This window comes from Eublepharis macularius, chromosome 2 (genome assembly GCF_028583425.1).
Source record: "Eublepharis macularius isolate TG4126 chromosome 2, MPM_Emac_v1.0, whole genome shotgun sequence".
Classification (NCBI taxonomy): domain Eukaryota; kingdom Metazoa; phylum Chordata; class Lepidosauria; order Squamata; family Eublepharidae; genus Eublepharis; species Eublepharis macularius.
This window is the reverse complement of record NC_072791.1, coordinates 181,658,824-181,730,912: the sequence shown is the minus strand read 5'-3', so window position 1 is coordinate 181,730,912 and position 72,089 is coordinate 181,658,824.

Genomic DNA, 72,089 nt, shown 5'->3' with positions numbered 1-72,089 from the left:
ATACCTTCTGCTTCAGAAAAAAGGAAAATCTCAGCCCTTAATGATATCACAGTTTGCTGTAGTGAAATTTAATGTGATACCACAAATTCAACTGTGTGACCAGACTGGAAGATGATGTAATAAGAGTTGGCAAGATGGTACAATGACCTTTTCAAAGCACAAACAACTTCAACACTTTGCAAATTAGGCAGGGAAATGGTGATCAAAATATGAAAGTTGAATAGATTCTCTTTATTACTCTTTAACCCCTTCTGCATGGGCCGATTTCGCCAGTTCAGTTCCCATATTGCAACGTTTTTTTGGTGGCCATCTATACCCAATTTGCTGCCATGAAAAGTTACTCTGGCCATTATGTGGCTTTTCTGTGGCTTTCCTGGGAGTGCTTATAACAGCACTCCCAGATTTTAAACAATCTGTTTTGCTGTCAGCTGTCCTCATTTTTTAGTGTTCCACCCTCTTCCCCCCGCTCCTGTCCCCTGCCAGCCCACTGCATTGTGATTGGCTACTCTCATCTATCCAGCCACTCCCTCTCCCCTCCTTTCCATTCTTCCCTCCTCCCCTCTTTCCTCTTTTTTATTTTATTTTTTTAAGTCCAGCGGTGGTTTGAAAGCATGCAGGCAGAAGTTCCCTTTTTATTCTTTTTGCTTTGGCAAGGGTGGAAATATTAGAATATTTTATTCTTTTCGCTTTGGCAAGGGCTAAATATCTGGGTATCAGAAATAAAGATTTTAATATCGAGTTTTAGATTCTCTTTTTAATCCTGTTGTGGAGAAACAGAAGCTTGAGGGCAACAGAGGAGGAGGCCGGAATGAAGGTTTGCCAGCGGTGCATCACTGATCCAATGAGAAGATCACTACAAAATAAAATTCCTTTTTAAAAAATATTTATATTTGTTTCTGAGAAAGAACATTTCCATGTTCACCTGAATAATTCAAGTGCAGGAGAACTGTGATACATCAGTGACAATAACACAAGTGTCCAGGGTCTGAGTCCCAGCCCCCAGACTTGCCAGGAGGGAACAGTGGGAGGCAACCGGGAGGCAGTGGCCCTGCCACCCCAGCCAGCAACCAGGTCCAGAACCTGCCTGCTCCAGGGGGAAGGGGCAAAAGGCCAAAGCCTCAGAGGGCTGGAGGGAGCAGGGAGAGACCAGCTAGTCCCACCTTCCAGGGGGAGGAGAGGGGGCTAAGCAGGCCAGAGGAAAAGGGCCAATGCAGGGGGAATAGGGACCGAGCAGCAGCCCAAACAGAGCCCTTACCAGCCAAGGAGGAGAAGCAGCCACTACAGCCCAGAGCCACACCCCGGGCTGAGGACAGTAGCTTGGCTCAGGAGTTGCTAGGAGCCAAGCCCCTCCAGGTGGAGCTGCCACAGGCATTCTGGGGGAGGAGATGGGTAGCCCCACCCAGCATCAACAAGCAGGCAGCCCAGAAGCTGGCCAGGGCAATTCCTCGTGAGCAAGGCCAGGGAAGCTCAGCAGCTCAAAGGCCTACTGGGGCAGCTCCTCATGAGCAAGGCCAAGGAGACTCAGCTGGGGGTGGCTCACATTCAACCCCACCCTGCCAGCAAGGCAAGGAAGCCTAGAAGGGATTAGTTATAGGAGGGAAACACCTGAGGGGAGGCAAGAGGAAGAGGAGATGAAGAGGAGATGATGATGGAGATGATGGAGGACGCAGGGGGTGAGCAAGCCAGTGAGTGGACTGAGAGGGAGTCTGGGTGATGTATACCGCCCCTCCTTCCACAGATCAGGGTCCTGCAGCATCCCTGGTGCCCCTCTGATGTCAGGGCCAGCCCAGCTGGCGCCCTGCCCAGCGGCGGCAGTGACAAGCCCTGGCAACAAGCACTCTTGATCCTGACTCATTTTGGCACAGTGCGGACTAAAAAATCCAGGACCTCACCGACTGAACATGTGAGTTGTGAATGGCCACATACAAGCCAATTCCATGCTTTTCAGCTTGACTTCAGGGATAGCAGGGAGTTATATCCCGGGTGCAGAGGGGGCTTTTGTAAAGGCTGTTGGAATGGGTATCCTGGAATAGAACATGTTCCTCATTCTTCCGCAAGCACTTTTCTGTGTCTAGATTCTATCATTAGAATGTCTCATTCCATTTCTAATTCTGATGCATATTTGCATATCCTTATTAGGGACCTTTCCCTCCATGAAACACTGCCTGGAGTTGTCTGCCAGCCACAGTCTAGAGTCAGCTACCATGTATGATTCATTTCCCTCTGTTAGCCTACCTGAAGAGGATCTAATAAAATTTCTGAACCTAGATTTGACAACAGTATATGACCTGCCTGATGAGCAAAAGTAAACATGGAAATGAGGAAATGCTTGAAGCATCAAGCACTTCTCTTAGATGCTGTGTTCTTTTTTCATAGTGCCTTTTTTCTGCCTTATTGATTTCAGATGTATTTCCTCATTGCTTGTTGGTTTTCACAAGCAAGTTGTACACATTTCCAGAATATGAGATACTAAGGTCCTTTTCACATTGGGACTTTAAAGTGTTTCAGTATCTGTTCTACTTCCCATGTTTGTGGGAGTTTCACACTTGCAAGTACCGATGTTTGTCCACACTATCCCTGATTTTTTCCCTCCTGTGGACATACAGCGATGTTATTTTGGAGCCACTGCTGAGTCCTGTCTGGCCTGACTAATGTCAGTGCAAACTATACTCCTCTTCTGCTTCTCTTCTCCCCCATCTCCTTTTCCCCAGAAGCTGATTGGTCTGTGAGGAATTAACCACTCCCACCCTCCTCAGCTCTCTGAACTCCTTTTCTGCCATTTTTATCAGTAAAGTGAAGTAAGGATCATTAGGCTGTTTCTCCATTGGCTTTCTTTCTCCTGGGTATGCACACACTCTCTTATTATTATTTTTCACGGCCAGGAACTATTCCTAGCATTGCTGCTTATTCCCTGCTGGCTTTAAAAGGCAGGAAAGTGTTAAATGGCTGTTTTTCCCATCTTTGCACACTTTTTTTCCCCAAAGGCAAGAATGGGTTGTAATGTTGTAACATTGTAACTTTATAACATTGTAACATTACTGCTTATTCCCTACTGGCTTTAAAATCCAGGAAAGGGCTAAATGGCTGCTTTCCCCTCCCTCCTAGGCATGTTTCAGGCTTTGCCAAAGAGGAAAAAAAACAAGCGTTTTGCACAGCCCTTTGGAAACAAAATGGCAGGGAAGCTGCCCTGAGGAGATGAAGCAGCAGCATTTTAACCCTTTTCTGGCTTGGCTTTTAAAAAAGAGAGTGTGAAACAAGCAGGAAAAATACATGTTTTCCTCCAGAAGTCCACTACCAATGTTTTCCTCCAGAAGTCCACTACTACAGTGGGCACAATACAGCCCAATCAGCAAATATGGGGGGGGGGTGGATGGGATGGGTTCCAACATTGCAATGCTACTACACCTGCTCAAAGTTGTTGTTTTTTTTAAGTGTGATATGACTTACAAAGCCCCCGAAGCCTGAAAGTGCACTAAGGCTTCAAAGCCTGTTTAAAATGAAAAACAAGATGCCAAATTGAAACTGCCTCGGATAGTGTGGAACATGGGGGTGCCATGCTGAAGCCATTGTGGTCATGGCAAATGCTCATAAAAGGCCGTTTAAACCGTAAGTGCAAAAAGAGCCTAAGACAAATCTGGATTTTCAAAGATGAATGTTCTTTCTGTACCTTTTTTTTATACTATAGAAATGCAATGCAAGGTGTTTTCCACCCTGAGCCCTTGCGATAAAAATAGCAGTAAATTGGGGAGGGGATGCCAGATCCACTATTTCAGTACTCAACAGCAGCATAGGAAAATATCCATGAAGGAATTCCATTACCCTCTGACAACTGCATCCATACAGAGAGCAAGGTAATTACTCTGAATGTTACTGGAGAAAATTTAATTTAAACTCTATAGCCAATCAATAAATATTATTGATTACAGAAGCCTAGTTTACAGCAATAATGCTTTTGGGGAAACCTTGCTACCAAAAATTGAAATAACTAGCCCTAAGCCCATAACCCCACTCATCTTTGGTTTCTTCAATAAGTACCATTGTTTAAATAGTTCATGCCCTTAGTCACTGTTTTATTTCATATTCTTTTTCCCCCCAGCTTATAAAAGAAACATTGTCCAATCAGGACCCAGAAGGAATATCACATGATATACGCTGTTACTGCTAGAAAGCTCATTGAAACTGAAAATACTGGCTTTTTCAAGTCAGTATCAAAAATCAAATTAAGCTCACAAGCAAAGTCAGCGAAACATTGATTGACAGAAATATCAAGCGTAAGATGAGGAGAAATAGTCATTTGGATAAATTATATGCTGTGAACTATTTGCTAAGCAATGGTATCAAATTAATAATAAGGTATATAGGGAGGGGGATCAGAGGAATGGAGAAGAGTGTGGAAATGGGGGCTGTTAATTGGCTGGCAAGCTGCCAGTACTTGTTAATAAGGATAATAATGCCTCAAATCATTGCTATCTGTGTTAAGGCTACATGAAGACGTTTTCTACAGCCAGTCAAAATTATTCATTGGTATGTTTTTTAAAAAAAAACACTAGGCTTTTCAATTGTTCTAAACCTTATCCTAATCAAGCAGCAAAATAATTAAATCTGATATTCTAGTGACAATGCCTAGAGGATATTTTAAGAGTCAAATCAAAAGTGGATTTCTGAAGTGGTACAGTCCTCTCCTCAGAAGTGAGGGGAGTATACTATCTTGTTGGGAAATTTGCTTAAAAGCAGTTCTGCATGAAAATCCCAGGACTAGTTAGCTGGCTGGCAGCATACTTAAATTCTGCCAACAGACAAATGTGTTCCTATGCAACTTTAGATGGTGTGAGGATTATTCCACACATCTAATTTGTTCTTAGGAAAGTGCAGTTTTTATAGGAGAAGGAAGGAGTAAACGAGGTAGGAAGAGGACCCCTTAGGAGACTTCACTCAGTACAAAAGTGAGGGCATCTACCAAGAAAATGTGGTGCTCTTCTGGTCCCGCCACTTCAACCAAGTAGTCTTTTTGCTTACTTTGATTTCTAACACTATTTTAAAGATGCAAACCCAGAAGTAGAGTGCAAATGTTCTGTGAATCTGGAACATTTGGAAAACATATAATCTATGTTTTATGAATCTTTCATAGGTAACTGGAAGGAAGAGAAGAAAGCAGGGAAAGGAAGCAGGGAAGGGGGATTTCAGAGGATATAAGAAAGGATGGGGAGAGTCTAGAGAGCAGGGGGATGGAAAAGTGGAGGGGAGATAAGAAAACATGAAAAGGGGAGAGTCTATGGGGGCTGCCAGTGGGAAAGATAGGTTGAAAAGCTGAAAGGTGGGGAGGGGGGACTTGGATAGCTACGTAAGTTAACAAGTTCCCTCATTGCACACCCATTATGCATTATTAGAGCTGCAGCCCGTTATTAAACCCTGAAAAAGAATCTTATCCCCTTATCTATTCTGTGAGAGTGCAACTGCTCTCCTAGAGTGGACATTATAAAACTGGAAATTGGGATGAATTTCCACATAGAAAGTACAATGTAATCCGTAGGATTTCACACTCACGTATGATGACCTCACCTAAAGTTTTCTCTGTATGTATACAATGTCTTCCAGGTAAGATTTGTCATTTTGAAGCTGTCCTTAATCTTTTGCTTACCTGTGGAAAAACTAGCTCTGCATATCAGAATGATACAACAATGGACAGGAAGGGAAACAATATCTGCAATCCATTCTCCTAGGATTTTTAGCACATTTTATCACCAAGTGGATTGCACATGTTTCCTGAAAATATTAGAACTTTGATCTTTTCTAAGTAACAAAAGATTACTTGTTAGATTCATTTGCAGAGAGTTCTTTGTGATAAGAATTAAGGGAAGTCTATTTTTAAAAAACTAAACAAAAACACATGTATTATTAAATTGCACATTGTTTATTCAAAAATATGAAAATTGCACTTATATATGATTGTATATCATCTGACTGTCTCTGTCTCTTGTATTTTAGGATACCAAGAACAAAAATTAAGGGGGGAAATCTCATTGTTGCTATGTACATGATGTGGAAATGGTTTGCTTCATCAGACTTAGGAAGGTACATGGGATATTAGAAATAACAGCATCCCTTCTTTTTACAACACAAATATACCTTTTGGAATGGCTATATGGAAGTTTGGATTTTATATTAACCCACTCCATGATTGTGGTTTTTTAAAAAAAATTATTTTACACCTGGTCAGGTCTATTATGTTCTATGTAACAAATAGATAAATGGTGTATAGCAATTTATCAGTGACTACTGAAGAAGGCTGAAGAGGCTAAAACATGTATGTTACAAATTTTGTTCTGGCTATTTGGAAGTGGCATATTAAACATCCTTATGTTTGTCACTATCCTATTTCATAGTTTTTCAACATAAAGGGAAGATGCTACACTGAAGTGCTATGTATGGTAATAATTCTTTGATTTTATTATTCTATACTCCATTAAAGTTTCTGTATCAATTTTATATTTTAATCTTAGTATTTAGTTCATTTTGGTTTGTTTTTTATCAGTATCTTGTATTTTTGAGTTCCTGATGTCCTCCGTGTATCACTGTCCTATTTTTCCTTTGGGGAAGATTTGAGGGATAGCTTTTAAAAATGTTACTTTTTTGCAACAACAACACCTAAAGCAGAACCTCAGCCGTGGAGAAAGAGAGGCCATAAACAGCCTCCAAAATAATTCTGGCATCGTAATCAAGGAAGCTGACAAAGGCGGAGCAGTTGTCATCATGGACAAACATAATTGTATACAAGAAGCAGAAAGACAACTCTCCAACACAACATTCTATAAAATACTACCTTCTGACCCCACGGAGCAATACAAAAGGGAACTCAATAAAATATTAAAAACACTCCCCATGGACATACAAGAATGCATCCATACGGACACACCCCAGGAACCACAACCAGGAAGATTCTACCTACTACCCAAAATCCACAAACCAGGTAACCCAGGACGCCCGATTGTTTCAGGAAAATGCACTATCACAGTAGGAGTCTCGGGATACATGGACTCTATCCTCAGGCCCTATGCCACCAGCACACCCAGCTATTTACGGGACACCACTGACTTCCTCAGGAAAATACAGTCCATTGGCAACCTACCAGATGACACCATCCTAGCAACCATGGATGTGGAGGCCCTGTACACCAATATCCCACATGCAGATGGACTGCAAGCCATACGGAATATTATCCCGGACAAAACCACAGCACACCTCGCCACTGAACGTTGTCATTTTGTACTCACTCACAATTACTTCGAATTTGGTGACAACTTATATCTACAGGTTAATGGCACAGCCATGGGCACACGCATGGCACCACAATATGCTAACATATTCATGGCGTTGGAGCAACGCTTCCTCAGCTCCCATCCACTGGAACCACTACTATACTTAAGATTCCTGGATGACATCTTCATCATTTGGAACCATGGGAAGGAAGCCCTTGAGAGATTTCATCAGGACTTCAATAACTTTCACCCTACTATCAACCTAAGCCTGGACCACTCTACACAACAGGTACACTTCCTGGACACCACTGTACAACTACATAATGGACGAATAAATACCACCTTATACCGGAAACCAACAGACCGATACTCATATCTACATGCCTCCAGCTCCCACCCTAAACATACCACGCGGTCTATTGTCTACAGCCAAGCCTTACGTTACAACAGTATCTGCTTCAATGCTCTCGACCGAGACTCACACTTAAGAGATTTACAACAAGCATTTTTGAGACTACAGTACCCACCAAATGAAGTGAAGAAACAAATCAACAGGGCCAGACTAGTACCCAGAAACAGTCTGCTCCAGGACAAACCTAAAGGAACTAACAACAGAACACCACTGGTTGTCACCTATAGCTCCCAGCTCAAACCCATCCAACGTATCATCAGGGAGCTACAACCCATCCTGGAAAATGATACCTCTCTCTCAGAAGCCCTGGGTGGAAGACCTTTCCTTGCCTACAGACAGCCCCCCAACCTTAAACGACTTCTCACTTACAATCATGAATCGGCCAGCAGAGTCACCAGCACAGGTACCAGGCCCTGCAACAGACCCAGATGCCAGCTCTGCCCCTATATCTACCCAGGGAATACAATTACAGAACCCAATGGCATCAACTACACTGTCTCTGGCTCTTACAGCTGCTCATTCTCCAATCTGATATATGCCCTCATGTGCCAACAATGTCCTTCTGCTCTGTACATTGGACAAACCAGCCAACCTCTACGCAAAAGAATAAATGGACACAAATCTGACATTAGAAATGCCAACTTCCAAAAACCAGTGGGAGAACACTTCAATCTACCAGGACATTCCATCAAAGACTTAAAGGTCGCTGTGGTTCAACAGAAACCTTTCAAAAACAAAATCCAACGGGAGGCTGCTGAATTGGAATTCATATGCAAATTTGACTCTGTCAAGCTGGGACTGAATAGAGACTATGAATGGTTATCACATTATCACAGGTAACAGATTTCCTTTACAGCGGCGTGGTCTGGGGGAGCCCAGTGGCGCCTGGTATGGGCTTTTGGGGACCACAGTTCTCTTTGTCAGATGCATCTGGCAGGGAGAGCTGTGGTTATCGAAGGCTTATACTACATAGGAATTGGATGCTTATACTGCTGCAAACTAACACGGCAAACTGACTCCACACCAAAAGGAGATGTTTACATTTACTAGCAAAGGAATGTTTTGGTTGCCTCCCCGCTAATTGCATCTTGTCCCCTTCTGATATATATCCTCTTCTCTCCCCTCTCCCTCCTCCTCTTCTGTATTTGACCAGTTTGTATCATGCATCTGACGAAGAGAACTTGATTCTCGAAAGCTTATGCTACAATAAAATTGGTTAGTCTTAAAGGTGCTACTGGACTCTTTTTGACTTTTTTGCATGTTACTTTTTTTTTAGGTTTCTGACTCCTTCCAGGGTTTCTAGAAGTTAAATCTTTGAGGAAGGAGGGTAATGATTTGTGGTGCAGTAGGGATCTTGACTTGGATGACGGCTGGAGGAGAGCCTGCTGGCCTCCACAAACCGCCAACCACAAACATGTTTGTGAACAGGGCCATGTTCGTGGTTGTTTGAGAGTCCCTGTTCGTGGATAGCAATGAACAATGAACATCATGTTCGGGTTTTTTTTCTGTTTGTGCCCATGTCTTGTCCTTAAACAACAGAAAATTATTTTATTTTATTTTTTATTTTATTTGTTATTTTTATTCCGCCTCTGTCACTGAATAACATAGTGTGAGATTAGTACAATTAGTGGCAAGGACAAGGGCAGGCATTTCAATACAATGTCAAGAACATTTCCATAAACAATGTTATAGGGTAAATGAATATACTTTAAAGAACATTTCCATAAACAATGTTATGGGGTAAAAGAATGTAAGTTTACAAAGATATAATATTAGCAAGGATCCAGTATGGGGTTGAGGAATTGCTGAAACAGAACACAATCAATTCTAAGACTTACATTGAACAAATTAAAGCACAGGTAGGATATAGGAGTACATATTTAAAGCAACAGATAATATGTAAGGCAATATAATGGTGAAATCTATGGTTTCTAACTCATTAGCGAAACATCTGGGATCCCTTTCCTACAATACCACCCTCTTAAATGAGAAAAAAGGCCTTTTTGAGAAATCAGTGTTGCGCTGTTTGCGGAAAGCCAGGAGGATGGGCACTCATCTGACCTCCTCAGGCAGGCCATTCCATAGGGTTGGGGCTACCACAGAAAAAGCCCATGTACGGGCTGCTGTTGATTTTGCCCATGTACAGGCTGGCACCTGCAAGAGACCCTGTTCAGATGAGTGAAGCTGCCGTGGAGGGACATAGGGAGAGAGGCAGTCCCGTAGGTGTGCTGGACCAAGACCGTGAAGGGCTTTGTAATAACCATTACCTTGAACTGAGCACAGTAACTGATAGGTAGCCAATGGAGTGACTGTAGGAATGGTGTTCAAGCTCCTGCTCGCTCATGATAATAGTCGAACCGCAGCATTTTGCACCAATTGAAGCCTCCTAGATAACTTAGATGGGAGACCAATGTATAATGCGTTACAATAGTCAAGATTTGATGTTACCATAGCATGGTAACACCAGAGACATTTTTAAAATTCCAAAAGTAACTAACTAGTTTATTCACTTTAGAGGGGAAAGATCAGGTGAAATCAGAGGTTGAAAATTTCTGAGGCATTTCAACATCTCTGATGTAAAATCAGAACATGCACAGACTTCAGTTCTTACGCTCTTCATGGATAGTTAAAGGATTATGTTTTGAGGCTTTGCCCCCCCCCCCCCACAAGCACTCTAGTATACTTTCTTTGAGTATTCTCTTTCTCTTCTGGAGTTAGGAGGGCTGGTACTCATGTTCAAGTACTCCAATCCCCTTCTTCCCAAACATCATTGTTTTTCTTCAGTTGTTAACTGAATCTGAATGTCTCCACAGGCAGTTTCCAGCCACACCTGTCCCTGTTTGACTGGGTAGGAAAAACTCTTCTCCTTAGAACATCTGTCCCCTTTCGTTGGCCCATTTGGGAGTCTGCACCTTCTTCCCAAACTTCCTTGCCAGCTTTCCCCATATCTTGTGTCTCATGTTAAAACTATTCTCCATTAGGACTCAGTCTCCCAACTCTTCACAGTCTCTCTGCTAGAACTGAAAAACAGACCTTCCTCTTTCCAGCTCATGCTCCCCAATCAAGATTCCTTGGGGTAGTCTGTTATCCAAAACTCTGTGTCTGAGAGGGATTAACCCATAAGAGTCCTTCAGCTGAGTGTACAGTCCTTCCAGGATTTTTAAAATGTGCAATCCATCACAGTCCTCCTGTGAAAAGTTTAAGGTAATGGAAGGAGGAACTATAATAAAGAACCTATGCAACTTTAAGGAACACCACAGGCACCAATACCTTTATTTCAGCCCACACCATGCTGGCTCAGGGAAGTTCTTAACTCCTGCTTTGTTTTGTAAAACAGGAGATATTGTCTACCCTCTCTGTTTCTACTACTTTCCTCCCAAATGTGGCTTATACTATTCTCTCCTCCATTTTATCCTCACAACAACAGCCCTGTGAGGTAGGTTTGGCTCAATGTGTGAGCCAAGGTCACCCATCAAGAGATAATCTGGGTTAGGATGTTTTTATTCCCTTCATTTTTGGCACTGCAATACCTACGATCATCCTGAACTCAGTGGCCCCAATTCTCAAATGCCTAACTTCATTTTCTGGTGAGTTTGCATCTTTTGCCTTGCTCTCTGAATTACCATTATGCATATGCATATGGAGAAACAGCTGGGACAGACCAATGATATGTAAAGTTCTATCAAGAATCTTTTTGTGTGGTGTTTTACCATCGATTAAATATGTCATCCATTAAATATCAAGCATAAAGAATAATGATTCAGTCATGCATATTTTTTATATCACTGTGCACCTTTGTACATCAGGAATATGGAGTGGGGGAGATTAATGAACTGAAAGAAGTAGTAGTTGTGGCGTGCTGTACATGTTCTAATTCCAGATACAGAGGACTCATCTACATAATACAGCATACCAGGTTCCTGGCTGGTGGCTTGATGTCAGACAAGAGCAAAGAATTATGGGTATTGCTTGATAAAAAGCATGTTTTAAAACTTTTCAATCACAGTGTTCTTCCCCTCCTCCCTCTCTCAACACTAGGTTCCATTACTATCTAAAGGAAGTTTTAGAGGCCACCATAGGCACACAGACAGCTAGTTAGTCTCCATTATTTCAGAGAGTTCAGGATCAGGATCAGAACTGTATTGCCAACAGATACTAAAAGGCTCTTTCCCAGTAGCATAATGCAACTGTTATAATTGCCGTGGAACAAAAAGATCACATAAAGCTGTCATAGCCTTAGGAGCATGCACTACACAGGATTCTTCTGATACACATGATCACCATTTCATCTGAAAGGGGCAACTTGTGTACATTCAGCCTTGGTACATGTGTACCAAAACCCTGTAAAATCAGTGTAGCATGTTCTCCTCATATGGAATGACTGAAAGAGAGTTGCTGTAGCACAGTGGCTAAGTGGTCAGCTGCGAATCAGCACTCTACTGATTTGAATCCCACTACAGCCATGATCTCAGTTGGTGGCCTTGGGTAAGCCCCTCCTCTCAGCCCCAGCTCCCCAGCTGTAAGGTTAATAATAACATTAACTTGTTCACCGCTCTGGGTGAGACACTAATCTGTCTAGAAGAGCGGTATATAAGCGCAGATGTTGTTGTTGTTGTCATAGAGACACTCCTGCAGTCCTAAGGGCTATTTATATGGATTTCAAGGCCATTTTTCAGCCTACTTCTTTAGTTGGTTGGTTTGAAAACAATAGGCTTCAGAAGCCAGTGGAGCAAAAGAAGGTAGGCCAAGGATACAACTCCAAACTGTGGGCAAATGAGTCCTAGGTGCAACCTTACTGCACATAGGGTCAAGACTGCGTGGTTGCCTCTGTCCTTCTCCATATGAAAATAGGCTCAAGATCATTGAAAAGTGCTTTAATATTAGAAACATAATGAAATGTATGGAGCTCTGCACCCCAAACCCCACTGAGATCAAGGGAATCGCTCCAAAATAAGAATCAGAAGATTTTAGTAGCAGTCTCTTGTTCTATGGAGGTAGCATTTATAACTTCTTCACTGTTCATTTCTGTGGTCTATTGCACCTTTCATAAACCTGCTGATTAATATAAAACAGTGAACAATCTGACAGCAGGATTACAAACCCAGCATAACTGTTTATAGTGTGAATGAAAAAAGCACTCCATTTCCAGCCCACGTACTTAATAGTAAAATCTTGTTATACTTAAATGATGAAGGGATTACTCAGCTGTCAAAGTTCCTTTAAATGTTAAGAAGTAGCCCTCATATTAAAGACATACTCTACAGAAGCAAAAGCAAAATGTCAGGTTAGTTTTTATTATCTCTTTTGTATATAGGATGAAAATGTGAAGCCTGATTTTTATTGCCACCCATTTCACACATCCATACCAAGGCAAGCCAAACTCAAAGCATTGTGCTCCTGGCTTAGAATAGCTGACTTAACTGATGGTGACCTAAAAGCAACTGGGAAAGGGGGTGGTGAAACTTCCATTTTATTTTACATTTAGGTATAAGCTTGCCAAGACCCCAGTATCTCAAACCTGAGACTCCTAGGGTGGGGCTCAATGATGTCATAGGTTAGGTCCTGGTGATGCCATATTGCAGAGCAGCAGTAATACTTAGGGGTGTGCACCCAAAAAAATCCAGGTGACCCAGATCTAGGTTTCAAGTTTTTAGAAAAATCAAGGATTCCTGAAATCTGGGTTGGATTCTCTGATTCAGGTTAGAGAATATCAGATATAAACTGCCATTATTCTCTGAAGGGAAGAATGTCTGGGGACTTGGGGGGCATTTTTAAGCCATCTCTGCTGAAGTTTCAGAGAACCTACTCCTGAATGTCTCCCAAACACACACACAAATTTCAAAAGAATTGGACTCTGGGGTCCAATGCTATGGACCCCTGATCAAACTGTCCTCATCCACTCTCCATTGTTTCCTATGGAGAAAACGTCCCCAAGCCTTTTAAATTCTGAGGCTCTCCCCCCTCCTTGTCTGGTTTGGGTTTCTCTGGTTCAGCATTAACTCCCTTGCAAGCTTATTCTCAAACCAGAGAATCCCAAAGGAGAATTCCTTTACTGAAGCCAGGGTCCAGAGGGGAAAGCTAAGTCAAGCCATGGAGGAGGGGCAGAATGGGTTGGGAATCCACTCTGCTTGTACCCTCCTCTCCCCGCCAGCTTTATGCCACTCTCCTGCCACAGCACAGATATTGGATCAGCTTCATTTGTGCTGCTGCCCTCTTGCTGCCTACAGCTCCCTGTTGTGGCCAAATAATCCATCCGAACAGAGTCCAGGTACCCAGATCAGATCCAAGGTTTTTCAGTGGGAACAGGGATATCCAGATTGGCATAAATTCAGGTTTTTCCTGGTTCCCAGATCCAGATCACACATCCTAGTAATGGTTGTATTTCCTCACACTGTTAGGAATTTACCACATGGTTTCTGTGAATGTGTGTGTTCACAAAATGGTGAAGTTGAAGATATCATGTATTCACAGCATAAAATATTTTAGAACTTGCATGCTATACACAAAATGTAGTTGAGTAGCTAGTGCCAAATTGCTTTTCCCCCCCCATTCTAATTTACATGGATCACAAATTGGCACCCATAGAAACCTTTTAAGACGCTATCCAGTGTCTGGGCTGATGCCCCAAGGCCTTGAGAATAAATCCTAAAAACTGAGTCTCGGAGACTAAGCTTGAAACCTGGCAACCCTGTTCAAGTGTCCAGATCAGAATCTGATGGAATCTGTAGATTCTTATAACCTAAGAAGACTCCTGATGGATCAGACCAGTGGACCATCGAGTTCAGCAACCTCTTTTATGTAGCCACCAACCAGTTACCTAGGAGACCCAACAAACAGGGCCTAGAGGCCAAGGCATTCCCCTAATACAGACTTCTAGCACTGGTATTCAGAGGTTTGCTGCTTTTGAACATGGAGGCTGCATTTAGTCACAATGGCTAATAGCCACACAGATGGACCTCTCCTCCTCCTCTTTTGAAGCCCTCTACATTTGTGGCCATCATAACATCCACTGGCTGTGTATCCCACAACTTAATTACTCATTGAGTAAATAAATATTTCCTTTTGTATACCTGTTGCCCACCAACATCGATTACTCCCAAGTGCTAATATTACAAGACAGAAATGAAAAGTTATCTCTTTCTCTGCTCCAAGTATAATTTTTAAATCTCTATCATGCTCCCCATAGTAAAAATCTTTCTTTTTTTCTAAAAGGAAAAGTCCTAGGCTTTTCCTCATGTTTCTTTCTTGAATATTAATAATAATATTCGATTTGTATACTGCCCTTCAGAACAACTTAATGCCCACTCAGAGCAGTTTACTAAGTGTGTTATTATTATCCCCACAACAAAACACCCTGTGAGGTGGGTGGGGCTGTGAGAGCTCCAGAGAGCCGTGACTAGCCCAAGGTCACCCAGCTGGTTTCAAGTGGAGGAGTGGGGAATCAAACCTGGCTCTGCAGATTAGAGTCCCACCACTCTTAACCACTACACCAAACTGACTCTCAGTTTGTTTGTTTGTTTTAAAGCAAAGCTCTAGGCTTTGCTTTAAAAAAATCAAATCACCAGTCCTTATGAATTTTTTTTTAAGTGGACTCAGTAGATGGAAGTTACATGAAGATTGCCTTTTGGTGGCTTAGTGAAGGACATTTTGTCTATTTCACTGTATGACTTGTTGCTTCTGTCCCAGCTTCTATAAGCAGTCTTTCCTCTACAGGCTATGTTTCCTTTCTTGTATACCTCTGCAGTCCCAAACAACAATCAGTAGTTGAAATCAAAGCATTGTGCAAAATTGCTTACAGTCATTGGGCTTTGTTTCTGACCTGGAGAATTTGGCTTTTTGTGAAGCAATCAAGGTTCCTTCCAACCACAATCCCTCCGCTGTCTCCCATTTTTGAACTACATACTTTCTTTTCCTACCTTTCCCTACGTCCAAGATGGAAGGAAGCGTGCGTGCTACTGCAAAGCATAAACCAGCCATAATCAATAGAATGGAAACACATGCATGGCATATGAGTTTCGTCCCTCACCCTGTTTTTTCCCCCCTCTGACCTACATTGTTGGCTTTGACATTTAAAATAAATGTGCAAAAGTCAATTAATACCTTATTAAATAATACTCTAAATGCTCTAACATTTCTGGAAGGCAATTTGGGTAAACGAATCAAAGCATTTTACCTAAGATAATTCAGGCCTTAATCTTGCATCTCTCTGCATGGGTGGACCCCTGAACACATACGGAATTGACCACTGAAGTGGAGCTGAAAACACACAGAGAGCTCGACAAGAGTTGCCAAGGAAGAAGCAGGACTGTTAACACTACCTGCCAGCTTTCCTTGAGAGAAAGCAGAGCAACCCCCTTTTAGAACCACACCACTTTCCCATTTTAACAATGGAAATTATGCTTGCACAATAAAGTCCTGATGGATCCGTTGGAAGGAACATTAGGCCCCATTAGTGCTGCCATTCCAGAGTTTGCTTAGTATCACAATTTTTAAAACGAATGCTATTCCTTTTCTTCTGTTTCAAAGAGATTGCAAATGCAGGTTGGTTGAGAAATTCACAATTTTCAACACCTTCCCAAATTCCCATATTATCTGAATGGAGCCAAACAAAAAAAGTTTCAAGCATTCATATGTGAACTGAAAGTGGTTCACAGTGGAATTCTAAGCAGATTATACCCTTCTGAGTCCATTGATTTCAATGTGGTTAGAAGCGTGTTCCTCTGTTTAGGATTGCACTATGAAAAGGATCAATGTGAAATTCTCAGATGGGACAAGCATGCAAGCTGTGAGGGTGGCCAAAATGTCCTAGGAACATACACAGCTCAAAACTCATTGAAATAAACAGGAACTGTGTACGAACATTGGTCCTTCTGCCACAGACTACACTACTGTTCTCTGCCACAGTTTTGTAAGAGCTCAGGGATTACTGAAGATCCTTATGCCCACTAATGATTTTATCACTGTTTTTCAGAAATACAGTTTTAGGTCCATGGTCTGGGTCTAATGGCAGGCTTATGGAGCTACCTCTCTCATAAGATCTGAATTCCCTGTGCTATAAGCAGATTTTTTTACTTCTAGGTCCAGATCCAAGTGCTAACACACCAAACCAACCAGAGCCTATCAGCTATATACAGTGGCCTGCCAGATGCTTGAAAACAAATTTTTTAAAAAGTCTGTTCAGCCAACAGTAGGTAGGGTTGCCAGCTGCCAGAAGCTGCTGGGGGTGGGGGCAGTTGTGCTGGCATCATACCAACGTGTGACATCACTTCTGGTACAAAACTGCAACTGATAGTGCATTAGTGCAATGCTCTATAGCTTTAGAAGAATCCTAGATCACCACCCCACTGCATGGGATTGCCAGTCCCCTGCTGAGAGCGAGGGATCCCCCGCACCCACTCTCTACCCCCACCCCCACTTATCTGGCCAGTGGGGGGGGATGCACCTCCTGGGACACACTTCCCGGGACAGAATCAGCCTGAATTGAGGCTGAATTGGCCCAGATTGGGCCTGAATCAGCCCAAATTGGGCCGCTGTGCAGTACAGCAGTGCTCCTGTGCTCTGCAGTGGGCCGATCTGGGCCAAATAGGCCACAATCGTCCTGATAGGCTTGAATCGTCCTGAATCGGGCTGCTGCGGAGCACTCCCAGGGTGGCCTGTGTGATGACATCACTTCCCGGAAGTGACATCATTGTATAAGCTGGGAGTGATGCAGAGCAGTGCAGTGCAGAGAAGCACTGCAGAGCAGTGCAGAGAAGGTAAGTGCTGGGCCTCCTACCTCCCGCCCAGGGGGTAGGGGAACCTGGCAACCCTAGCAATGAATCACTTCCAGTTTTGAGCCAGAAGTGATGTCGTGTATTGGTGCAATGCTGGTGAGTGCTCCCCGCATTTCCCCCCAATCAGCCTGTGAATCGGCAGTGGGGGACAGGGGCTGATGCCAGGAGGCCAATGTAGTGGGTTACAATCAGTTTAATAGATTATAGATTATAAATGTTTAGTTAATAATATTAATTAATACGCAACATACAATACTGAGTTAAGAAACATGAGGCGTGTTCAGACTATAATGAAACTTTACACAGGTTTGTGCCCAAAAAGTTTATCTCCTCCTGCCCATAAAATACAGTTAAGCAGCTATGGCCTTTATTGATGCTGCTCAGCAACAAGCTAATCTTGCCAAGCCAATGACAAGTGAACTTGGGAATGGCCCTTCATCCATAGATGAATCAGGACGCTTGCCAATTATTTCTACCTATGTGCTAGCAACAGGTACTCCTGCCATACCAGGTTGCAATCTAACAAGTCAAAGATCAGGCCTAATTATAATTAAATCACCAATTCCTTCAATGATGTGGCATGGACAAAAAAATATCATTTCTATACCAATTTAAAGAAAGCCCCACAAATCCCTGCTTGGCCCCTAAAAGGCAACCATCTAATTACATGTTATTCTCTAGGGAGGATAGGTGGGCCAACTAGCAGCAAAAACATGCAATGGGACTGGGAATTTGTTTAATTCACCAGACCCAACTCTCTTTCCAATTGGCCAAACTGCACCGGGAATAACAGAACAGCCTCAATGCCTACCAATGTTTCTTGCTTTATTGAAAATAGAAGCTGGCATACAGCTGTACCCCATCTTCAGAGGCCAGGAACCACATTGTCTGTGAAGATCTGTTACAACCCATTAAAAGTCAATCTGAAATGGCTATCTTATTCTTTAGTGGAATCTGAAATGGGAATGTTCCTTTTACTTTCTAGCTCTGTCTTGAGGTGATCCTTTTCATTCCATTAACACATCTTGACTGATGCTGAAGACTCGTCAGTTGGGACTGCCTTGTTAAGTTAGATTACCAACTCTGTTCTGGTCCCTTTCCATTGCCTCAGTCCTTGTACTGTTCTACTTATGCTCATTTCTATTGTGGTATTCCTCCTGGTCTTGTCTTCTGAAATGATGTAACTCTTGATTACAGTTCTTGTACTCAACTTGTAAAATCATGCCATTCTCTTCTGGAACACCTGGATGACAAGTAACATGCATCTCCCTGGCAAAACAATCACTCTGTTACAGCTCTCTTCATGTCCTGGTGCCCTTCATTGAAAGCATCTGCCTATTCCATCAATTCTTCCCCTGCCTCTTGGGTGTCTGACTTCAGCATAAGTACACAAGCCCTAGAAATGAATACATGCCATCAGGGCACCACTTACAGCCGAGGCGCATTGTCTCATGAGTGATAGGAGTGACAGAAGTGGAAAGCAACATTGAGTGGATATGGCACTCCACATGAAGAACAATACAGCAGAAGAGTTTCCTGCAGAACGGCATATAATAATGTATTCCAACTCTTCCCAACATGAGTGTGTGTGTGTGAGGGGGGGGGCATTCTCTCACTCTTTATCTTTGCTCAATGGGTTTCCTCTCCAGTGTTTTTGTTTAGATGACTAATTTAAATAACATAGGGATAAATCAGATATAAGGCCTCTTTCTTGATACCGCTCCTTTGCAAATCACAGCTTCTATCTCTTGATCAAAAAGTGAAAGTCAAATGCAAAAATTTCTATAAGACCTTCTACTCAGCCCCCTTCCCCCACAAACAACTCAAATTGGTAAAATGTACTTTTTTTGTTTGGACAAATGCTACTTTGCTTATGGGGAATGTTCAGGAGGTACCCTAAAAATGCACTAGGTTTCCTTCCACCCACCCTCCACCTATAACTGCCTTCCCTGATAATAAATTTTGCTGAATGTGATAGAGTCTAAACTTCTCAATTTATTTTGCACAAGCCTGTCTTGCATCTTCTTCAGAAGCCAGCATGGGACCTATTGCAGAGTAAAAGCACAGAACCAGCACAGAAGTGCTTTCCACAAGTGCTGTGGTTGCTACTGTTCAGGCTGCAACCCTTCGCTGGCAAACAGGCTGGTTGTATGTACGAGTCTGTTTCTATTTTCATCCATAAGATACCGGAAGGATGATAGCAAAGAACAGTTCGGCTACAGCCAAGCACTTTACTCAAACAAAATTAATGTATCGACCATCCCGACAGAATTGCTGAAATTTCTGAGACCTGCTTAAAGTTGTTACAGTTGAGTGAATAAAACGTATCATTATTTTGGATGATTCTCCTCCACCCACCCTCCCAGTTTGCAATACGTTGATCAGGAAGGTCAACTGGAAGGGTGGGAAGGGAAGTGCTGCCAGAGTGCATGACTGAAACGGGGACCGGGAGTTGCTGGATCAGAGGAGGATGAAAGACCAGACGTGGTGTGGAGCTGGGCCAGGAAGGTGGAGTGAGGGGTGGATGGCAGGCAGGGACAGTCCCAAGAGTTTGGAATGTGAAAGATGAGCTGGATGTTTCTCCAAAGCTCCGCCATTCATCCCGAGAACAAGAGGTCTGTGGTTGGCCGACAGACCTGTCTGGGGTCTGGGTCCCAGCCTCCAGACTTGGTAGGAGGGAGCAGTGGGAGGCAACCGGGAGGCAGTGGCCCTACCACCCCAGCCAGCAACCAGGTCCAGAACCTGCCCACTCCAGGGGGATGAGGCGAAAGGCCCAAGCCTCAGAGGGCTGGGGGGAGCAGGGGGAGACCAGCCAGTCCCACCCTCCAGGGGGAAGAGAGGGGGCTAAGCAGGACAGAGGCAAAGGGCCAAAGCAGGGGGAACAGGGACCCAGCAACAGCCCAGACAGAGCCCGTACCTGCCAAGGACGAGAAGCAGCCACTGTAGCCCAGAGCCACACCCTGGCTAGAGGACAGCAGCCTGGCTCAGGAGGTCCTAGGAGCCAAGCCCCTCCAGGTGGAGCTGCCACAGGCATTCTGGGGGAGGAGATGGGTAGCCCCACCCGGCATCAATGAGCAGGCAGCCCAGAAGCTGGCCAGGGCAGCTCCTCGCAAGCCAGGCCAGGCATGCTCAGCAGCACAGAAGCCAGCTGGGGCAGCTCCTCGCAAGCAAGGCCAGGCATGCTCAGCAGCACAGAAGCCGGCTGGGGCAGCTCCTCGTGAGCAAGGCCAAGGAGACCTCAGCTGGGGATGGCTCGCATTCAACCCCACCCTGCCAGCAAGGCAAGGAAGCCAAGAAGGGGTTAGTGGTAGGAGGGAAACACCTGAGGGAAGGCACAGCTGGGCCAAGTCAGGAGAGGGAACAAGCCTAGAAGGAGGGCGGGGCGGGGAAAGGAAACCCTATATAAGGTGGCTAGGAAGAGCTCTGAGGTGGTGGGTGTGAGTAAGGAGTGATGATGTGGAGTGAGAGCAGTGCAATGCAAGAGTGGAGGCTTGGAGGAGAGTTCTGGAAGGAGGAGATGATGGAGGACCCAGAGGGTAAGCAGGCCAGGTTGAGCAGGCCAGCGAGTGGACTGAGAGGGAGTCTGGGTGATGTATACCGCCCCTCCTTCCACAGAGCAGGGTCCTGCAGTATCCCTGGTGCCCCTCTGATGCTAGGGCCGGCCCAACTGGGGCCCCGCCCAGCGGCGGCAGCAACAAGCCCTGACAAGACCTACCTAACAAGGTTTGGAGGGGTAAGATTGGTGTGCCCATAGCTACAGAAGGCCCACCTCCTTGGCTGCCTAGGGGATTGATGCCCATCTCCTGGCTGTATATGGCAGAATGGAAGCTCTCCAGATGGCTGGGAGAGCTGCCAATCAAGGGGAAGTGGGCTATGATTGGGGTTTCCAATGGCAACAAAATGTCTGGGCCCATTGTTACCTAGGGAATCAATGGATCAGTGCCAGCCTGTCTGCAATTATGAATCACTCACGAAGCTAATGAAACAGGCCAAAAAAGTCGTGAATTTCGTGATAATTTCGTGATAACCGTGGCCCCAAAAAATGCTGTTTTGCAACACACAGAATGGCTCATTTCGTGATGAAATTTACTTCGTATTTTGATTCATGCCCGTGTCTATAGGGGAGAGGCTGTGGCTCAGTGGCTGAACATCTGATTGGCATGCAGACAGTCCAGGGTTCAATCCCCAGCATCTCCAGCAGAAAGGATTAGGTAGCAGGTGATATGAATAGCTGAATGACCTCTGCCTGAAACCCTAAAGAGCTGCTGCCAATCTGAGTAGACAATACTGACCTTGGTTGTTGTGGGTTTTCCGGGCTGTATTGCCGTGGTCTTGGCATTGTAGTTCCTGACGTTTTGCCATCAGCTGTGGCTGGCATCTTCAGAGGTGTAGCACCAAAATACAGAGATCTCACAGTGTCACAACGTCAGGAACTACAATGCCAAGACCACGGCAATACAGCCCGGAAAATCCACAACAACCATCATTCTCCGGCCGTGAAAGCCTTCAACAATACATCAATACTGACCTTGATGGGTCAGTAGTCTGATTCAGTATAAGGCAGCTTCATGGGTACCACAGAATAAATGGAGTATAACATGTTTTAAGGTTTTTTGGGGTTGACAGGCAGTATATAAAATTTAAAATAAATACCTTAGCTCCATTTTGTCTGAACCATGGTTGTTGTAATTCTTAAGCAAAATAAATTGGAGGTAGGAAGAACTTTGGACAAAACCATAATCCTTCTTGGAGAGCCTGTGAGTTTGCTTTGGCAACTTCATTGAACAAAGGATGGAATTATTTCTTAACTTAGGCTATGGTGCTGCACAGAATCCCATTAAGGTTATTTTGCACACAGCCTTATGGGAGTCATTTTACCTTTTCTGCATTAGTTAATTACCTGACTCAAACATCCATGGCCTTGTGGAAGAATTGATGCCACCTACTGTGCAGTGGGAAAGTGACCTGCACAGCGGAAAAAAATGGAACTAAAACACTATAGTTACTGCACAGCCACAAATCTGTTTGGCAAGGTTGTGGAGCAAGGTTGTGGAGACAAGAGGAAAGGTGAGGCTTGATTCATGAGTGATTGTGGCCATAATCACGTTATGTTCACCTGGTGAAACTGTTTGCTATGTAGTTTGCAGCACCCTTACTTTAAAGATAAATAGACTCTCCTTTTTCAAATCACACAGAATCACTAAATAGCAGGAGACCTGTAAATGCTATGACTAAGAATCTCAGGGTTTCAATCAATCATTTATTATTGTCTAAGACTAGCAACATTAAACATACATTAATAGAGCAATTCAAGGAGTTTTGTTTTGGATCCCTTTTGTGATGGAAGAAAAGACTAATATAGTGACTAAGACCAGGTTTTACTAACTACCATGAAAGCATATGACATATCTTTCAGACTTGGATCCATGCTTCTGTAACCATAAAACTTGACAGTTGTCATGCATATATGTACACCTGCCAATGAAGACAACTTGGAAATTTCCATTGGTACAGAATGAGACAGGCTTACCTTTTGATTTGCGTGGTACAAATGGCTTTGGACTGTAATGCATCTTGCCTTATGAAACTGCCTTCCAGTAGACATCCCCTTTGGCCCATTTACTGGCATTTAAGAAGGCCTAGAAGACCACTCTAATTGTGGAGGCCTTTTGTTAACTGGGGCCAGGTGTTTTATATTGGTGGTCTATTAAGTTTTGTTTTGCTTTGATTTGATTTTTAAATTGTGTATTGATTTATTGTTGTTGATTTTATTATGAGCTGACTTGGGCACCTTTTTGAGAAGGGGAGGCAGATGTACATAAATTTGCAAACCCACCTAAACTGCTGAACCAATCATCCAAACAAGAAATGTCTAAGCAAAATTCCACTGGCTTTAAATGAGAATTGATTCAGGTCTTTATGGAGCATGAGGGAAGATGTTCATCAAGTTTTGTAAACATGATTATCTTCTATTTTCCCTACTTGCTAATCTCATTTCTTTGGCTCAGCGCCACAGGTTGCGGTTGTGCAGTTGATTTACAGTAAACAGAAGAGAAACTCAGTAAGCTTGCCTTACACTGTCGGTATCAGAAAGTGCAGTTTCCCACCATCCTCGTGGCAGAATACACCAAAAATTAAGTTGCTGTATTTTCTTCAGACCTTTATAGTAGCTGGCTTAATCTCTAATTGAAAACAGTAGATTATTATAGAGACACAAATTATACTCGGTGTAATGCATTTCATAAAAAGATAAATGTAGCAATATTGCTTTTTGCCTCTCAGCTAGGGAACATCAAATCTTAAACTAGGGAGCCATTTAGAATTCAAGTTTCACATTGCAGTTGCAAACAGAATAAGGATTTTCAGGGGAAAAGAACAACAAGAAAAGCCATTTTCTGAGCAAATGGGAGCAAATCCAGAAATATCAGTTGGCTGTTAGAATGAGCAGGATCAGATCAGTAAACAGATGTTGAGTTTTTATAAGCAAGGTCACAAGTAGACATGGGCACGATCCAAAAAATAATCCTGATTTAGCTGATCGTGATTCCGCGGCACCGCCGAACCCTGGTTCCCGAACCTCACCGATCAAGTTCCATTTCCGATGCAGAATCGGGAATCAGGAATCGGGAAAGCCGATGTGGGAGGGCGCCCCGCGGTTTCCAGCGCTAAAGGAATGGTGGGTGATGGTGGCCGCTGGGCCTGGCAGACCCGGGGAGGCAGCAGTGAGCCGCTTCCCCTGCAGGGGCCGGGGGTCTGGCCACTTGCCGGCGGCACCCCCCATGTGCCCAGCCACTCGGCCAAAGGGGAACGGAGTGTATTCCCCACCAAGGAAGGGAGGTGGGTGAGGACGGCGGCCGCTGGGACCTGCAGGCCCAGGGAGGTGACAGCAAGCTGCCTTGCCTGCGGGGGCAGGGGGTCTGGCCGCTCACCAGCAGCACCCCCAATATGCCCAGCCACTGGGCTGAAGGGGAGTGGGGCGTATTCCCCACCAAGGAAGGGAGGTGGGTGAGGACAGAGGCCACCGGGCATGGCAGTCCAGGGAAGGTGGTGCCAAGCTGCCTCCCCTCAGGGGGCGTTGGGGTCTGGCCCCACGGGAGTGGGCCGGTACTGTCACTGGGGGGGAGTTGACATTTTCCCGGTGGGCAGCCAAAGGGAGCAGGCCGGTATTCCCCGCCAGTGAGGGAAGGTGTGTGCTGTCAGCGTCCTCCGGGCCCAGCGGCGACGAGCCGTCTCCCCTCAGGGGGTGGGGGATCTTGGCCCGCGGGAGCGGGCCAGTACTGTTGCCGGCGGGGAGTTGACATTTGCCTGGGGGGCGGCCTGATTCCCCTGCTCTTGGGTGACAGCAACATTACCTCCAGCTTACTTTGCATGAACTCAGCGGCAGCTGACCTCACTCACCTTCCTGCCTTGCCAGAAAGGGGCAGGTCATGTCACCATGTCATTGGGAGGATACAATGGATATGTCATTGGGAGGAGGGTACTGGGGACAGGCCTTGTTGTCATGAGGGTTGGGGGGGGAGGTTTTCCCCATTCCCAACAGGCCAAATTAGAACTTGCTGGTATTCTTGTGGGGGGGGGCACATTACCCCGTGGGCTGCCTGCTTCCCCAGCTACCGGGTGACCGCACCTGAAGTTCCAGCTTAGTGTGCTTACAGCGGGAGCTGACCTCACCCACCTTTCTGCGTCGCCAGAAAGGGACAGGGCATGTCATCATTGGGAGGACACGAGGGACTGGACGTGTCATCAGGAGGAGGGGGAGGATGGTAGAAGTCCCACAGTTGTGTCCTCAAAAGAGGGTCCCACCACCAAGGAACATTTTAGCGGCAGCTGCCAACCTCACCCACCTTCCTGCCTCGCCAGAAAGGATGGTATGGACAACAATCATGCCTTAGACTGTTTTTTCAACATACAAATTATAATGGAAGTAGTTGACTTTATACAGAATAAGAGGAGGTACTTTGAAGGTTCGAGGGATGGGGCTTGTCGTCAGGAGGAGCATGCCAGGGACGGGACATGTCAGCATGAGGAGGATACGAGGGACACTCTCATGCTAATTTTTTAAATATCTTGCTTGTGACTAGACATGGGCACGATCCGAATTACAGTCTGAAAATTGCCCCGATTTTAAGAACATGATGACCCCAAAAATCTGTGTTTCCCCTTTTATTTTGTAAGAGGCCTGACGAAGAGTTCTGGAAAGCTCTAGGATTGCTTTCACAGAGTTGGGAAATTCCTACAGATTTGGGGATAGAACTTAGAGTGGGCAGGATATGGGGAGGGGTGGGACATTAGTGGGGTATAATATCATACAGTCTACCCTCCAAAGCAGCCATTTTCTCCAGGGAACTGATCTATGTCATCTGGAGATCAGTTGTAATTCCAAGAGAACTCCAGGCTGCATTTGAAAGGTAGCAACCCTAGAGTGCTCAAAAACTTGTACATTGTTATGCATAATTGGGTTGGTCTTAATAAAAACTGTTACATGGATTATGATCCCGGCATTTTGATTCAAAAATTGGACCTGGTATAACAGTCTGCTGTGAGTATACATGTATATACACATAGAAAGTAGTCTGCTTTGCAAGTGCTGAATTTAGATTCTGATAATTTGTGTACTATCTGGAAGTAAAAGTAACTAAACTGTATGAATTTCACTTCTGATATGCTAAAAGCAGAGCTCAGGAATGATCAAAATGCCCCATGTTCCTATACAATTCAACAAATGTTTTAGCAAAATCACTCAAATGGATCAAATCAAGCAACATGCCAACTTTCTCTTATTTTAAGTGAGAGGTAAAAGAGGCCAAAATTTTTTGAAAGAAACTTTTTCTGGCATTCAAGTTCTGTATTGAGGCTGAAGAGCAAAGAATATAAGAGGGAAAAAACCTCTCTACAGTCATCCAGAGGTACAGACGTTAAAAGCAGGGGACTTGCAGGACTTGCGGGGGGGGGTCCCATTTTCTCTCCCACTATTTCTTCTTTCCTTTTCCTGAAAGCCTCTTTTTTCCTGCTTCCATCCTATCCACTATCTAATCTAACTTTAGACAGGCCTGGGTGAGTCATGAAAGTCATCTGGTAGCAAGTTGCCCAGTGGTTGCCTGGCCCTGATGAGTCCTGCCTTAAAAGCCAAAACAGTCCTGACTCACACACACCTTGCCACATTTTACTAACAGAATCCAAGGCTTGATGGCTGGCAATATGGTTGTGCTTGCTGAACAAATGCCACTGACGGCATTCATTTCTTAAAGCTACAGGTGCTACTTCTATCATTTTGAAGGGATTTAAGCACCACCATCCCGTTTTTTATTTTGTTTTTTTAGATTGCTGATTTTTCTGCAAACCTGGGGCTACTGAGGTGCCAATACTGAAAAAGCCATGTCTCTGATTAACATCCGCTTCACATCTAAAGGCAAGGAAACAGATGGCAAGACTTGTGATGCAGCTCTTAACTGGGGGGCTGCAGAATATGGGAAGAGGTATTTCTTCAACTACAGCCTGTTTGTATCCTGTGTGTGTGGGTCAGAACACACGAGACAAACTCCACGTGAAGAGCACTTGATTGGTCCCACAATCTCTGCTGGGAATAGTAGTCTAAACCCCCCACCCCTCTCTGAGTGAAGTGGAATTTCTTGCAAAGAACAGCCGCTCAACTGTGATTGTCTTTCAAAGAGATTCTCTCAAAGTGAGACTGATTCTCTTTCAAAAATCCAACCAGCTGGTTTTGCTTCAGCTCAGAGATGGAGGTGGGGTGGGGTGAATCCAAGCTGCGATTCCCTGCCAAGAGGGACGAATTTCCCTCTTGCTCACAAAACACCTCTGCTTTTTTTCTGTCTCTTGTTACATCATTCCCCCACCCACCCCATCCCAAGTTCTCAGAGGATTTTTGAAAGAGAGAAAGAATGCATGTGTGTGTGAAACTCCCCTGTCCCTCCCCAGCTGAGAATCACATTGAGCAGATGGTTTTTTAAAACTACAATTCCCAGGGATCATTGCAGGATCTGACACTTGCCCATGAGTATCGTGTGTCTTGACTAGACATGGGCACGAACCCAAAAAAATTAACAAACCTGTGGTTCATGGTTCAGTGCCGATGATGAACCCAAACAAACGAACTGCAATGAACATTTCCAGTTACCGAACCAGTTCATGGTCCATGGTTCATGGGCATCGGAACAGCCCCCTTTGCACTTAGAGAGCCCATATTCAGAGGGAGTGTTTAGCAGGCTCTCCTCCAGCCAGCACCCAAGTTTGGTCAAGTTTGGAGTTACACCCTCTGCAATTTGAGGCCCCCAGGAAACTCCCACTCGATACAATTAAAGCCACTAGTTGACGTTGGCCCAGTGTACAAGGGGTTGGCCATCAGAAGTGCCTATCAGGGTTTGCAGGGATGAAATCGGAGTGCCTATGGCTACAGAACACCCCCCTTCCCCCTCCCTCCCCCTGGGTGTCTTTTCCTATGTAACCAATTATAACCAATTTGCAGCTCCATGATTGGAAGGAAGACCTGCCGACCAAGGTAAGCTGGGCTTCGATTCGGGTTTCCAGGGCGACAGAAGGAGTGCAGACAGAGTTCAGGCATTCCCCCAGCTCCAAGGGAATTGATTGATGGTGCCTGACTGTCTGGCTTCATGAACCACAGGCAAAAGCAATGAATTGGGCTTCCAACGAACGCTGATTCATTGGCCATGGACCCTCATGAACCGCAAGATCGTGAACAGATGATCAGACAGTTCGTGGTTTTTTTCAGTTCGTAATGCGGTTCATGCCCATGTCTAGTCTTGACCCTCAGATCTGTGAGCACATCAGGATTTACCTGTGTCTTAAACATGTCTTAAAAGATCCAGTTCTTGAATCATAAAAAGTAACCAAAGTTGATTCCAACATAATCATTTGTGGATTAGAGCCAAAGTGAGTTTGAATGTACAAAAATTTATGCTGTAATAAAATGCTGTCATTCATTTAGGCGCCACATGATTCATTTTTTTAATGTAAGAGACTTACATATCCCTTTGAAATATCTGATAGCTTAATTGATCATCAACCTCCATTGTGAATAATCAAATCACACCCATTCTACTGAAAGCACTCTTTTGCATAAGATAGCATGTCTTCAAAATTATCCTTGTACCTGCAGAGGAAGTACTGGAAAAAGTAAAGAGAGTCAGCATGGAAAGAGCTGCCAACTTTATTAAATATCCGAATAGTTGGGGCACCAGATGGCAGGGTCTGTTGGAAGTTAATGTCATACGGTAAAGGTAAGTTCAGGTCAATGGCTCCTGCAATTAATCATTCCTGGGGACAAATCTCTTAAATTTCCCAAGGCACGGGGCAGTTTCAGGTTCACAAAGTTCCACCCTGCTTAGCTGCTTAAGAACCTGCCTCATGTAAAAAAAAATTGGTTGTCACAACTTCAGAGTCATCTGAACATCATAACAAACCCTCGCTCACATGCATTTCCTAAGAAAAGCCCCCTCAAACCTTCAGCCAATCAGAAATCCTGTCAACTGATGGGTAGGGATATATTAATTGTGTGACTTTCCTTTTACACCATGGAAGCAGAATGCATGTCCCTCCCAGGTTGACCCTTACTGTGTCCTACCTGCATATCTAGGTGGTGGTGGTGGTGGTGGTGGAATGATCAATTGCAACGGTCCCTAGAAGGTAAGCTCTAGCCTTAGTATTTCTATTCCTTATTCTGAGTGTGTGCCTTGCATCACCTCCCTACCCATTTATAGCTTATCTATCATTTGCCAATGACAGACACATATATTATGTTCTGACATGCAACCCACTTGACTGCTTTCCTGTGACATCATCTTATCTCTCCAAGTAGCAACCTCCTAATAACTTCATTTTCTGGTTGAATTTTTCCAAATTAAATTAAGCAGGCAAAACATGCTAGGCTCACCAATTTGTCTTAACACGGCAGCTGAAGGACATCTGCTGAGAGTTTGATTCTGAAGTTTGGTCACAGTCGTGTCAACTTTGGATCACCCTATCAGAGTTTTTGAAGGCCACAGCTGCTATTATTTTAATAATCATATTTTAATAAATACAAGAAAACCCAAATATTCATCAATCAGGCACTAAATAACATAGCATATCGTGGTTTGACATTATGTGAAGGGAAAGCTTAGCTAGATAAATGCTTGCTGTATTATTGGTTTCCAGATTAATTATGTTTGTCTCCAAGATATGAGAATGCAGTGGAGTAAATGTTACATATTGCCTAAGTGTTCAAAACTGCTCTCCTCTAATACTCTCTTTATCTTGCAAAGAAAAGCCATTGCTGGGTTGTTATAATTAACATGGAAATATCTTATAAGATATAGTCATACACACAAACCCACATTCATTGAATAGGTACCCACAAAAGCAGTGCTTCTACAGGCATTTAATTGCTGACACTATGCGGGGTAAAAGTTGTCTTCACATGCATGGCGACTGCCATGCTGAAGATGGAATAAGTTCCTGTAGCTCAAAGTGTGGTTAGATGGCCCAAAATAAAGCAGCCTTGCTAATAGACATGGGCACGAACCAAAAAAACCCCAAACCATGAGGTTCGTGGTTTGTGGATTTTCACAAACCAGGAACCACAAACTGGCACGGAACTGGGGCCAGTTATGAACCAGGTCGTGGTTCATGGGATCCCCCCCATGCCGCCTGCCAGCTGATAGTTTAAAGGGACCTGCCTATGGCAGGGCCCTTTAAACTGCCCAAACCCCAGCCCCCAGCCCCAGCCCCACACTTACCTTCCCATGCAGCACGCGGCATCCTCCCTCTCTTCCCATGAAGGCCATTTTGGCTTCCTCTGTCCCTCTGTGGGCCTGCAGGGCAGCAGAGGAGGCTGAAAACCACGGTGGCCATTTGAGGGGCAGGGAGGCCATTTTCGGCCTCCTCTGCCACACTGCAGGCCCGCAGAGGGATGGAGGAAGCCAAAAACAGCCTTGCCACCCCTCAAATGGCCACAGGGTGGTGGAGGAGGCCGAAAATGGCCTTGCCACCCCTCGCAGGAGGAGGGGGAGGAGGTTGCGGGCCGCAGGAGTCATCAAGGGAAGTGTGGGGCTGGGCCTGGGGCTAGGGGGCTGGAGGGGTGGGGGCTGGGGCTGGGGTTTGTGGGCCATTTAAAGGGCCCTGCCATTTGCAAACAGCAGGTTCTTTTAAACTATTAGCTGGCAGGCAGCAAGGGGGGGATCCCCCCTGCCACCTGCCAGCTGATAGTTTAAAGGGACCTGCCACCTGCAAGCTGCAGGAAAAGTTTAAATGGCCATTTCCTTGGGGAAATGGCCACTTAAACTGTCCATTTCCCAATACGCCCCAAATGAACCTGAACCAGTAACCAGTTCATGGAAGTTCATAGAAAGGAGCTTCCACAAACTGTGGTCCGCGAACCATGAACCAGCCTGGTCCATGCGTTTTTTTGGATTGTAATTGGATTCATGCCCGTCTCTACTTGCTAATCGGGTCTGGGTCTGATCAGAACCTAGATGGGATTCTTTCTGGGAATCTCATGTAAGCTGCTTTGAATTCCATAGTGGAAGATAAGTGAGATGTAAATGTAATAAATATATTAATAAAAACATGTTTGACTACATTCCACATGTCTGTGATGCTATCTCTTTTCAAGCTCCCATTCTCCAGGCTTTCCACACACTATGCAAAACTGAGTTCTCAGGAGGACTTTTTACCCAGATTATAGGGCTATGTCTTAAGAAGCGGCTCAGAGAGATGCCTTGCTAGGGACAGGGACTATACGCTATCTGTTGGGTGCTGTCTGCTGAGGTAGACATGCACTTGCTAGGAAGTTTCAGTGTTGCTAAACATGCCATGTAAATTAGTTATGCTTTGTTTCAGTAGGATTTTATCTTTGTGCTTCGGCTTTATGTTTGTTTTTCACATTTTCTGCTACCATACCCTGTTGTGTCTCTTTCACTGAATGTCCTAATTGTTGTTCATTATTATACTTTGCTCAGTGAATGTCCTAGCTGTTGATTATATTGTATCTTCACTTGTACTGTGTAATCTGCCTTGGATCTCAGTGAGAAAGGTAGGCTTATCATTATCATTATTGTTGTTGTTAATTGCCAGGAGCCCACCAACCATGCAGTACATGCTACCTGTGATCCTCCCAATATGTGCAGTTTCCATGTTGGGTAAACAGGGGCAACTTGCATATTTACCATATATGGACAACCTTAAAACATGTGAACATGAACCCTGGGAAATTCAGTGATCAGCAATCTTAAAATGGTAGCACAAGAAAAAAATTAAAAAACAACCAGAAGACAACAACATAGAAAGACAGGTGTTGGAGGAGAACTCAACCAGTGAAAGCTAAGACAAATAGATGTGTTGTTGACCAGCTAATATAAAATTATATGTAGCTGGTGATTGTGGTACAATGACGAGCTTTATTCTAATCCCAACAGACGAATGAGGTATTGTTATTAAAATTTATTAACTAGGCCTTAGCTAATCTGTTCAGTTAAAGAGTGAAATAACATGGTCATTTTTCATTATCCTTCTGAAAACAGATACAATAAACATTTGTCATACCATATTGTTTTGTCCTTTCCTTCAAAATAATAATAATAACAACAACAACAACAACAACATTCAATTTATATACCGCCTTTCAGGATGATTTAACATCCACCCAGAGCAGTTTACAAAGTATGTTATTATTATCCCCATAACAAAAAACCCTGCGAGGTGGGTGTTATAGCTCTCATCCTTTCTGTATTTTTGTATATTTCAATGTATTCTGAAAATTTCTGTGGACAATCATTAAATAAACCATTGCTCCTCCCAGACAGTATACAAAACACTTAACTGGCTGATGGAAAGTTCTCCTCCACCATACTAAGCCTCTGAAACAGTGAACAATACAAAGAAAATAGAAGCCTACACTGACATCGGCAGGTAAACTTAGAGTCCACAGCCACAGTCACATCCAGTCTGACTTAGCAAGATTGACTGAAGACGAGTCTTGGAAGAAGGAACATTAAAACTAGATGGATGGCACTGAGGCCAGAAGGTCCTCTTTCTTCTCAGACTGGTTAAACAGGTTGGAGACTGTATAGGATCGGCATGTAAGCAAGCCCAAACACTTACCCTTCCACCCCAATCAAAAGGTGGAGTCAATTAGTTATATTATCTGCCCAGGATTACTTCAGGTAAATATCACTTCAGGTAAATATCAGAAGTGACATCATATCACTAGCATTACACCAAGGTAACACGGAAAAAAATTCTATGATAAAACCATATAGTTGTGCCCCAAATCCTAGAGTATCACCTCACCATCATGCTGATGTGATGCCACTTTCAAGTGTTCACTGGAAGTGATGATGTGACTCTGGTACTGCACCATTTTTTCTTAAAATCCTCCCATTGGCCATCAGGGGGACAATGGGCAACTAAAAAGGGAAGAGGGAGTCTCCCTGTGTTTGCCTCATATTGCTCGCTGGGCCTTACTTGCTGTTTTAGTATGGGTTGACAGAAGTTGGCTGCAACTTGACAAGCTCTGTACACACACACCTCTGCAACAGGTTCAAGTAGCAACCATCAATGGATTCCTCATAACTTTGCCTGTATTATGACTACATTACACTTAGATGCTCTGTTGATTTTTGCTGAAGATTGACCTTCCGAGAGTCAAGTGGTCTGCAGTTACTCAGGAAAGAGTTAGGAACAAAGCCTTTTTATTTCAGTTCCACAGAATCTAAAAGGCCATAGAAGACATTTATACAAAATATGTAGTAAATGCGGCCTATCGAATATTCTACATATAAATCAGAGATTTTGACTTTTACCTGCACTTTATTTAGCGTATCTTCATAGAGTAGGTAAGACAAACTATTATAGTGAGAAATTAATATCTGTTCAACTTCCAGTTGACAAAAAAAAATTAATTATTACTCATATAAATGTGATCTTCTTGCACAGTTTCTTTGATCATCATAGGCAGTTTTAAATATAAGTTCATTCAAGATTGCCTTTTAAGAAATTATATGGCTTACAAAAAGATACATTATTTTACAAGGTAGATGTACCTACCCCATTGTGCCTGTGTTTTGTAATTGCTTGGAAAGCGATTAATACTGTCACACTTCTAAATAACCGAGCCCTTGGGCAAAATCCAACAGAAATCAAATACAAGAAATAGTATATGTATGTTGCTCCTCTTCCTAGCTTTTTTCCATTCAACAGTAATTGAAGATTCCTAAAGCAGAGGTACTTGTGAGATTTCTTACATATGAGGGTGTTGTTGTTGTTGTTGTTGATGTCCTCAAAGTGTCTTCCTTGGTATAATGTTCTGAGTTGCCCAATTCATACATTTTCTTCCTTTTTTTCCCCTTTCATTTTTTGTAATGTATAGTTTTACTATTTCTGATTTCAAGTTGCGCGTGCCAGGGGAGAGTTGGAAGATGCAAACCAAAGGCTGTTCCTTCAGCCTTTCACATGAGAAAATTGTTAGGCACATTAAAGTATTCCTGACTATGGTGCATTCCTTTGTTCAGAGTGAGTTTTGGGAACACATCCTTTTCTCATTATATTTCCATAAAGTATACTTGATCTATTCTATTCTTAGACTACCTCTGATGTGGTCTGTGAATGGAGTGCAGTATAAAAAATGTTTCTTTTCTTTTTTATATATATTCACAAGAAAATGTTTCCGTTTCTAACACACACAGAAAAAATCACTATATATGAAAGTGAGATTTAACTGAAAGGTTTAGTAAAACTCAGTCCAAATCAGAAAAGCTGTATATCTCTAAAGCCAGCACAAGACCCACCCTTGTATAAAATCTTGATGAGGAAGCAAAGGAAAAGGGATATGGCATAAGCTGAGAGAAATAATAGTTGCCTCCATACAAAAAACCACACTAGATTTCCACTTAAAATTAATTCAGATTAAATTGATATGCGAATTCTGTTCATCTAAGAGTGATTCCGCACACGTTGGATAATGCACTTCCAATCCTCTTTATAGATCATTTGGAACGGATTTTTTTGTGTGCAGAACAAAAAATCCACCTCAAACGATTGATAAAGTGCATTGAAAGTGCATTATCCAATGTGTGCGGAATCAGCCTAAGTCTAGCAGAGTGAACGGTAATGTGCTCAAATAACTTCAGGATATACAGGCAAACATAATATTCATGTAATTAGGGAAGTGTCTGTGACTCAGTGACAAAGCATCTGCTTTGCATGTGAAAGATCCCAGGTTCAGTCCCCAGCATCTCCAGGAAAAATGACCAGGTAGTAGATGATGTGAAAGACTTCCAGCTGAGACTCTGGAGAGCCACCGGCAGTCAGTGTAGACATTATTGACCTTAGTAAACCATTGCTCTGGTATAAAACAAGTGAATGGACTCGAGAAAATCTTCAGATGATACAGTTACAGAAAAATACTGAAAAGCCAGAGGTTCCTTTGAAGTCTCCACTACTTGCCAAAATGACAACTCACTTTTAAAACAAATTTCAGATTTCAGCACCTGAAATATAATCTAGCATCCTGAATAGCCCAGTTTAGCTTGAGCAAGTCAGAACTGGGAACCTAAGCAGGGTCAGGTGTGTTCAGTACTTGAATGGGAAACCACCAAGGAAGGCGGGTTGCTATGTGGAGGCAGGTAGTTTCAGGAAGGTAGCCCTGTTAGTCTGTAGTAGAAGAACAAGATTCAGGTCCAGTAGCACCTGAAAGACCTACTAGATTTCCAGGGTATGAGCTTTTGAGAATCAACCCACCCCTCGTCAGATGTGGAGGAAGGTAATGGTAATCCACCTCTGCTTGTCTCTTGCCTGGTATGCCTCACAGATGGGGTTGCCATGAGTCAGCTGCCACTCAAAAGTATCTTCTTTTTCTTCTTCTGAATATAGTCCAGCATACATTATTTTTATATAATCCCATGTACATTGTGTGAGGAAGCGTAACTGTTGAAAAGGAAAATTTAAATAGTATAGGAGGGTGATCTCCTACATATGATCTTTTAAAATATTTAAATGTTGCATATTGTGCATGAAAGTGCTGCGATATATTTTATTTCAATTTTCAACCATTTGCTCGTTCTGTTGTTTTCACTTATCTAAAGTCATAATATAAAAATGAAAAGGAAGTGTAAAGATATTTTCGTACCCTGAGGTACAAATAGGCTGATTGGACTATTGGCCTGACCAAGTGATAGATGGCAGCATTATATGTTCTAATCTTCCAGTTGTACCTGGGAACATTCAACTTGAAATAGGTTCTTCTCCTCTGTGTGCACAGATAGGCCTGTGATCACAGTCACAGTAGACAAATGCAGCAGCTGAGTTTTCAAGTGTTGTACCACCTGGTAACCATAAGAGAAGAAAATATGGTGCTCTTCAAGAACAAAAACTAGTTGTGATTTTTTTGCCATTTTGGTTTTTTTTTCCTGCTTCCTAGTCTCAGTCAGGGAGCTGATCATTCAACAAGATGTTCAGATAACTTATACAGATAACTATATCATACCAGTCAGAAAATAGCCTGTCTGACTGTTAGGCAAATCTAAGTGATCTCCTTGTGAACCAGATTTAGTAGGGTGCCCAAAAGGCTGGGCCTGTGATGAGCGGCTCTGTCTGCACATCTTGTGCATACTGACAGCCTTGTTCAGACATGGGCATCTGGTCCTGCCCCTCTGGTTCTGACCGTTCCCTAGTCCCTAGTCCCCTGAACTTTGCACCTCCACACCCCAGCTCCTCCCTCCCAACTTCCCTCAGGTACAGGTCTCTGCTGCAGAGCCGTACAGGAGGGGGCTGCACTTTTTAGCCCACTGCCCTGTGCCCTAAGCCTGCTGCTGCACCTCTGTACCTGCTCTGTTCATCTACGTAGTAAGGCAGCCTTTGTCATAAGGGCCAACAGTGCTGAATCTGGCAAGGAAGATGGCCATCGCGACTGTGCCCCCGCCACCTTTCTCTGGATGCTGTGTGGACAATCTCAGACAATGAGTTGAATTGCCTAATGGAAAAAATTGGGCTCTTGGGAGGAAAATGGTCATTGCACACTTTTGCAGGTGGCAGAAGGTTGATGGTCTAGGACTTCCATCCCCTCCTCAGTTCCAGGTAAGGGTAAAGGTAGTCCCCTGTGCAAGCACCGAGTCATTACTGACCCATGGGGGACTTTGCATCACGACATTTTTTTGGCAGACTTTTTTGTTACGGGGTGGTTTGCCATTGCCTTCCCCAGTCATCTACACTTTACCCCCAGGAAACTGAGTACTCATTTTACCGACCTCAGAAGGATGGAAGAATGAGTCAACCATGAGCCAGCTACCTGAACCTGCCTTCTGCCAGGATCAGACTCAGAGCAAAACTACAAGTGATGCCTTACACAGGTTGGACACTTGTCAGCTTCCCTCAAGTTTTGATGGGAAATGTAGGCGCCCTGGTTTTACAGCTTGGCTCTCCATTACAGCTGCAAGACCAGGATGCCTACATTTCCCATCAAAACTTGAGGGAAGCCGACTAGTGTCCAACCTGTGTAAGACGTCACTTGTAGTTTGGCTCATAGTGAGCAGAGCTTGGGCTGCAGTACTGCAGCTTACCACTCTGTGCTACAGGGCTCCTTCCCCTCAGTTTCAATGGCACCATTAAGTGGAGGGATGTACATTTACTCTCAATGGCCTGCTGCCCCATTCTGCATTGCCGGCTTTATAGGCAGGCATTGTATTGGACTGACTAACAGCAGTGGCAGCTCATGGCATGACCTGTATGGTGGCTTGAGCACATGCACTAGAGCAGCTCACAAGGTGGGCAGTTTGGGCACCTGCTCTCTGGCTATCTTCCTGATAGTAGGTTTGCCAGTTGCCCATTTGTGGCATGCAATTTCCCAACAATTTATACCTCTGCTTACCAATCACCAGACCTGCCATCCCTGGCAGATGATATCACTTATGCTGTGATCCAGAATAGACAGCTCTGAGCAGCACACACACCACAATAAGTCCCCATTACTCCCTGCCATCCCCTCATCTCCTACTGATTGCCAGTGGGGACTGACAACCCTACTACTAAGCAAGAGACAACAAAACAGTGGTGGAGTGGGAATAGAGTTTCTTTCAGAGCATCTGCTGTTATGAAAACCCCCTGATATTATATACATTCCTTCCTGAAGAAGTGTCAGCGAAATGCATAAGGGCAGTATGTTTAAATAAAACTACTTTCCCCACTACACCACTTTTTGTTTGTCTCCTCCTCTGTACTTAGTGCTGCCCTCTTCTCCACAATCCATTACTAAACCAGATCAATGTTGTTGCTGCTTGCCTCCTCTTCCTCTGCCCTGGGCTGGAGGGAAACTCTCTGAGAGGAGCCAGACAACTCTCACTTGCAGAGCACCCCCACCCATCATCATGGAGCTCCAGGTGTCCTGCTTTTTTAGCATCATGCTACTGTCCACACCCACCTCCCTGAACAGTGGTTGAGTGCGCTCAGTGAAAATGTGGGGGTTAAGCTGTGACAATCCTCCTGCTTCCCATGTTGAGGAGGCGCATCGGAAAGAGAGTGAGACTACAAACATGAGCCCCTAGCCAGGACATCTACCCCCAAAGCACCAATGTAGACATGAACATTAGGTTTTTACTGTTTCCCTTTCCCATTTTAACTTCCTTTCTAGGTGTCTGAGGCCTCATAGGAAGAGGAAAGAGGCTGCACAGTGTACATGACTCAGAAGCTGCATTATGAGTGACGTCACAGTTCATCTAGGGCATCAAAAACATTGGGTTAGGCTGGTCCCAGCCCACGCCAATGTTTGAAATGGCTCTTCTTCAACTGCAAGAGTTCCACATCCAGGAGAGGGGCACTGCTCACATTAGGTGAGAAAGGCCAGCTACAGGATGGGACAGGCACAAACTGGCCTCCTCAGCTGTTCAAAACTGAGAGGGATAGCATGTACCTGCCTATGACCTCTGTCATTACTGAAGAGCTGAGGAGGTCATTGTGCACCTGATAAGTCTCCCATCTGCATTGGACAGCTAATGGGGCCAGTCTGGCTCCCTCCACCACTCACCTAATTTAGTGACTGGCCCATCCTTCAGTTGGCTGCCATGGCTTCCTCAGCCTCCCACAGGTGGCCACTCTCACAAGTGGGTCAAAGCCTCTGCAGGGGCTGGATGACTTGGGTGAGGTCTTTCAAATATGCTGGGATCTTTTGAGGAATGCACTTCCAACCAACTGGTCCTGGAAATGAAGCATGGGGGTAAGCAGAAAGAGGACAACCTGGGTCAAGCTGTACCCCCTTCACTTCTGAGCCAAGGCCATTGGGGTTTGGAGGAAAGTGCAAAGAAGTGGGCTCCCTGACAGGGAAGTCGGCTCCCTGACTATCTCTCCCAGCACAAACAAGCATGATTAGAATGTGAACCCACCTCTAAAATAGCCATAAACCAAGTTCTCATGTAATTTACCCAAGTCTGTTACTTATTATCAAGGCACAGCCTGGCCCTGTAGCATAAAGTGGCTACTGCTCAGATGCAAAGCTGCTCAGCATAATGCTCGATATGAATTTCAACAAAATCCATCAAAGCAACCCAGTCAGTAGTTTGTTTTGCATGTAAAAAATGATGTTCAGTCAAGGTAAGTTCACCAGGTGATCATTCAAAGTTCTTAAAATGCCTAGTTGTGATCCTCAACATTATCATTTATTGAGCAGGTGTTTAGAAGTAAGAAAATACCTAACTGGATTCTACTCACTAGTGACTTTAAGAACACATTTGTTTATTTGTTTGTTTTATTTATTTCACTTATACCCTGTTTTTCTCCCCAATGAAAACCCAGAGTAACTTACAACATTATATCTGTATCTATTTTATCCCCACAACAACCCTTTAAGGTAGGTTAGGATAAGAGTGTGTGACAGGGCCCCAAGATCATCTAGTAAGCTTCCAGGGCAACTTAGGGATTCGAATCTGGGTCACCCGGATCATAGTCCAACACTCTAACCACTACAGCATGCTGGCTTATATAAGCCTTAAGCATAAGCCTTAAAGGATGCCCATCAGGCATTAATCACCTAGATCAGCTCTCAGTTCCAAAAGAATGATGCTTCATCCATGATCCAAGCCTGCCTTTCCAAGAAGGAAACGAAAAAAACAAATAAATTATAGGAAATGAGTGCACGTTCTAGTCCCTGTCGGAAACTGCTTGGGAATGGACAAAGCTTAAGATCAATTCAGCATGGAAATCTTCAATTTAAGGGTAATTCTTCAAAGGACACACAAGAGAGCCACTACTTTCTGAAACAAAACATATAGCCTCCAGAGGCTGCATATCATGAGATTATTTTTTACCTGGGTGCACATACTTGAGTACAAAATCCACAATATAAAAATCATGAAAATTTCAACTGCAGCTTCTCTTTAAAAATACATGGCAGTAGCAAAAAAAGAAAACAAATCTGGGCTCTGCTTTCAGATATTTGTAGACTTCATTATTGTTGTTACCTCAGTATCTGAATCAAATCAATCCCAAAATAATGACTGTTTAATTTTGTTATTGTCTTCCAATTAGTAGAATGCATTAAGAATGGTTATAGATAGGGTTCTATCGGATCAACAGACAGATGCTTTGCTTTATATTATAGATTTTGAAGAAGGTTTCATTAATAGTACCATATTTGCTAAACTTAATAAAAAGTGATTAAGTTTGTATCTCACCAAATATTAATAGATGACTGCAGAAAGAGAGGAAAGGAAGAATAACAACACTTACACACTTAAATCAATTGAAGTCTCATTGTTGACTTCAGTTAAACTAGTAGTATCTCACACAAGAAAGGCAGCTTAAATGTAACTAAGAAAAGAGAGAAATGCCTGAATAATACTATTAGAAGCAACTTTACTTTAGAAATTAAAGGGAGGATATAAACCACTTGTCTTGTATAACAAAGTCATTTTAAGAAGCTTTCAGAGTTCCAAACTATGTGTATTTCCAAATTTAAATAGATATTTGATATTGTGGACAGCATAAGGCAATTTCTTCCCCCTTTGCAGACTTCCCTTTTCTGGTTCTAGCCTAGATTAGAGCCCAGACAAATATAAAGAATCGGCCAACGTTAGCAGTAGGAAATTTGATGGTTTTTTAAAAATTATTCCCTTAGTGAGCAAGCCTTTTCCAGAACATTTTCTTCCAAACATTTTCCTCCACCTTTTAGCTTCTGCTGGATGACATGGTGGATTGCAGTTGCATACTCTTTCCCTCACTTATTAACCACCAAAAAATGTATATTATCCTGACAGTATTGTGCCAGAGATGCTCACACAGGAGGAAATGTTTAATAAAAAAAGAAAGGGAGATGATTCAGAATCCCCGATGTTGTGACCTATATATTTTATACAATAGCTCCACTTTGCACATGCATGTACATCATCGATTCTCCCTGCACTTGATAACTCACAGTGAACATATGAACTCTCTACTGAAAAACCTTGTGTTTAACATTTGGTGGCACAAATACTCCATCTGTGGCATTATATCTGTGAGAGCTCACTCACATATGTTAGTCTTTGCCCACATATTCGGAAAGAAGAGACGGACACAAGGCTTGGGTGAAACAGGGCCTTTTATTGACCAATTCAACATGAACACTTGAACTAAGACTTAACTAACGGCAAGGGTGAAACTAGCGGTACAGTTCGAGCAAGGGGGTCACTGTGACCAGCTCCTCGTACTGCATGGGCGAGCACCCCCTGCCCTAGGCGCAAGCCATCCACTGCATGGCTATAACCCAGCCGACCAGGCTAATGGTTCTCCCCTTTAAAGCGCCATACACCCCAGCTGTAAGGCCCGAGGTAATGCCTTTTCCGGGGGGTCCCAAGAGCAGTCTGCCCTCTCAGCTGGCAACCGTAAGGCCTGCCAGCCGATCCGAGACAGACCCCCATTCCCCACCAATGGGGATGTGCCACCGGGTGCTCACCAGCCCGCTCTACCTACCCCAGCTAACCTGCCACCGTTAGGGCCAAGCCTCTGCTTAGGCCCTAATGCCCCACATCTCTTGCAGGGCCAACCACAACCCTTGCCGCAAATCCGTAAGGAAGATCTCATTACCTTTAAAGGACAGGTGCACACCATCCCCCCTAAAGAGGTCAGCGTACGTGTCCCTAATTTGAGGATGGGGCAAATAAACCCCCAGGCCCTCACCCAAAGCCTTAAATATGGCCTTATTGGCCTTACGCCTAGTCCGCTCAACAGCATTGTGGTCCAAAGCCTCCCTCCATACCCACCGGGGGAGGATGGCCGAATAGATAATAAGAACGCCCGGCCACCGGCTCAAAATAAACCGAAGGTCCGCTTGCACTTGCAGCGTAAGAGCCTTCCCCTTGACCCAACCTAAGTCATTACCCCCTAAATGTATAACTAAAAAATGAGGCGGAGGGGCAGACCTTCCCTCAAACAGGAGAGGCAACAGGCCCGGCCAACGTAGGCCTCGACGGCCCTGCCACTCGATCTGGGCCCAACGGCTGAGGCCAAGCTGGGATCCGAGGTGGGTCCTCTTGGCCTGATGGGCAGCCCAGAAGACCATGCTGTGCCCGCAGATGAGGATCCGACACCTCCCACAGCGAACCACAGCACCTAAAAGAAAGAACAGTCAAACACAGTTCACCTCGGGGCAGGCAGAGGGCGGACATACCCCCGGTAAGCCGCCAAACGCCACCGCCCCACTCTGCGAATAGCCGCATCAGTGTAACCCATAGCAGCTGCGGTAGAAGCCGCCCCAATTCTGAAAGAATGGGTACCGAACTTGAAGCCCTCCAGGCCCAACTTAGCCAAGGCCCACCCAGTGACAGACCAGAACTGATACCTGGTAAGAGGTGACTGATCACAATGGCGAAAGAGAAGACCCTCGCCCTCTCCCCTTTCCTTGAGATACGCCCGCAATCCCTTAACCGGGCACAACTCGGCGTCAGCGCAAGAGCCCAACCAAACGGTCGACCCTTTATGATGCTGGTCAGTCTTGGACGACCGGATCCTTAAGGAGACTTTCTCTCCCACGAGCCGTACATCCTGAAGTAGCAGTGCCCGCTGAGAGAGGTCCAAGCGAGACTGAGCCACCAACTCACCGACCCTGAGAGCCCCAAAGAAGGCCGTAAGCGCCGCAGCATGGAAGAGCGCCGCTTCATAGCCGATAGGCAAACCAACTGCCAGGCGCCCCCCAAGCCTTTCAGTATGGCTGGTGAAATAGGTTGCCTGGCATCCTGCCGCGCACCAGCCTCCCGGGACCAACCCTCAAGCATCTTACGAATCCTGAAGTCGCCGGTCATATCCGGAACTCCCCTAGCCTTACTAATAAAGGCAAGGGCAGCCAAGAGCCCCCGAATGGACCTAACAGATAGGCCGCCAGCCCTCCTTGCAACGCAGAATTGCATAAGGTGCTCAGCCGGAATGGGCCAGCTCTGCTCCAAACCAGCCTCGATACGAAAGCTCATGAACTGACGCACAGCGCGATCATACGCTCTTCTCGTGCTGGGTGCGATGGCTAGACGGATGGCTCTGTGCACTTCTTCCCTCCAAGACTCCACAACTCCACAGGCATCGGAGATGGCGAGGGATCTGCGCCGGGTGCAAGCAGGCGAAAGCGCTCCAACTGCTGGCGAGACAGAGTGTCCGCCACCCCGTTGTCAATACCAGGGACGTGCCTAGCCTTGAACAAAATGTTCAGGCGAAGGCAGAGGAGCGTGAATGGCCTGACCAACCCCATGACCCTGGGAGACCTGGCAGAAAGGGAATTGATCACGTGCACCACTGCCATGTTGTCACACCAAAAGTGGACAACATGGTTGGCAAGCTCATCCCCCCACAACCAAAGCGCAACCAGGATTGGAAAAAATTCCAAAAACGTGAGATCCCTAGTAACTCCCGTAGCGCGCCAAACAGCTGGCCAAGGCTCAGCGCACCAGTGTCCCCTAAAAAAGACACCAAAGCCCCAAGCCCCGGAAGCGTCAGAAGCCACCCGCAATTCAGCTTCCAGTAGCAATTCTTCCCGCCATAAAGTCACTCCATTGAATGAGGCAAGAAAATCTTCCCACACCCGAAGGTCCTCCCTAACACCTATAGACAACCTAACCTTATGATGGGGCAAACGCAATCCCACCATGACCTCGCACAGGCGTCGCAAAAAGGCGCGCCCAGGTGCCACAGCTTTACAAGCGAAATTCAGGTGACCCACGAGCTGTTGTAGCTCACGAAGCGTCACCTTGTGTTTACTGCGCATGGCAAACAATCGCTCACGCAAATCAGCCACTTTGGCTGCTGGGAGATGAAAGGTCTGCGCCACCGTGTCGATCTCGATCCCCAGGTAAGTCAACACCTGCGTGGGCCCCTCAGTCTTCTCGTGCGCCAGCGGAACACCCAGTTCATCCGCCAACGCCATAAAACCCGCCAATAGACGGGCACATTGACCAGACCCCCGGGGCCCACAAAAAATAAAATCATCAAGGTAGTGGGTGGAGTCACGGCTTCGCAGCCTCTGATGCAAGGCCCACTCCAAAAAGGAACTAAACTTCTCAAAGGCCGAACAGGACACAGAGCACCCCATTGGGAGCGCCCTGTCCATGTAAAAGTGGCCCTCAAAGGAGAACCCCAACAACTCAAAGTCCTCCGGGTGCACAGGGAGGAGGCAAAATGCTGACTTTATGTCGCATTTTGCCATTTCCGCACCCCAACCATTCTTCTTAACCATACTAACCGCCTCATCAAATGACATATACCGGACGGAACACAAATGCTCCGGAATGGCGTCATTAACTGAATCTCCCTTGGGAAAAGACAAGTGATGTATCAGCCGATACTCACCAGCTGCCTTCTTAGGCACAACTCCCAGTGGGGAAACCCTCAAATTGGGCACCGGAGGGGCGGCAAATGGGCCCAAGACGCGCCCGTCCCTGCATTCCTTATCTATCTTATGCCTAACTACGTCCTCCAAACCCTTAACTGAACGCAAATTCTGAGACATGAAAGGGGCCCTGAAACGGAATTCTAGAACCATAAGTGAAACCGTCTAACAAAAACCGTGATGAAACTCGGTCAGGATAATACCGCAAGGCATCAGCCAGAACCTTCAGTTTTATGGGAGAAGGACCCTTTGTCAGGAGCAACTTGTCCGGAGCCGCCACCTGGGCGCCTGTACCCGCCACCCTGAGGCTTGGGGCGGGGGCAGGCCGGAAATGAATGGGGGCCCCTGCATCGTGGGCACTCATGCTTAAACCCACACCCTTTTCTGGAACACATGCCCTGATAGGCAAAGTCCCAACAAAGCAGCCGGGGCTGAACCGACTGTCCCGCTGAGGTGCGGGTACCAGAGGTGGAGGCAGGCCTATGCAACAAATGCCCACTATCAGCTCTATCGCCCAAATTGGGCTTGGCCGGGGCCATCAACTGCAGCCAAAGCTGCTGATGTATGCGGTCCCACGGCAAGGTAGGGTCAGAGGCTGCACGCATACGGAACTCTTCGTCGTACTGCATCCAAGCAGCACCAACGAAATCCGTATATCCCCTGTATATAATGTCAATATATTGAAACAGGGGGGCAGCCCTGTGAGGCTGCGCACGGGCAATAACCCCGGCGTAGATCAACATACCCGGCAGCCAATTGGACCAAGATCGGTCCACCTTACGCCTCTTCATCCTTTCCTTATCACGTTCATCCATGTCCTCCTTATCCTTCTTTTCCAGTTCCCGGAAAAGAAGAGTAAAGACGTCGACGAACTCACCACGCAGTATCTTGTCCCTGGTGGCAGGGGTCAGGTGGTCTCCCAATGGGAGAGCCGCGTCCCCAAACGGCATGGCCCGGTAGGGCAACGACCCCAAGGCAGTGGGCTGATAATAAGGACCCCCCAGATAGGGGGGCCATAAGGCCGCCGGTTGCCCAAACGGTTGTAAGCAACCCCCCGCAGCGGCTGAAGAAGCAGGCGCTGTGGGTACGGAAACAGGCGTAACAGGGGCTGGACCAAGTCCCCCCAGCCCCTGTTGAGCCGGGACAGGCGCGTGACCCCAAGGCTGCCATGGCCCAACACCAACAGGTTGCAGCTGCCCAGGAATTCCTGGCCAAGCCGGATGACTGGAATAAGAAGAATGTGGCAACTGAGATCCCCAGCTGGCGGGACCACATGATGTCCCTATAGGCCCCCAGGGCCATGTCTGAGATGTCTGTGACAAAGCGGACTTACCATCGGGCTCCACCTGTTCCACGGCCACCGCTACATGAGGAACCTCCGACACCTCGGCTGTGTCATCCTCTGCCCGTGCCGAAGTTCCAGCTCGGTCCAGGTCCTCCTGAAGCACATCCGCACCGCTCATCTCACCACCTGTAGAACTTTCCAGAACAGAAAGATACGTGAGGACATCACGCTGAAAGGTGGCCCGGGAAACCTTCTTAGAAGCCCTACCGGCCCTGTTGGGAACTACCTGACCGGGAGAAACCCCCTTGGCCCGTTCCAATAAGGCTAACTTGGCCAAAATCTCCTGCCAGAGCGACCCTGAATCCTCCTCATCAGAGGACGACGCAGGGGGAGGCCCACTCACTCTGGGGCGCTTAGCAGGCTGCTTGCCTTTGCTGTTGCCTACCCCTTTTTTTGGAGGCATGATGACAATCGGGGGGGGGCAAATGCCCACCAACCCACCTGGCACTAGGCCCCCACCCAAAGTACCAATAATACCCGGGCCAGTAATGCAGATCGTGCCCTAAGGTCACGGCCGGAAAAAAAAACTCCCAGCAGACGCGACTAGAATAGCCGATGTGAGCCTCTTCCTAACCCAGTCTCTCCCCCACACTCTCTCCCCCTCTCTCTGTCCCCTTCCCTCTCTCTTTTATTTTATTTAATGTTTTTTTTGAGAGAGAGAGAGGAAAAAGGCAAAGGCCACCCTACAGCCACCAGAGGGAAATAAGGGGGGGTGTGGCAAGAGGGAGGGTGCCCACAAGACCCCACAGAGGGCGGCTACCCTATAGGGCGAGGCGCCGCCGCCCAGCTGCAGTGGCCCGGCAAGATGGGCGGCGGGACCGGCCCTTCCCCAACAGACCCCAGAGACAGGCCCCGAGGGGCGAACGGCGACGAAACGCCGAAAAAACGGAACCGGGCAAGGGGGGGCGCACAACCACCCCGCCGCCTCCAACCCGCCCAGAACCCAGTGCCCAGGAAGGAAAAAGGAGGGGGGAGGGGGCTGGAGCGACGAACGCTCAAGCGGCAAGCCTGAATTCGCGGCCGACAGCCATCCCCAGAACCGGGAGGGCAAACCGCCCAGAAGCCTCGTCGGCCCAAGAGCGTCTCGGCGTGCGGCCCAAGTGCCAGCAGCAGACGCGGCCGTACGTCCTCTCCCCTCACGAGCCAGCCCGCAACTGCACGGAGGGGGAAGGCGGGCAGAGCCAATAACGGCTCTAAAGCCCCGCCCACGTCAGGCTCCCGGATGCCCGGGAAAGCCAGCCGCTCTCCCTCCGTGCATGAGGGCAAAGCCAGGCACCCGGGTAAGCGCGCGCACGCGCACGCGCACGCGCACGCACCGGGAGTGCCTATTTCTCTGATGTAGTAGTTGTCAATAGATAAAATGAGTAATCTGCAGAATAAGCAAATCTAAGGTGGGAACCTCTTTCTCAAGTATAGTCATCTCTCAGGCCATGATGTGACCATAGGGCTATTATCAAATTAACCTTTTAACTGCTAAGTAGACATGGTCATGAACAGAAAAAAATCCGAACACGCTGTTCGTTGTTCATTGCCATCCATGAACAATGAACAATGAACATTGAAGAACCTGACATGTTCGTTGTTCATGGGGGCCAGAACGGCCCCTGTGGGGCTTAGAGAGCCCATTAGGGGTGTGCACCCTGAAAATATTGGAAAACATTGGAAATACCCAAAATCCGAAGTGGCAAGCCACTTCGGATTCAGGTATTTGAATCACTTCAGAATGCGCTGTAAAGATTAAGAGCATTCCAAAGTGATTCAGGGGGCTGGATTTCCTCCCAGCACCCCCACCAACCCCCACCCCCAAACCCCTGACTTAGCCCCCCCTCCCCTGCTGCCTGCCAGCTGATAGTTTAAAGGGCCATGTCCTGCCACTTACAAGCGGCAGGGCCTTTTAAACACCTCACAACCCCCAGCCCCCACCCCTCCTGCCCCACCCGAGCACTGCTGGGCTGCTGCAGCCTGGTGCGAGAGGGGCAGGGAGATTCTCCCCATCCCTCTCTCACTGGGAGAGCTGGCACCGCCAGGTTGCTGCTGCCCGGTGCAAGACAGGTGGGGAGTTTCTCTATGTCCCTCTCGCTCCTGGAGAGCGGCCACTGCCGGGCTGCTACGGCCCGGTGCAAGTGGGGCAGGGAGATTCCATCCCTCTCGCACCAGGACAGCCGGCGCCGCCGGGCTGCTGTGGCCCAGTGCAAGGGGGGAGAATCTCCATGGGATCCATGGGTCCCTCCCTTTCCTGTCATTTTCTTTTCACAGTGGAAAAAACTGGACTGTCTGCTGGAAGCTACTTTGAGAGGTTACAACTTACAATCCAGAAGGAAAGCCAGCAGGAGGTCAGACAGAGTTCAGACAGTCCATGCCTCTGTTGCCAGGGGAATTGATTGAAAGGGGCGCCAGACTGTCTGGCTTGATGAACGGCAGACAAACGCAATGAACGTGGCTTGCAAGGACCACTTGTTCATTTAGAATGGGGCCTCATGAACAGCTTGTTCACGAACAGCAGATTGGGTTGTTTGTGGCTTTTTTTTATCGTATTGCAGTTTGTGCCCATCTCTACTGCTAAGCTCTTGAATGGGAAATAGACCAGTCCTCTGGTTCCACTATGCTGGAGTGCCATTGCACACTTGCCACTGGTGGCAGAAGATAGTTATAACACTTCAACAGCAACCTGGAAACACTACAAAGGAAAAGCTATTACCCTAACAGTAACTGGATAGCTACTCCCAAAGTAGCTCTGCAACTCTGCAGTCACCCACCAATCAAGTTATCTTTTGCCAAGAAAAAGCTAATACCCCCCAACATAGGCCTTGCATGGAAGCCACTAACATATGGTAAGAGCAGAAACTCCATGATGCAGTCTCAGTGCACCCCAACCTCCTGCACACAAAGCAAAATCCAGAGCCCAGGGGAAGGGTTAAAATCTTGGCGGTGTGGCAGTGATTCCACAGAATGCCAATCAGCGCAAAATGTAAATGTAGCTCTACTCCACAACAAAGTTAACCATTTGGTGGGTACCACTGGCAATAATTATCGAAGCAAAAAGAGACTGGCAGAGAATATGAACCTTAGGCTTCCACTGCAGAGAAGAATACCCTGACCAGCTGTTTTGATCACTGCACTGCAACAGTAAGCCAAACCTATTATATTGTTGTCTCTCATTCACTTTGGAAAATCACTGGAGGCTTTCTGGAATAGTTGGGAATAGGATTTCACGGTTTATCAAAGTAAAATAAAGTACTGTAGTTTTATTAGGTAATGGATGATCATGTCGCCAAGAGAAATCATTTCTAAAGACTTTGCATAGGATCAAAGCACAGCACGTTCCAAAGGTAAGAGCTGTTGGTGCCTATCATTTGACTTGTCAAACACCAGATTGCTATAATCTTCAATACTTGTAAAAGTGCTAAACTTCAGTCAATGCAATATACAAAGAATATCATGGATAATGACATCGAAATAGGTTTCACATATGAATCTCAAAGGTTTAACATGATTTTTAACACATGAAATATGCATTTTCTTTTATCAGACACCGTTTGGGGGAAAATGTAATAGAAAACACATTATTGTAAAAATAAATGACCTTGCATTAATAAATACTGCATGTGTGGTGGATCTTTTCAGAAAAAAGGCAATTTACTTTGATTTCTAAGGAGAGCTCTTTACACATAACTATTTCCATCACTCAGTGAAGTGGAAACTTGTACTGATACGTAAGTATGTGTATGGAAATATCTCAACTGATTTTATAAGGGTGTGCACTTCAAAAATTTTGTATTAATTTTGTTTCAGAATTTCAGGAAGAACATGATTTCTGTTACCCCTAATTTGGGGAGTGGTGTTATTAAGTCCCATAGAAACTAATGGCTCTTTAAAATTGAAAGGGAATGTGTACTGCCAATCAGTTGTTTTCTGGGGCCACTTCCTCTCACTCACCACTCCTGCATCTCCTAAAACCCAAAATGCTCCCAAAATTCCGTAAATTATCATTACTCCCAGAATTTTAGGAGTCTTCGAGTTGTTTTGGATTTCCCCAGGCCAACCTGAAACAGCTAATTGTGGATTTCATTTTAGCTTGAGTGTATCCAAATGCATACTCCTATAATCTTGTTTTCATGTGTCCAGATGCTGGATCAGTTCAGATTCATATGGCTCTCCTCACTTTGGGATTGATGTCATTGGAGTATCTCTACATATACATAGATTTCATGCATTCATATTGGGTGACCAATTTACTTCAGTATTTTCTAACCAGCATTGTTGTTACAATTTTCAGCATGACTATAGACATTACTTTCTGAGATAAGGCTGTGGCTAGATGGACATCCTCAAAGTACTCATCAAATTCTCAAAAGAATGTTTTATAATTCTTTTTTTATTCACTATAATCAACCACAGTGTATTAACTACTTTTTTATTCATTATGTCATGGGGCTCCCTGGATGCTGAGTGGCGTGGGACCATCATTCATCCATGCAGGCAAGAGAGGAGTGTGGGGCATGCTAGAGCATGGTCAGTGTCCAGTCTATGGGTTATGCACTAAAGTCCGAGCTGCAGTCCAAAGTGATCTGGGGTCACAGGAGCAAAGCAGAGACAGGATCAACAGCAGCCAGGTGGTCTTTACTGGGGCAGGTCTGGGTTGTAGTCCAAGGCAGTCCAAGGTCACAGGAGCTGGACAGAGACAGGATCAGTAGCAGCAGGGCTGAGGGTAAACTGACTCACTGCTTCCACAACTGGCCTCTCCCCTTCTACACCTTTTAACACTGAGGCGCTCATCTCATTGCTGGGCTGCACTTGGCCCAGGTGTGCACTCTCTCCATCCTCAATTGGCTCCAGGTGCCTTTGGGCCACTAATTGTACACTTCACCCCATTTCCTGTACTTCACACCAGACCCTCCTATGCTTCTTCTCCTGCAGCTCCAGTGATTGAGGGGCTGAGGTGGGCAGCAGAGCTCTGGTTGGAGACAGGGGAGGTGAGGTAGGTACTGGAGTGCTGGTTGGAGACGGAGGAGGCAAGGTGGGTAGTTGGCAGCTGGTGGGCACATTCTGGGCCAAGACCAATAGGGGGCCACTGTCAGGCAGTGGTTCCTCACTGATCAGGGTGGCCATGAGCTCTGGTGGCAGGCTGTCCATAGAAGGCAGCAGGTAAGGCCCCACTATGGCTGCTCCTTCCCCTTCCCCTAAGCTGACTGCTTCATCAGGGCTGGCTGGGCAAGGCTGGGCCACAACACATTATCTTTAAAAGTTCTGAGCATGTCCGTTATTTAGTTTACTGCATCTCACTTTGAGACTTTTCCTATACTTGATATCATAACTTCCTACTTTTCATCCATTGCTCCCCTATTAGAACTCACTTCCTATTGTTGTTCTCTAAATGTTTTGAGATCAAATTTCTAAACATCTTAATATCAGAATTTGTTAGCATAGATCCAAAGACTCAACACAGCCACCTTGGGGAATCTATCCCTCACCAGTATGGTCGCAGGCCACAATACAGTATATGTGATACATACAGATGAAATATTGTAGATGTAAATACCACAACATAACTGACAATGAACAGCACACAACATATGTGTAGAACACAACTAAATCTACAAAACCAATAGCAGAATGCAAAGAATCAAAACTACTGACTAAAGCAACTTACTCATCTCCTGGCCCCACGCAGACAGCTATTTTCCTTAATATATTTTCTTTGCTTTTGCATACTTGAGTGAGTTGTGATTTGTCCATAGTAAACATATATACGTCAAAAAGCTGGGCAAGAGTATCAGCATTATGTTGCTTCTGGCTCCTTCCCTGACTTTCTCAAATTTCTGTAATGTACCTGCCTCCTGTCTGGTTGCTGAACCTCAAAGGAAAAATGCTACCTTTGCCTATTGCTTTACAAGTTCTTCTCCTCCCTTGCCAGAAGGAGAAGGCCCATCTTCCTCTCAGCCTTTTCTGTTTTTCCAGTTTCTCTCAAACTTTTACAGCCTGCTTCCCCTGCACATCTTGCAGGAGCAACTGTAAATGCTTTTATTGGCAGGTTTCTGGAACGAGGTCTCTCCATATTCCTAATACTCATTAAATTCTACATTATATTGTCTCCTATCTAAAATATATAATAGTTAGCTATGATTAATTTATCCACCTTCTCCTTGACCAGAACAGTAGCTTAGCTTCATGACAATACTTTGAGGAACATTATACTTCCAGATGTGACCTGTTCAGGAAGCTGAGAAGCATCATGGTTGATAAAGCCAGTGATGTGCAGTCGCTAAAGTGATTAAGTATTATGTGGATCTCCAATCTTGTTAAGCCATTGGGAATTCTGAGGAAAAGTGTGATCACTGTCATGAAATTGCTTTGGGGAAGCAATCATAAAATGGCTGTCCTGAGGTGCTGGGGCCAATCACAAAATGTGAGGCTAGAATTTAAGTATCCTCTTATGATGGAGGCAGCTGTTTTTGAATGGGGTGAAGGAAAGCCAGGGTTGGCTCTTTGCTTTGGAAAGAGACCCTTTGTTAAAGAAGCAAATGTACACCATTAAATCTATAGGAGCCATGTTGAGAATCACTGGTGTACTGGCTAGGATGTCAGACTAGGGCTGAAGCGACCTGGGTTTAATTCCCCTCTCAGCCATTAAGCTTCCTGGGTGACCTAGGTGCAATCCCACTGTTGTCACAATAAAAGGAGGGAGAGAACCTTGTGTGCCAACCAGAACTCTTTGGAACAAGGTCAGGATAAAAAACGTGAATGTGAAACTGGATTTCTTTGGTCCAAGTCAATGTTATAGAGATTTCTACACACAAACTATCTAGGTGTCCATTTAGTTGATTAAGTACTAAAATGCATAACCTTGTTGGAGGGACAAGAAACTAAAGGTACCTTCTGGAAAGCTCCAGCCACTCTGGGCAGCTTATTGAATCTCATAAAATAAATCTGCTGGTGGAAAAGAATGAACCGGTATGGTTTCCAGCAAATTGCTTTTGTTTTAAATGCACAGCCTCGTGTGTCAGCACGCCAATGTGTCATGCCTGGTTACATTTGTCTCGTTGTGTTAAAATTATGTTACTGACATAAGCAGGCTGGGTGCCTTTCCTCTGTCACATTTGCCAGCCTACACAGTTGGAGGACTTTGGGAGATTTTTTTTAAAAAAAATATATAGAACAATATAGGCTAAGTGGTGGGGTTTAATATGTATATGTATTTTTACTATTATAATTGCAGCCCAATTCTATGTATATTCAGATCCCATGAGTTCAAGGGTTCAGTACCCTATTAAATGTTCCAGGGACTGAAACCCTAAGCACTTAAACACCACTATATTGGTCAAAGAGCTTTAAAAAAATTGCCCTCAAACTACAGGCCAGACTTGCACAGAAATCAACCTCCACACAAATATCTCTAGCTGAATGGAGAATTATACGTGCAATAGGTGCCATGTGCATATATGTTCATAATGCGGCCTTCTCAGCTAGCAGCCTGTTGCTTTCAGCCAGGGGCCATCCTTTGCCACCCCGACAGAGGAGGAGGGCAGTGCATGCTATCTCGGGCATACGAGGATCTGGGGAGGGGCAGAGCCAAGGCCATTTAAGGCAGCTCCGCCCGGCATTCCCCAGCAGTTGCCTTTGCTTGGCTCACCCACGCACCCTACACTAGTGCAGGTTTTGCCGGTCGCTGATTCCCAGGGCCAAGTAGGAATTTTTTCTCCCTCTCTAATTGGCTGATGGAGGGGGAGTTTTTTGCCTACCTTGCACTTCTTGAATGGGTTGTGGTAACTGGATTTTGGTGGAGCTGTAAATAGGTTCTCCCTGGCAGGATAGTGTTTGAGAGAAATCAGCAGGCCGGTGAGCACCCTTGGCATGTCCTCATTTGAGGGGGAAGCAGGGTCTGTCAGGATCACTGGTATTGGTTGACAGCTGCTAGCTGAGAGGCTAGACTGCCATATGGGGCCTCCTTTACAAGTACAGCCCCTCATGTTTGATGGCAGGGGGTTATTAGGATTGGTGGAGGTTCTATATGCCTGGCCGGCCATGTGCCAGCCATACCTTGGATGGCTCGTGCCCAGGGCAGAGGAGCTTGCCCAAACTGGTCAGGGTGGGGTCCAGGGGTGACCCTAGGGTCTGACCTGTACCACTTAGTTAGGCCCTTGCTGTGTTTATGCTTAATGTTATGCTGTTGTCAAATAAATGGCCCTTAGTACCCAACAATTGTGTCTGCCTCTTCATTCTGAATGGGGGGGGGGGCAATGTCTCAGCCAAGAGTTGCACACAAAGAATACCAGTTCCAGTTTGGGGGGAATTCTTTGGTAAAGGAGGCTGCTGCTTGTCCTTCTCTCCAACTCTGCCTACACCAGAGAGATTGCATATCTTATGCTTTGCAAGAGTACAGACAGGCAATGTGAGGAATTGCATAAAATACACAATTTGCCAGTGTTGGGACTAGGGTTGCCGGCCAAGTGCTGACAAATGATGGAAGGTGGACAGGAGCAGGTGGCAGTGGTAGTAGTAGTAGTAGTAGTAGTAGTAGTAGTAGTAGTAGTAGTAACAACAACAACAACAACAACAACAGATTTATATACCACCCTTGAGGATGACTTAACACCCACTCAGAGTGGTTTACCAAGTATGTTCTCATTGTCCCCACAACAAACACCCTGTGAGGTGGGTGGGGGTGACAGAGCTCCTAGAGGCTGTGACTGACCCAAGGTCACCCATCTGGCTTCAGGTGAAGGAGTGAGGAATCTAATCCGGTTCTCCAGATTAGAGTCCCGTGCTCTTAACCGCTACACCAAACTGTAAATGCACTGTGTTCCGATGCCAAGACAACACTTCCAGCACCCCACCCCACCCAGAAGTGATATCCTCACATTGCACAACACTCTATGATTCTCCCAAAAGTCTATGAGAGTCCTACGGCATCCCACTGGCATTATGTCATTTTCAGGGTTGTGCCAGAAGTAACCTTACAGTGTCAGAATGCCACATATTCCCCATCCCTCCAATTCCCCCTCTGCTCTACTGAGCAGCAGCAGGTAAACCCAGCTGCTAGAGGGTTGAGACTCAAGGGCTGCTGAAAAGCTCTGTTCAGCTCATTGCACATCAAGGTGCCCATTAGTACATGTAGCACGGGCTTGTGTTTCACCAATTTTCATCAACCCCATCGCCATTACCAAGTTCTATGTTTTGGAGGTCCCAAGGATATGAATTCCATGTACAGATACTGTAACAAGGTGGGTCCACTAGGTGTGATCCAAATCCCTTGAGTAAATTTGTGAACACAAAGAGTAAAGACCATATATTTCAAGAAATTTCTTCATTTTGCCTCTCTGTTCCCATACAAATGTTGAGCAGCTCTGCCTCCTCTTCATATGAGCAGAGAGACAAACTTGTCATGTTCCTTGTACATTGCCTCAATTTCAAGGGATCCACAATCAAGTAAATAGAAACTTTGATGCATGGTGTTTTGGAATGGAAAAATGGTATGTGGCTAAAGATTATACATCCCTCTCCCAATACCTCTTTCTCTTTTAAATTTTCAGACCTAATCTGAATTAAAGAAAAAGATGTTAGGGGTGGGGACAACTAATTCTCGTCATCCAATGTACACTCTGTTTATTGAATTTTGAGCAAAAAAACACGATGCATTTTATCAGAATAACATGCCACAAAATTCTTAGACATGAGAACGTTCATCTTTATTGTAACCTCACAACAGTTAAATGAGGAATTTAAACCAGCAAATTTCAAAAATACTGGGTCTCATATCTGGAAATTTGTGGAAACTAGCTATGAAGGGAACTTGAAAAGAGCAAACAATCCTTTAAGAAGTAAGATCCATGGTCAATTTAGTCAATGACTTCCAAACAGGCTGTTGCAAAAACTATCCAAGGTGGGGTCTTGTTTATTGTACTGCATTTAGAACACATCAGGCACATAGTAGTAGAAGTAGCAGCAGTAGCAGTAATAAACAAATAGCAAGCATACAGGAGGAAAAAATGATTAATGGCAGCCGCTGTGGATTCATTAGAAATATATTATGACTAACTAGCCTAGTTTCTTTCTTTGAAGAAATAACCAGCTGGCAATCCTTTAAGCCAGAACTATTACACTGAATCAGCAATGTATGGATTGGGTAGAATAACTCACCTTATCATCTCATTTTAGCTCTCCAGCCTGACAACAAATTCTGGGATTTGTCCCCATCATATTTGGTGGATGATTACAGTTGGTGTGTTTGTTGGTGGAACACCAAATTCTGGTAAGGTTCAAAAAAGACCCAACAGACTCATTTTTGCAAAGCCATTTCCGCACTGTGGGCGGTTTCTCTGCCCTGGAAGTCTTTATCCAGTTTTCCTAGTAGGGGGCTATTACTGTTTTTAAAAGAACCAGCATAACAGATTGGCCAAGACATTTTCCTGGTGTAGGATGAACTGGTGAGGCAGACAAGCAGCTAAGAGTGAAGATGCCTAGGCCCCCCAGAATCCAAGCAAACACTGGGTTTATGTACACGCAACCCCAGACTGTTAGTTGTTCATTAACATGCGTAACAGAACCCCAAGTACATGTTTTTAAAGAAAAGAAAAGCAGCTTGAGGTTGGAATTTGGAGTAGAGAAGCAGTGGAAGGGGGTTCATCTTTTTCTTGTCCATTTCTTCTCTGTTCCAAATTCCCACCGCCACCACTTCTTTCTTTCTATATTATATGCTTCCATACATTTGTTGTTTGGAATCCAGCCTGGGGAGAAGTGGCCAGAGAGAGTATTTTGGAGCAGAGAAAGGGACGGTGAGGAAAGGACACCATACACTGCTTTCCCATTCCTACTCCCAACATCCCAAAGCTACTTTTTATTTAAAGAAAAAGGTTGCAGGACTCTGCAGACTGTATCTTAGAGCCAGTTTGGCCAATTCTCAGTTCTATGTGTGGATGAGGAGTGGGAGATGCCTCACCTCCCCACCTGTCTTGTGTGCAGGCTCCACCTCTAAGCCACCCAAACTGCCATAATACATATTGGGGCAAAATCATAATTTACATAAAGTCAGTTGATACCTGACTTTAATTTGGGGGACTGGCCACACATGCTCAACCTATCTAAGCAGAAAGCTGCACCCTTTTGTCAGTATATCACTGGCTGGACTGTTTGTGGCAATAGAGAGTTAGGGTGTACTCTTGCTCTGCCCCTTGCTCCCAATGTGTTTTATTCAAAATGGATATGAAAATAGACCCAGTATATAATTTATACAAAGTGCAAGTAAAAAAAGATTGCTTCTTAAACAGGATTGGACTGTATCTGCAAATTGTATTTATATGATGGTGCCAAATTTGCTTCTTTTCAAAGCATCCGTCTTCACTGCTTGGACTGTCATTCAAACACTGTGATTATCCTATATCCCTCTATTAAATCTGCTTTTAGACATTCCCAGATACCAATGTTAATGTCACACAAGACTTTAAATATTATAAGGTTTTAAATATTGTCAAAGCAATTTTCCCTTCCTTTCTTCCATGAATTTCCTTGCCTGTCAACTGACTAAGCTAAAGTTGTGGGGAGAATGCTTAGATATTGTCACCATATACTAACTGAGTGATGCAAATATTTTTAATAGCACAGTTTCAGGGGCAATATTCTGTTGCTACTTAGGGTATGATCCGTTTTGAGGATTAACACAGATATGAAAGGAAGAGATGCTCAGGTTTACTCCATATTTTGGAACTTGGATGATATTTAGGTGCTTAATACTTCAGTTTCTCCAGAGAATTTAGAACAAGGTGGTTTGCAAAACAATACACACATATACACAAATTAAATATATACCATAAACTATCTTAACAATATAGTTCTGAACTTACACATATCTATATAACAATCCTTGATTTTTGTTTGTTTTCAAATATCAGACCTTCCCTCTTTCATGCTTCATGGTGCATTTGAAATGGAAGAGTTTGCAAAGTAACTTGCAATTCAGCAAGGGAGAAAAAGAGAGAAACTAACGCTCAGAAAGAAGTAGTCAGAAAGTCCTCCTAAGCCAAAACAATGAGTGAACTCAAAGAAACTAGCTGGATCGCAACTAGACATGGGCACAAACAGAAAAAAAACCCAAACAAGCTGTTCGTTGTTCTTTGCCATCCACAAACAACAAACAATGAACAGTAACGAACATGACCCTGTTCAAAAACATGTTAGTTGTTCGTGGCCCCTTAAAGATCCCTTTAAACTATCAGCTGGCAGGTGGCAGGGGGGAATTCCCCCCTGCCGCCTGCCAGCTGATAGTTTAAAGGGCCCTTTCTTGCCACCTGCAAGGGGCAGGGCTCTTTAAACACTCCACAAACGGAACTTCCCAATGTTCAATACCCACCAAATTTGCAGGGGACATAGTTCTCACTGTCCTCCAAAGACCCCCCAAGTTTCAGAGATTTCACCATGGAAAAGGCATGATCCATGTGGTTCCCCCCCTTTGCTGTCATTTTCTGTTCACAGTGGCAAAAACAGAACTGCTTGTTCGAAGGCAGCTAATTTGAGGGGTTACAAACTGCCCTTCCCCATGTCCAATACCTACCAAATTTGCAAGGGACATAGCCATCACTGTCCTCCAAAGACCCCCAAGTTTCAAAGAGATTGCACCCCGGGAAAGGTATGATCCATGGGTCCTTCCCTTTGTTGTCATTTTCTCTTCACAGTGGCAAAAACAGAACTGCCTGTTGGAAGGCAGCTACTTTGAGGGGTTACAAACTGCCCTTCCCAATGTCCAATACCCACCAAATCTGCAGTGGACATAGTCCTCACTGTCCTCCAAAGACCCCCCAAGTTTCAGAGAGATTGCACCCCAGGAAAGGCATGATCCATGGGTCATTCCCTTTGTTGTCATTTTCTGTTCACAGTGGCAAAAACAGGACTCTCTGCTGGAAGTACTTTGAAGGGTTAAAGCCAGAAGGAAAGCCAGAAGGAGTTCAGACAGAGTTCAGTCCCCTGCCATTGCCAGGAGAATTGATTGAAAGGCCCCAGACTGTCTGGCTTGACAAACGGCTGACAAAGGCAATGGGTTTTTTTCTGTTCGTGCCCATGTCTAATCGTGACCTCTTCATTGTGTTTCCAGTACTATCTCAGGCTACAGGATAGGAGAACAAAAGTTTAAACTGTTATAAAATATTTCAATATCCCCACACATAACTAGCTAAACTAATCCCTCAAATTCCCTCTATCATTCTTATGGGGGGATTTTATAGGCAGAATTCAAACTTCAGCCCCAATGGCATGGGGAGCATTTAAACTTTAACCCCTCCTTGCTCCAGCTGAGTGTCAGAGCCTGCCTGTCAGCTGGAGCAAGGGGTGGTTTAAAGCACTCCCCCCACCACTTGCAAGCAGTGCAGGGAGCACTTTAAACTTTAACCTCCCCTTGCTTCAACTGCCTGGCTGGCTCCGCCACTCAGCTGGAGCAAGGGGGCAGTTAAAAGCTTCCCCTGGCTTTTTCACTTCGTTGTGCTCTGAATATTTATAGAGCACACCGAAGCAGATCGTTTTCCTGCTTCAGATAAATCTGAAATGGGAAACTCAAAACGGGAAACCCATACACACCCCTATTTGTGACACTAAACAGTGTCACTGAGGCTAAAGAAATCATTTAAATTTAAGATCATGCTTAAAGATGACTTTTTGAAGATATGCAACATTCAACAACACTCACTGAGTCAGTAAAGAAGATTTTTAAGTTCACAAACATCTGGCCTCCTTAATTTGTATTTGAATCTGCTTGTTCTATTCATGCTTGCAACCTGAATTTTGCTTGAGTTATGCTTATAGTCATATGTATTGATATGTGCTCCATTTTTGCAATGTTTGCAGCCCCAGTTTCTTTTAGTTTTTGCAGGCTTATAAATAGCCTGATGCAGATAAAATGTTAAGCCTTAATAAGGTTCTGTTCCATCCCAAATTATTTTAAATTTCTCTCATGGGAGCAGGAACACATGGAAAGTCATTACTTTCTGGATCTAATCAATAAGATAAGGTATGCAATCTAGAGATGCATGCTGTAGGTTTGGCTCGTGAAGAAACAGTTGTATACGAGTGTTGGGATTTCTCAGAAGAAACTTTTAAAGGACTCCAGCTACATGTTTTTATAACAATATCTCCTGTTTTATGTATCTGTGGTACTAAAAAAAAATTAAAATAACAAACATCTCAGACTTGCTGCCTCTGTAGCTGGACAGGTTTCCCACAGATGAATCCTTTGATGATACTCTCTGAACTTCCTATTTTTAGAACTTTTTTCTTTCTTTGTCTCTCTGGAGGCCAACTTCTTATGTCTCCTGCCAGTCTTCTTTTTGGCCTTCTTCTGCCTTGTATACTTGGCCTTAACCATTCTTCCTCCAATCCTCGCCTCCTATGTTGCTAGGCCGTCCTCATTTCCAATGCCATTCATTCTTTTTAGGTTGCCAGGACTCCTCTTTCTCTCATTCACTTGCCAAACTATTTAATCTGCCAGGCCTTTGCCTCAAGTTATGCCAAAGCATTTCATAGGCCAGGCCTTTAGGCTCAATGCCAACAACATGCCAATTATTGTCCATGTGTGCATGAGCAATACTGACAGATACAATTTTAAACTATATGCTTCAAAATAAGAAAGTCCTAATACAGTGTTGTTGAGTCTGGTGGGTTAGGGGCCAACTTGAGTGAACGCTGAGCATGGACAAAAATGATTATTGTATTATTTTGAAACCAAAATTTTAAAAGAAATTAGTAAGTTTGTAAAGTTGATTACTATACTGTAACAACTGATTACTTTTTTATTTTAGAAATTCCTACTTCTAAAAGACAAATTGAGAACTAACAGTAAAACATAACTGTAGGGGAATATCCATGCTATGGACTAAAACCAATTTAACAATAATTCTCTTCCCAGGGAATCATGAAAACTGGAGTTCTGTAAGGAATCTCTAGCAGAGAATTTTCAGCACTTCAGCAAATAAATTAAATTCCCAGGATTCTTTTGGAGGATCCAATCACAGGGGCCATAAAGAGATAATAAAATTGATATAAGTTTGCAATGTTGATGCAGCCTTATCTAAAAGAACTATTTGTCTTATCCATTAAGTATAAAAAACAGAGATACTGAACAGCAGTATTGTATTACATTATACCCTTTATTTTATGGTAGGTTTTTTGTTGCTGCTTGGAGTTCTTGCTCACATTTTTTTTTATTTGATATAAACAATAGGCTTCTATGGCCACCATCCTAAAGCAACATTCCTAGAAGTAAGCCTCACTGAATAATATAGTTAGGCGTAGGATTTCTCCCTATGCAAAGATCACGACCATGCTAGTATCTGAAAGCTATTATTCCCACATTATTTTTTCCCCGAACACCCCTCATTTTCCTCTAGTTTTCCTTCCAAAAGAAAAATTGAATCCATGTCAACTACCAGGTATTTTCTTCTTTTAAAATATTATTATTAAAAATTTTAAAAGAAACAGTCTATAACTATAACATTGTGACACTGAGAGATCTCTGTCTTTTGGTGCTACACCTCTGAAGATGCCAGCCACAGCTGCTGGCAAAATGTCAGGAACTACAATGCCAAGACCACGGCTATACAGCCGGGAAAATCCACAACAACCATCTTTCTCCAGCCGTGAAAGCCTCAATAAATCTATAATTAGCTTGAGACTGTCCTGCACTCTGCAATCAGGCCTAGTCAAGTTTCCTCAAAATGGTTCCAGTCCTCTAGATCTGGTGCTGGAAGGTTCACACCTGGTGAACCAATTGATCCAGCAACGAAGCCTTCTCAAGCCTCAGGCTAAATAGGCTGGGAGTTAATTGGGCTCAGCTACACTTGTTTGCAGATGGTGAAGCTCTTGAGGCCGCTCTATGTTTTAGCTAGGATTAGAGGTGGGCACGATCCAAAAAAAAATTACCGATCAAGCTGATCGGGGATCGGCGCCGGTGACGACCCCAAATCACCGATCCACACTGGTCATCTCCCATTTCCGATCTGGGGATCGGGGATGCCAAAGCGGAGGGGTGCCCCGCTGTTCCCAGCTATGTGGGAAGGTGAGTGGTGGTGGAGACCGCCGGGTTCGGCGGGCACGGGGAGGCGGCGACGAGCTGCCTCACCTCAGGGAGGGGACGTTCACACACACACACACACACACACACACACACACTTAGAGCAGGGGGGGGAGTTTTTAACCCGTCCCTGCCTCTCCAAATAGAGAGACACACCCCGTCAACGTGTTTCAGCCAGCTTTTTAAAAAAAGCAGGGACAGAATCCTCCATTCCTCCCCACCAAATTTTAAAAGCAAACAGCCAGTCTTCCAAAAGCATATTTTAAACACACACACAGAGCCATGAATGAGGTTTTCCCACAAAATACAGTGTTTTGAAAGCAGGTTAAAAACAGAGAATGACAGACAGAAAAACAGCCATTCCTGCTACAAAGCCCTGTTTTTTTAAAAAGCAAAAAACCTTTGTACCCATGGCTACAGAACACCCCCTTCCCCCTCCCTCCCCTGGCTGTCTTCTCCCAACTGGTGAGTGTGTTGCTGCTCTGTGGTTGGAAGGAAGCCCTGCAGATCAAGGCAAGCTGGGCTTCCATTCGAGTTTCCAGGGTGACAGAAGGAGGGCAAACTCAGCTCAGGCATCCCCCTGGCTCCATTGCCAGGGGAATAGATTACTGGCACCGGAGTGACTGGATCTCCGATCAGATACCGATCACCCCAATCAAGCCCCGATGAAGCGCCCCCCCCCCTCCCGAATGCTGGATCGGTTGCTGTGGACGGCACCAATCCACCAGGTCCTGATCGCGCGAATGCCATTATCATGGGTATTTTTCTATCGTAATGCCAATCGTGCCCATCTCTAGCCAGGATCCTGTGAGGAAGTAGTACTCTCAGAGCACAGAAATGGGATTGTGTGCAGCCAGTCTGGCATTTTGCCCAGACTGGCACTACCTCTACCTGGGTGTTCTATAGGGTTGCCAGTCCCCCATTCCCACCCTCTCCCTCACACTTACCTGGCTGGTGGGGGGAAAGGAGGGGGAATGCACCTCTCAGGGCACACTCCTAAGCGGTGCAGTGCAACCAGCACTCCTCAGCGGTTCCCATCGCACCACCCCGGCAGTGTTCCCATGCTCCACAATGGGCCAATTTCAGCTGCAAATGGGTCCAATTTGGCCTGTTGTGAAGCACAGGAGCGCTTCCGAGAAGGCCCTGGAGAACTCCTGTGCTTGGCAGTGGGGCAATTTAGGCCCCAAATGGGCCTGATTTGGCCCATTTGGGGCCCAAATCAGCTCGCTGTGGAGCGTGGGAGTGTTCCCGGGGTGGTACAATGCCCTGTGAGATAATGTCACTTCCCGGAAATGTTGTTATTGCGTAGTTCTGGAGTGTGAATACCAGTTTAGCGTATTGGTTAAGAGCGTGGGACTCTAATCTGGAGAACCAGGTTTGATTCCCCACTCCTCCACTTGAAGCCCGCTGGGTGACCTTGGGTCAGTCACAGCGTCTAGGAGCTCTGTCAGCCCCACCCACCTCTCAGGGTGTTTGTTGTGGGGATAATAATAACATACTTTGTAAACTGCTCTCTGAGTGGCCATTTAGTTGTCCTATTGTATTGTACTATTAGTTGTATTATTATCACCATCACCATCACCATCTAAAGCCTCCCACCTCCAGAGGAGACCTGGTAACCGTAGCCTTCAACCACTGCTGATCCTGTGAAATGGGAGCAGGTCCTGGGAGGCTGTGGGCCTGGGTTTGCGTCCTGACCAGCAGAGGTCTGGTGGCTATCCCAGAGGTCACTCTTGCAGGCTCTAGCAGGGTGGCCTCTGGCTCTGCTGGAACATGGTAAGCAGGTGCCTCTGCAGCATCAGGCCCTACCAGGTCCTTTAGGTCCTCCACAGCCACTGACTTTGGCTCCTCAGGCTCCTTCCCAGAAATTGGAGCCTAGGCTGGTTGGAGGGGTCATCATGACAGAGACCTTAACTTTCACACAGGATATTTCTACAAAAGTAGTGTTTAATTTCTCTATGGGATTTAACTGAAACTTTTCATGCTTCTGAAGAATTCCTCTACCAGGTTTTCCTTCTGTTATACATAATAGGGGGACAAAATTCTGGGGTGTCATGTCACCCTGATTTTTGGGCAAGGTGTTCCAGATCTATGGCTGTAAATTCTGTGGTCCCTTTATAGTCAAGAATTTGACCATAGGCAAGTTATTATCCTCAGTCAAAATAACTTCATATGGTTGTTTAAAATGAACCAGAGATATCATATGCCACACCTATCTTGATATAAATAAGATGAACGGAATGCAAAAAAGTTATACATAGAGAGGACCTATTCATGCTAACAGCGAGTCTAGGTGGTGTGAGGGAAGGCCCAGTGTGACAGTTGACAATGTACCATAAGATCCAACCTACCATGTTCTTTCGCTGGTCTGGGCCTCTTGATAGTCCTCCTGTTCATTTCTGGTGAAACAGAAGCAAGCCCGATATCAGAGAAAAGTAACTCTATAGCAATGGACACTTATCCTGTCATCATATGTAAGGGGGGAGGGGGGGAGAAAGAGTCTCCCACAGGGGGTGATAACAGTAATGTTTTTCTTGCCTCCTCTCCAGGTGCCTGCACTACACATGCATTCAATTGGAGCTACATTTGGGCAAAAGTATTGTACTACTTTATGAGTTCACATTATATTGTATATAGTATATAAACATTTTCAGTTGGTATTTAAGCACACAAATTCCTGTGTATGGGGAATATATCACACATCATATGCTATAATGTAATATATGTTTGAGAAACAACAGCTTCCAATTTAAATAATAAAATACCCTCCAGCTGAAAAGAATTCTCCCATTACTGCATGGTTTTTTTCTTTAAAAAGAACCTATTTCTATTGTGGTTAGTTGCCTAGGTTTTTTTTTTTTAAGAAGAAAAGAAATGGAGTCTGACCTTAGAAGAACTTTTTTTCATTATTTTAAACAAAATAAACACACCTAAGTCCCTGTATATTGCATTTGATATATGCTAGGTGAATTCAGTTTGAGAGATCATTTCAAAAATATTCATCAAACTATTTATTTACTTATATAAATGCGGTTGTATAAAAAAAGTACAACAGGAATGCATTCAGAATTGGCTTATGTAATTTTCTTCTGGCAAGCCACCATATAAAACAGGGGCGTCATGGCGCCACCAGAATTCTAAATTGTGGTAGAGAATCCTCCGTACACATGGCATTAATCTTTGTCTTATTGCAGAGAGACACATTTGCTTGCATTACTAGGCTGTGTCTAAAAGCGAAGATGTTGAATTACAATGTTAGTTTAAATAACGCTATGATTAAAATGATAACTTCAGTTTGACTTGCTCCCCCCACTGAAACACCCACTTTGCACATGTCACAGTTTTTTTACATTAATGATCATCGCTGTAAAAGTACAATGAAGCCTATTACTAAGGGACCGATGAATAGAGTATACAATTCATATCCTTTCATATCGGACAGGATTCAGATCACTGAGATGTTTTTAAAACAGATTCACAGATAATTAGCAAACCCACTGGTATTTCATTCTCTTTACTCTGGGTTGATCACAGGACTTTGGGGATCTCATTATAACTTATCAGCTTATGTAGCCCAAGTGACTGAGAAGGCTTAGCTGTCTTCTGATATCTCGCTACTGAATACAGTCTTAATTTAAAGCATTGTTTTTGTCCTTATCCCAAACTGACATGGAGTAGAGATGTGCAATCGTTTTAAGATGATGAGTCTGTCTGTTAATTTTGTTTAAAAAGAAAACCTGTTTCAAATGGAGGCAAGAAGGCAGGAGTCCTCCATCATCTTGGTCAGCCACATTTCTTTTCTAATACTGCTCGGCAGTACTGGGGAGCCAGGCTTTTAAATATAAAGACCCCTTCTTTCTGGCAAAACGTTAGCCAAAAATGAAGGCAGATACTGGGACTGGTTTATCCTGCAGGCAATGGCTGTCAGGGAATGTTCACTCACACAAAGCTGCATACACAAATTAAACTCTACGAAACCTTGGATCATGGCCTGTCATTCTGGTTCTAGAATCCTTTAAGTGCACACAGCTCTTTAGCACAAATGGGTGACCCCTTTCATTTCAGCTGAGGAAGCCAATCAGCACACAAGAGAACAGAGCAATCTTTTTATATGAGGGAGCTCAAGGAAGGTACCAGAGATCTCATACTGGACATCAATTCCTGGATCAAATGAATAAGCAAATTTATACCATTTCCTTAAGCATAAACAGAGTGAAGAACCCTTAAACAATTATTCAGCAGCATAGCTATTGCAAATAAAACTTATAGTGGTGCATATATAATTCAAGCTAACACAATACTCTGAGAATTATGTGCTTTTTAAAAGCAAATTATCAATATGAGACATTCTGAAAAAACTATTATTATTTTTGGTTTCCTTGATGCAAAAAAAAAAAGATTCACATGTAGAGTTTTTACAAAGTAATATGATGTGTTCCAGAGACAACATGCTTCCACACAGACACGCAATAAGAAAAGGACTGTTTACTCAGTTCATAGCCTGGAAATCTCTTGGGACTGGGTTTCAGAAAAGGAAATTTTTATTCTGTGTACCATTAATTCAAAGTAAGAAGAAGACATGCATTCACACACCAAGGATGAGAAGAGACACTTAATGTATTTTAAATTTGTTTGGCACTTTACAGAATAATCATCTAATGTCACAGTATTAGCAAATACCTTTTTTCAAATGAATAAAATCTGTAATCACTTAGATAAGCGCAATATGCCTTTTTTGGCATTTAATCAAACAATGAAATCACATGCACATTTCCTGACACAAAAGACAAATGATGTAATAATCTGAAGGAGTTTCTTCATCTCCTTGGAACTTTGCATACTTGACTTGCTCTCCATATTTTGTGACTTTAAATGGTGGGAAAATTATATTAAAATGCTTGTAGCAGTTCCTCTAAACTAGCATCCTTTTTGTTTTATTGTATTTAATATAAAAGCAGCAATTATTTGATTTCAAAGTTATGAAAATATGTACCTTATGAGAAAACAAGCAATTTAAGCTTTAATTGGTGTCATTTTTCACAGAACTGGCAAGATCTTTGCATCCCTGGCATGTTGTTTTCTATAAAACTGCAGAGCTGCCTTCCATGAAGGTTTTACGAATGTATAAGTTGTTTCATGAAGGTAGGTAAAGGGATGCCTGGAAATGTAAGATTTCTTGTGGGGGGAGTTATTCACAAAAGATGCTTTTCATTTCGTTTAATGGAGCTTGTAACGGTTCTTGCTTCCCAGTCCGAATTCCATCACTTCTTCTGTAAGAATAGGGGAGGGAGGTGTGTTAGAAACATATCTTGTTAGAAGGGGAAATAAGAATGAATTGTGTAAGAAATGTGTTTTGATTTAAATGGAATAATGTGTGGAAACGAACACATTTCTAAAAACACACAAATGGAAGTGTAATTCCAGTTTATACAGATGTTGCATTTACTCTAGAATATTGTGTACATAACTCCCTAAAGCTTTTCCCCATCATGAATTTTCCTCTATCGTCTGGGCTGGTTGTTCCTGATGAGGCTCAAAGACCTTACATTGCCTTTCCTAAGCCAAGTATAAAATCCCACTACTACCACCACCACAGAAGGAATCTGGATCACAGAGCTTATGTACTTCCTTACCTGCACCACATGGCCAGGCATCACTCCCAGGGAGGTTGCCTGTTGGTCACCTCAGGGGAGCAGAGGAATTTGATTTCAAGCTGCTTGTTTACCCGTCACATTCACCCAGCTTTACACCTGGGCAAATACATTTTTATTTTCTGCTTTTGCAATTACTAGCATCCAGATATTCCTTGCAACTTCTTGCTTCATCCTGTGCCACTTTCTGAAGAAATACAGGGGAGGGGAAATCCCTTCTGTTAGCTTCCGTAGCAAAAATCATGTTCCCTCCAAAATGCTGTCCTAGGCAGCAGCCTTGATTCACTTAGGTATGTAGAGTGGCCCTCTCATTTGTACATGATTTGAAGTGGAAGTCCAGCAAAGATCTGGGCCCAAATAGACCTTTTCTGCAGGAATAAGGAATAAAAAGAATGTTGTACATTTCTGTCTGTGTGGTAGAGCGATTGACATGCATGGAAGCCACCCATATGCATACTCCTAGGAATTGTAAGATGGGGAATTAATTACAAATGTAGAAATCCATAAGGGCTGTGGTTATTCAGCCCTATGTGGAACGTGAAGTGGATTGGCATTTTAAGGGATAATGAGATGTGAAACTCCCGCCACACCCACTTTTGTGTTTAAGAAATGGAGCCCTGTGGATTTTGTATCCTGGTTTTCTGCCCAGAGCCGAATGTTATTCTCAGAACTTAAGTCAATTAAATACAGGCCTTGCTGGCTCAGAAAAGGACTGGTACCTTTAAACATGAGAGCATTCTACTCACAGGCTAGTCAACTTTCTGATTAATTGTGGCATATGGAATGACTACAGAGAATGTGGTCTCTGAAAACTGAATTTTTCAGAATGACGTTACTATTAACAGATGGTCCTTAACATTGCCAGACAGTCACAACGGTGTTGAATATATAACTTTCTGAAGCAAGGGCTTTTCCAGTCTCCTTCTTTCATATGGCTTCAGAAATTATGGACAGTAGTATAGGCCACTGGTGTCCAAATGATTCCAATTCTTTGCCTTTAAAAATTATGTTGGGGGCAATATCTCAAAAGCAGAAATTTGTTTTGCAATGAGATTTGGTTACACTGATAAACTTTAAAGAATACACTGCCGGACTTATTTTTGCTTTTGGAGTGTATATTGTAATCACAAAGTAACTGTGAAGTATGTTGGTTCTGTGGCTATCATAGCTCTTGTCATTTTGACAACTGTTACCCAAACATTAATTCATGTAACTATACATTCTCACATTTGTCCTTTGCTACTCTCTAAAGTCTTCTCCACTGTTGATTCTAGATTAGGAAAGGAACCTGTTTGTTTTTGTTTTTGAATCTACACACTGCTGAGTACCCTTAAAGATGCTGTGGTTATAGCAGTAGGAGTGATATAACTTTTATTGATTGCCAACTGTTCTAGATTCTTTATCAAAACACAGAAATGATTCATGCTTCTTGTGTTATTTTCATTAAACTGAAAGAAAGAGACAGAGTTCTAGGCATAATTTTAATCTATACATATTCATTAATTACCCAATTTACCATTTTGATGTGAGCTATGTGTTTAGTGAATACACACATTGACAAATTGGACTCCAAGAAGCTTCCTACTGTGTTGATCCAGGACCATGTTTGACTATGTTCAAAAAAATCTGCTGAGGTTTATTTCACTCTCAAAACATGATAAAATGCTGGGCTAATTATTCTGAAGACTCAATACACTTGATTCTTGCTAGATAGAGTGCTGACTCAACAGTCCAGTAGAGCTTAAAACTCCTGACTAGAGATGGGCACGAACTGGAAAAAAAACAAACCATGTGGTTTGTGGTTCGTCACATTTCGTGAACCACGAACTTTCATGAACCTGCCCCAGTTCACAAACCGGTTTGTTTGGTTCATGAAAACGTCACTTCTGGGTCAGCATAAGGTCACTTCCAGACCAGCAGAAGACCACTTGAAGATCTGCAGGAAGTCCATCCCCTGTTGCCTAGGAAACTGATTGATTGGTGCCAGGCTGTCTGCAGTGATGAACCAAAAAACGAACCAAACAAACCAACCTAAAGTTCATGGTGGTTCATCAGAAATGGGTTCTGACGAACCACCGGTTTACAAACCAGGAACTGGCCCGGTTCATCACAAACTTTGGTTTGTATTTTGGTTCATGCCCATCTCTACTCCTGACTAAATTTTTCAGAGAAAAAAATCAATTTTGTGAGGCCCAGCTTGTTTATTTCACCATGTCACCAGTTCATATACAACAGTTGTACATGATAAGTTCAGGATATCATTTAGGACAGGACAAAACTGATTCTTCTGTGGAACCCTTTGTAACACATATGCTCATCCTTCAGGATATCTCTATCTGGCTAGTACACTGCTTCCACACACTGAGCAATAGCTATCGTGAATGATTAAACAGATGCTAAGAAGGCATCAGACATGCTAAATACTTCAACACAACCCAATTACCAGGAAAACTTGCTTTGTTTGAATTTATACATGAGGCAAGTTCCTGACTGGATCACCTGAATGGTTTTGTCCAGTAACTGTCTTGTCAGTTACTGGAGAAGAGGCTTGTATCCCAATGGTCATCATGACCAAATCAATAAAGCATGTCAGTCACAGAATTGCTTGAAGTTTGTTCCCTCTTATTCCCTACACAGTCAGAGACATTCTTTAAATTACCAGCATTAAATAGACTGCAGTGCCTGCTTTTTGAGCCTATGCAGTCAGATGCATCTATTTGTGAAGTGATCACAATAACAGATCTCAAGAGATAGTAAGATGGTATGTATAAAATGGCTGCCTTTATAGAGCTAATGGTACAGAGAACAGATTTCAAGCAGTCTTCTTACAGTGGCTTTACAATATGAAGTGAACGAAGAGAATCATCATTGCCCCCCCCCCAGTTGAAATAAAAAGCAGAGACCAGGTTTGGGTATAAATCAGGGCCACTTTATTAACTATAACACAACATAATCTGTCATTGTAGCAAGGGATCTAACTGCAGTACAGGTCAAGCCCTGGGGTCCCCCTGGACCTCCACCATGACCTGTCTAGGTGAGCCCCCGCTGCCCCGGGGGTTTTCCATCCAAAGGATGGTGTCCCGATACAGACTCACACTGGCAGCATGCGAGGGAAAGCTCCCAAGTTGTCCGAGCAGGGCAGCACCCAGTTCCAAGGTTCAGGCACCAACTGGGCACACTCACGGCTTCAAGTCCAAAGGGGGATTCCAAAAACACATCCACAGGAACAGGCCAAGGTCAGGGACAAGAGAATCAATTCCAAACACGGCAGCAAGGTCAGTAGTGAGCGGACTCGTTGCTTCCACACAGCCACTCCCTCTTCGGCTGCTTTTAAGCCTCACAGTGCTCAGCACCTGCCAGCTATCTCAGTCCTGCTCCTGCGAGCACTCATCATCACTAATGATGCTGGGCCGGTGCTGTGCTGCTAGCCTGGCACTGCGCCTTCTGGCTTGGAGGGCTCTTCTAGCCCTCCTCTGGCAGCGCTCCCGAGGCTCTGGTGATGAAGGGGGAGAGCTGGCCTGCACCTGGCTTTCTGTTGCCAGCCCAGGGCTGGGAAGCTGAGGAACCGATGTGCTGGGACCTGGCTGTGGATCAGTATCTGAGCCTTCAGAGCCTGCCTCCTCCTGCAGTGCCTCTGCCACTGGCTGTGGATCTGGGTCAGGTTCACCAGCTGCCTCTTCCTCAGAGGAGTCCTCTGAGTCTCTCTGCTCCACTGGGCCAGGTTGGTCCATGACATCTGGCTGGGATCTGGCGGCCAGGCAAGTGGTTTCCCTTTAAAGCTCCAACCCCCAACAGCTGTGGAGCCTGGGGGCGGCCTTGTCCAGGGGTCCCACCAGGCAGTCTGTTCTCACAGCTGGAAGCTGTACAGCCTCACCAGCCACTCCTGACAGACTCTGATTCCCGGCTAGTGGGAATATGCCAAGGGGGTCACCGGCATGCTGCTCACATGCTCAGGAACAGCCAAACAGCCTTTTCCCCTTCCAGGGCAGCAAACCCAGCCCCCGGACCCAGCAGCCAGGCCTGCCAAATATGCATATGCCATATGTACAAATTCTCTCATCTCTGGTGCACAAGAACTTCTGGATTTGAAATAGCCTCTATATCCCTTCAATTCATCTTAGAACTTCTCCACAAGTAGTTACTACTAATGTGGATTTACAAACATAAAAATAACTTTGACTTATGCAATGGCCACTTACTTTCAATGGTAGCACGATATTTCCTTCCATTTATTTTTTACCTTTGAAAATCTATCCTATAATTTGAAAGGTATGGTTAGCTTGTACACTGAGGCTCAGTTGGGATTGTGTATCATTTTACTTAGGTTTGGCTGACCTGAATTTGCAGTGGGCATTTCAGTGACGGATGGTCTTGCACATTCTGCCAAATAAAATAGGTCTTATCATCAACAAATCACTGAATGGATTTATGAAAGCCAGTTTACTGAAATGGAAATCCTACATGATTAAGTAAAAACTGCAAAGCCAAGATCTTTAGAAGCAATATCCGAAATGTTCTTATAAGTGGTTTTCAGTGCAAAGTATACACACCAATAATCCAAGGTAAAACCAGAACAAAAGTGTGGATGTTTTCAGAGCATCTTTACAAATATGGCAACAAACAGATGAACACAAGTACTCCAAACAGGGAGCTCATACACGTCCATAGATCTAGATCACAATTATTCCAAGGCAGAATAGACAAATTGGGGGGGGGGAGGTGCCACAAGATGTAATTGAAAGCCTATTTCTGCGATTCC